At 32.7% G+C, this 72,089-nt stretch overlaps 2 protein-coding genes across 2 annotated transcripts; one reads left to right on the forward strand and one right to left on the reverse strand.

Annotated features, from left to right (window-relative positions):
* The first annotated feature begins 1,397 nt into the window (after nt 1-1,397).
* LOC139496005 (uncharacterized) lies at nt 1,398-58,789 on the forward strand. The gene is made up of 13 exons (XM_071284442.1): nt 1,398-1,496; nt 15,659-15,917; nt 24,807-24,940; nt 25,441-25,521; nt 31,308-31,406; nt 33,733-33,969; nt 36,007-36,256; nt 37,149-37,249; nt 38,522-38,663; nt 41,837-42,055; nt 45,818-45,911; nt 57,359-57,425; nt 58,439-58,789. Exons 2-13 carry the CDS (start codon nt 15,659-15,661, stop codon nt 58,529-58,531), a joined length of 1,776 nt encoding a protein of 591 aa, XP_071140543.1. The 5' UTR covers nt 1,398-1,496; the 3' UTR covers nt 58,532-58,789.
* Nucleotides 58,790-65,473: 6,684 nt separating this feature from the next.
* Nucleotides 65,474-71,402, reverse strand: LOC139496008 (GTPase IMAP family member 4-like). The gene is made up of 3 exons (XM_071284446.1): nt 71,132-71,402; nt 69,467-69,622; nt 65,474-67,573 (listed from the first exon to the last, which is right to left on the reverse strand). Exons 1-3 carry the CDS (start codon nt 71,340-71,342, stop codon nt 66,357-66,359), a joined length of 1,584 nt encoding a protein of 527 aa, XP_071140547.1. The 5' UTR covers nt 71,343-71,402; the 3' UTR covers nt 65,474-66,356.
* Nucleotides 71,403-72,089: the final 687 nt, after the last annotated feature.

Genomic DNA, 72,089 nt, shown 5'->3' on the forward strand with positions numbered 1-72,089 from the left:
TGGATAAACAACAAGAAATTTATATGTTTTAAAAAACAAAATGAACAGTTTTAAGAAAAACACTTGTATTTTACTATACTGCCTGTCTAATTTAGTTTCAATTATATATACATGTAGGAATATGACCATTTTAGGTACAACAAGTATTTGTTTTTTAATGAATTCCATTGACTTTTGTTGTGGATTATGTGTTTTCTCATAAAGTATTGTTTATTTCTTTTATCTTATTGCGCAGTACTATTGAGAAGGTTGAATCATTTTGACAGACATATTTTTTACTAGATTTGTTCACAGATTGTGAAGAAGAATTGCAAAAGTCTATGCAGATTGACAGTTCGTCAACGAGGGCATCATCGGAAGTTATCAGATAGTTATCAAAGGTACCATTAAAATTTAATACGCAAGATGCGCAGTTCGTCTACATAAGACTCATCAGTGACGCTCAGATCAAAATAGTTCTAAAGCCAAACAAGTTTAAAGTTGAAGAGCATTGGGGACCCAAACTTCCAAAACAATTGTGCCAAATACGGCTAAGGTAATCTATTCTTGGGATAACAAAATCCGTAGTTTTTCGAAAAATTCAAAGTTTTGTAACATGAAATTTATAAAAGTGACCATATAATTGATATTCACTTTTTATAAATATTTGAGCGTCACTGATGAGTCTAATGTAGACAAAACGCGCGTATGGCACACTAAATTATAATCCTGGTAACTTTGATTACTAATAGTAGTCAATGATAAGCAGAATAAAAGATCTTTATATAATAATGTTATATTTGCTGCTATTCACGGATGTAGATAGCTTTATTATACGTTGTGTATATAATTCCTTATTTACTTAAATAAAACTCCCTCCACAAACAATTTACAATTTCTTCCTGTCTTTTGTGTATGTGGTTGAAATGGACAGAAAAAGTAAAACAAATTATCGACAATTCTACTATGATCCTTATCAAATGACAGTCATTAACATAAGCATTCTATAGTTTTACCGTTATCAATTAAGATCATATGAATCTGATTATCAATGCTGTTTTACTTTACAATACAAAAACATTAATTATCGCTTTGTTTCCTCGGAGTTCAGTATTTCTGTAATTTTACTGTTTACACGATAACCATATAAATGTATCAACGTATTTCCATTTAGGTGCAGTAAATTCCAAAATGAGTTTGGTAGAGATATTAATAGTTAATACATCTAATAGAGTTGGTTTAAAAAATATGTGGACCATATTATTCAATTGGATGTAGAGTGAAATTCCGAGGTTTTCTACCTAATACAACCCTTCGTTATTCTTTGTTAGGTAATTCGGAGAACACCTTGATGTTGACCTAGTTTAAAATGTAATTAAAATATATTGAAAACTATCTTATAAAGATATGAAATTGGTTTTTTAAACGTTCAATACACACATATTACGCTAACAAAAGGATCCGATCAACACCACATTTTTATCACTATTTATGTTTATATAAATTATCTACACAAGGTAAGCTTGTTACTCTTCTAAAAAAACAAAATTGTTTCTTATATTGTTTTTTTATTAGTTAAGCAGGATAATGAATGCTTGATTAGCTGTTATTCGCACTGTAAAACTACATTGAAAAATAAACTTACACTTGCACTTTTCAACGCGAAAAAAAATATTAAGCCTTAAAATATCTTCAATGTTGAAACATTTTGCAAACGTTAAAGGAAAATACATATTTTTCTTATATTTGAAAACATAGAAACTTAATTAAATCATATAACTAACTAACTAATCCTCTTCATGCCGGCTGGCATATAAGGCTGATACAACGTCTCTCCACTTCACCCAGGACTTTGCCATGCTTTTAAATTCACTTTCAATTGTCCTTCTCCATATTTCTTTTGGTCTTCCTCTGTTTCTTGTACCTTCAGGTGGTGTCCATTTCAGAGCTTTTCTGGTGAGTTTAACCTGGTCTTTTCTTAAGGTGTTTCCTAGCCATCTGAATCTCCGTTGTTTTATAGTAGTAATTATATCTTTTTGTCCCGTTCTTTTGTACAGCTTTGGTTTGATATCTTATCATCAAATTATCTTTAATCATATAGACACGATGAATTTCCTTAATCACCTGATAATAAACTATGTCGATGCATTTAAAAATGCGTGTTCAGCCGAAAAGTAGAAATCGATCTGGTTGACAATTCTGGACTCTATAACGGCATTCTAACACGCTGGACTCGATATCAGCATTTTAACGCAATTTGAATAAGACGACCAATATAAAGGTATGTGTTACTCAGTTTTAACACTTCAATGTAAGCGTCAATTGTAATTTTTAATAAGGAGATACTATTTTTTTTACGATTGAGAAATTTGATAGGCTTTAATCAAGACCAAAAAAACCCAAAATAATTCAAAAGAAAAAAGTGTACAGAATGGTCATAAACACAAGTGTAACACATTCATCGTCATCTGTTTTTCATTATATCTTTATATTCGTGTGTATTTAAAATATTTCATTCGATTCTTTCTAGATCTCGATAATAAAAGAACCAAGGTTACATCAAAAATATTTTCCCACTTTTTGAATACACTGTTTATTTAAATCCTTCATGCCTACATACCTTATGAAGCCATTTAAAAATAGTTAATCTGACAATACGATCGATGCTCAGTCTTCTTTTGTGTACTTGGTATTGCACATAAATGTATGTTTTCATATGAAGAATAAAGGTGAGTGCATTGTGCATTTTGATAAAAGAAAATGTGACAAATTATTGATCTTTTTTAATTCTCAATATCATAATACTTTGTTAATTGTTCAATATAGTTATGTTAAACCACTTTACGGACTAGCACGAATATGAATTTAATACGTTTAAATCAACTGTATCGGTTTTTTTGAGAAAAATATATCAGTGAAAAATATATCAGAGAGAGGGAGAGAGAGAGAGAGAGAGAGAGAGAGAGAAACGTGGGAATGTGTGAAAGAGACAACAACCGGAGCAAAAGGGAGACAACTACCAACGGCAAACAACGGTTCTTCAACGGAGGCGGACCCCTGTCGAAAACGCAAATTAAATTCCGAAACAAATAAATGAGAAAACAATAATAATCAAAGACTAAGTTTTTATTTATATATATATAATTCCTTTTATACCACTAGCCATAATAACTGTATTGATATTGTCTACACAAAACTTTCAACTGCTATGATTGAATAAAAAATCTAACCAATTGAAGAATTAACATGTAACAGACGTTTAGAAATTCAGTATTGTAATAATAAGTTATATTACGGATTACAAATGTGTCGAGGTTTGTGATTGGATAACAACTCAGAGATGTCAGTATATATATTCAGGAAGCTGCCGGGGTATATACGACGTTTCTGTCCCAAATTGGAACTTCAAAAAACGTCATCATAACACCGGTTACTATGTTACATAGTCAAAAGCTATACAGAACACTAAGACATGTCAGAGGCTCACAGAGGGAAAATAATGACGTGCTTCAGTCAATAATTCATGTTTAATACAAAACCGAGCAATTTATACTTTTAATACTTAAATTTAATGTTGAAAGTGTTATTTTAAATTATTACTTACACAAGAAAATTATGTTCACAGCAAATATGAAAATACGTCACGTATGCCGAACATATTAGGTTTGGTTTTCAATATATGTGCTGTAAAAAACAAAGCCACACACAATTACAAACACAAAATATGATATCTAAAGACTTTATTGACACTATTTTTTAACGAAAAAAAAATATGTCAAGATCAAAAAAGTGCATTGAAATGGATTACCACAAAATATTAAGGAGACAATGCACATGTAATGAATATACATGCTGCATTGTGAATGTTCAACACATTCCTGCAGTGGAAAATAACATCCCTTCGGCTCATTGGATATAAACTCTAAGCCGGGAATGTCACAGTATATACCCTGTCTGAGATCTGAATAACATATAATATTTCATCTTTGTTTCAAGTTAGAGCAGAAATTTTTAATACAAGAATAAACTAAATATTACCTGAACATAAAATGTATTGCTATCAATTAGAACATAAGCTATAAAATGCATAACGTTTTGAAATATCAGATTGGTTAAAGTTTTCGGTGAAATTCATTTCTACAGTATGTGTATTTTTAACGAGAAATAAATCGATGCAGTAAATGCTCTGCTATGACACGCCAAACTGCACGGTACGTTCAGAATTTTTTTAGATTTTGAATAACATCATTTTTATTGAAATCAGTATCGTCTATGAATAGATACCTCTTGCGTATATGTTTTTTTTTCTGGATGTACCCAAATGTAGGTTATATATCTTAAACCAATTGGTTGCCATCTACGTTTCTAGCAAAGATTAATGCAATTACCAATTAATTTTATGGCCCGATGGATCATATAATTATAAAACAGTACACTACAAAACCTAATATATAACAAGTCTTGAAGGGTAAAACATCACCAACAACAAAAACGATAGAATGTTAAATATTTCGGATAACTAATAACCATCATCAGTAAGAGGTCAAATGAATCTATCTTGACATGTGGTTGTCAAACCGTGATAATATTTTTTTATCTTTATACATCACGAATCAATACGGTCGTATTTTGTTCATCATTGATTTTTGTGACGAGGAATAAATTCCTTAAAACTGTAAGAGGCATGTACCAATGCCTGAGTAACAAGAAACAAGTGATAGCAGGAAAATGAGTGATTTTAGAGTAATGAGTGATAGAAGAGAAATTTAGTGACTCATTCTATTTTCTTCATTAAAGCTCTCTGTGAAAACTTTCCTTTACTTTCTTATCCAAAACCTTTCCTGATCAAATCATTGTGGGGCTTGGATAGGAATTGTAAGGTTTTTGAAATCAGCTTAGACGTTTCCATGTGATCTTAAATGTCGAATTACGGGGTGATCGGGCTTGCAGGTGTAGTCACATCAATGGCCATTGAATGGCTGTTCGGTCTCGCTAACATACTACATGAAATGGATTTAATCCGAACAAAAACTGGATGATTTTACCAGACATGAAAACAACGACCACCAGTCAAAAATATTTACATATAAAATTTCCAACTCTAAAATATCTTTCTTAGACACAACTACATCTACACAGGACGGTGTCATAACAGATCTCTACTGTGAAACTGACAGATGAACATCGGCACCTTTCATTCCAAAGTTGTCACAATGCTGATAAGATGTGTACGCTTTTAATTATATAACTACTCTAAATATCAGCAAAATAATGTTCACTCGTAAGTCTTGTGTGTACGAAACGCGCTCCTGGCTTATTAAATTTTAAACCTTGTACCTTTTATTAGATATTTTTCGTGTGTTTCTCTGTCCTATATGTTCTCACATTTATTTGTATTGTGGACCTGTCATGTAATGTTATTTTAATGTTACATTTAACATTGCAATAAAAGCGGGAGGTTTGGCTAGCCACATTACCAGGTTCAACCCACCATTTTTTTCATATAATGTCCTGTACCAAGTCAGGAAAATGGCCATTGTTATATTATAGTTCGTTCCTTTGTGTGTTACATTTTAATGTTGTGTTTCTGTTGTGTCGTAGTTCTCTTCTAATATTTGATGTGTTCCCCTCAGTTTTAGTTTGTAACCCGGAATTGTTTTTTCCCCAATCAATTTATGAATTCCAAACAGCGGTATACTACTCTTGCTTTTATAATAATTTGCGGTAGAAAACTTTTGTTCTTCCCTCACCGGGATTCGAGTTCATGCTGTCAGGATATCGAGACAACATTGCATGCACTGTGTCCATCGCTATAAACTACTGAACGAACTGATAATTCAGCTTCCGATGGCCTACTACAAACATATTTTAGTATTGAAATCGTTATGTATAAAGCTATAAGGTTAGAGACATAAATACGAAATATACAAAAGATTCAATAACTATTAACTAGGATTAAGCAACAAGAGCACTGTAAATACGTCTCCCTAAATTCAAAAATAAAATTACCAGCTTTGAAAACATTTTTAACGAATACTAGTATGTATGTAAAAAAATACTATCAATGATAACAATAAAATAAAGACAATTTATAGATAAATTTATATATAATATAGCAAAGGGGGTTTAAAGGTGTTTTTAGAAAAATGAGAGTGTTATTAAAGAATAGAAAAATATTTGTCTATAGTGGAGAATAAATAAACTCATCATAGATACCGGGACAACATTTTGTATATATACACTAGACGCGCGTTTCGTCTACAAAAGTCTCATCAGTGACGCTCGAATCCCAAAAAGTTACTTGTGAATTATGTCACTATAATAAACAAATTCGTATCGTGTCGTTTCGTAGTAGCTAAAATTTTTGTTAAAATATATTTTTCACTCTTTTGGTCTTTTTGAAAATTGTTGTTTGTGCTGTATTTAGACCCCTCTACAACGAGAAATTTGTTTTACAAGTTCACGTATAAACATTGCGGTTTTTTTTCAAATCATAGGTTTGAACATCGTTCTCAATTTAGACTTGTTTATATTTTTTCATTTGAGCTGGTATTATATTTCCCTTCAAGTTAATATAATCCGTTAATCCTATGTTGACTCTTAATTCAAGAGTCTATCCTAAATTGATGTAAATTATATGGCCTTAAAATACCGTTTTGATCCCTAACATCACTGACGAGACATTAATTGTCGAAATCGGGATATGGTGTACTATTTTTTTCATGTTTAACATGTTTGCAAAGTTTATGGTTTTTTGTTTTGTATCAAATTAATATTAAGACCCGTTTTGTTACATTTTGTGATCAATTTATTTGGCAATCGTCGATGGTAGTCAGCAGGGTTTAAGAACATCAGTTGTTCAAGGTGGTGTTTCTGACGAAATCGCGGCGATCTAAGATCCATTTAAAGGGCTGTAGTTCTGCTGGAAGAATCTCCTTTCGACACATATATGCGATCCAATGAGGACGTCTTGCAAAACGAACGCTTTCCTTTACGTTTACGGCATACAGTATACCAGTCGGTGCCATGTTACTTTTCTCTGTTACATAAGTCGAAATTGACTATTCAACTTTCCTCTTGTCCTTGCGTGTCCAAAGGCGAATTGAAGCTTTCCTTTGGAATTGAATGTTATTGGATGTACTTTTCTTTGTCGGCATTCACATGATTCACTTTTGGTGGTGTTGCTTCCGAAATGAACTTTTTGGCTTCTAGAAATCTGACGATCAAAGTCGCTGATTTCGTTTTCGGTTGCCCATGTAAACGGTTATAATGCTTTTTGTAGTTCTTGCAATTGTTGATATTGCAATACATCCTCATGTGTATCAATTTCGTTCCGATTATTGGGAATGTTATAGCATTCAATCAGTTCAAGCAAATTGAATTTAGTAATGTCTTGTACAGACTTTACGACAAAGCCGTTTCCTCGTTTACCGGAAGTAGCCTTGCTGCTGGAGCATGTGGATAACATGTAGTCTTTTGTTTCTTCCTGTACGTTGAAAAGTCTGAAGAATTCAGCAACGGCGAGAGAGCGGTTGCTTTGGTCGTCAATAATTACTTTGTCCTGATTATTTTGTGAAAGACATTCACAGGAAGTATCTTGGCACAAGATTTATTACTATTGCCATCTTTGCAGATATCTGTGCAAGTTGAACTAACAGAGCTTAGCTTGGTTTCAGCTAACTCTAGTAACTCTCCGCCGTTGGCTGTATCAAATAGCTCCCTGCCGTCGACTGATCTAGGCGGTAAAACCTTTGGGTTGGTACAGTCGATTTGTGTGTAATGCGGTGGTGTGATGTTTACTTCCGCATTAAATGCAACTGATACTTGCGTAGCAATCACGACTTCTGTGCATAGTCGAACCACAGCAGTTGTAACAAAGATTGCTTTGCCTCAACAGTTCCTCGCGTTCCTCTATAGTTTTAGCTATAAACCAACGACATTAATTTAACGAATGTTCGGTATGTGTATAATGCACAGATTTTGTTGCTGTGCAGTCTCTCCAGATCGTTGTTCGACCGCTGTCTTGTGAACGTTGATGGTGTGACTCTTGACCCAAAAATGAACCCAGGATCGTTCTTCAATTTGCTAATTTTCCTGATGAAGGCAGATAATTCTGTGAAAGGTGGAAAAGCAACTTCATATTTAGACTCGTATCTTGAAGCCCTTGTCATCCCCTTTTCTTGGAGTCCTTATAGCAGTTTTTCCACAATAGGATTTATTCCTCACGAAGAGTCGAAATAAGCAAGCAAACATCCAATCTTGGGAAATTCCTTGTAATATTCTATTTCTGATAGAATATCAGACAAGTCATATAGACGTGCGCTATCTTCAAGGTAGGACAATTGATAAGTTTTCTTGTGAGAGAAGCCTCTAACATTTCTGGAACACCATATCGCTCATCCAGTCTTTGCCATAAACTTTGTAAGCCTTCGACGTAGGATTGATTTGTTGCTGGTGTGAAACAAGGATCTCTTCTATTACGTCTTGTTTTGTGCGTAATACAGGGGTCGCTTCTTTAACAACCTGTTTTTGGTGTTCAGCTGAAAGACTTAGTGTTTGTATGCCAGTTACTATTTCCCAGATCTGGGATTAAGGTAACTTCTGGTGATTAAGTCTCTGAAGAAAAGACAGCAGATGTCTGTGACGGCAAGTTCAGTGCCACGGATGGCACGCACGCTGGTGCATCATGACTCAATCTCAACAGGACTTTGTCTTATCTTTTGAGGCCGTGTTACTTCTTTTACAGAAGCTGGTACAGGATGTTTTTTTGATGAAATCTTGTAAACCCTGGAGAGGGTCTTCCGTTTCGTCAGGGAGATCTCTAAGAGCTTGGCTGTCATCGTATTCACATTTCATTTCAGTTTTCAGGTGTGCAGCCTCAGCGTTGGCCTCTTGCTCCGCCTCTGCTTTTCAACGCATGACCTCTTGCTCCGCCTCTGCTTTTCTACGCATGGCCTCTTGAACTGCTCTGATTGCTTCTTGCTCTGCTCTGATCGCTTCTTGTTCGGCTTCGTCCTTTATTTCATTTTGCTTGAAAAGAGTCTGTTCTTCTATCATTGCTTCCTGCTTAAAAACATGCTCTTTTTTTTAGCAAAGCCTGTCTGAGATCTGGCAGCCTCTGCTTTGGCACGCTTCCTCCGTGCAAGAATTGACATGTCAGAGACATTGGATCCCCCACTATGCAAGATTTTCTTGTCTTTAGATGACTTGGTTTTTGTAGATTTAGCCTTTGTTAGGGTGAGGCGATGGTTGTGTAGGGTTTCAATTGCTATGTCAACTTTTAACATTCGAATATCCGTTGAAAACTTACACGTATCAATGTCTTGAAGGCTGTCTAACGTTCTTGTATTTTTAAGAAATGTCAAGTACTCGTCTGTGAGCCTGCGATAATTAGAACAGGCTTGTACAATTTTATATTGTGCTGTAAGCAATGCCTGGAGGTCGTTATTAGGCTTGGTAGTCTCCAATAACTGCGAATCTAGGTCTGACCGAAGGGCCTAAGACGAGATAGAACTTTTCACGTTTCTCTATATAAGCTCCCTGTCCATTTTTATACGCCCGTCAAAATTTTGACGGGACGTATTATGGTATGCAAATGTCCGGTGTCCGTCCGTCCGTCCGTCTGTCTGTCTGTCCGTCCGTCTGTCTGTCCGGCGTAAACATGTCGCACCGTAACTTGAGAACGACTTATCTAAATTTCATGAAACTTAATATAGTTGTTTTTTATGATGGTCAAATGATCTGTATACTTTTTGGTGAAAATAAGATTTACACTTTTTGAGTTACGGCACTTTGTAACTAAAACAGGGGTGTTTTTTTTTCACATGTCGCACCGTATCTCAAAAACGGTTCTTGATTATTGCTTAAAACTTTACACACTTCTTAGTTATATTAATCTTAATATCTGTTACTTTTTGTTGATGATTCAAAATTTCATTTTTGAGTTATTGAGTATTTTGTAAAAAAGGAGGAGGGTTTTTTACATGTCGCGCCGTATCTCAAAAACGATTTATGATTATTGCTTAAAACTTTACACACTTCTTTTTTATATTAATCTAAAGATCTGTATACTTTTTGGGTGATGACTCAAAATTTTATTTTTGAGTTATTGAGTATTTTGTAAAAAAAAAAAGGGAGGTTTTTTTTTACATGTCGCGCCGTGTCTCAAAAACAATTTATGATTATTGCTTGAAACTGTACACACTTCTTTGTTATATTAATCTTAAGATCTGTATACTTTTTGGTTTGATTCAAAATTTTATTTTAGTGATATTTGTAAAAAAAACAGGGTGAGGGTTTCACATGTCCAGCCGTGTCTCAAAAGCAATAAATGGTAATTGCTTAAAACTTTCTCAGAAACTATTTATGATTATTGCATTAAACTTCCACACAAGACGTCGGGCGTATCATGCGCTCATGGCGCAGCTGTTTATTAGTTAGTTCGCTCACTCGCCTAGTTTCGGCATTTTCATCTAAATTTGTGGTATTTGACGGCAGTTCTTCCGGGACATCTCCCTCTAGGGGATGAACCTCTCCTTGCTGTTCCGCGTGTCTGGGATCCATGATGTAAATCAACTAACTGTAGGCAATGTTTGAACAACGTTGTTGGTATGTTGCTTAGGACGCACAAGCTGTGTTGCGCAGTGTCAAGGTAACAGCTACGAACGATGTTCTGTGTATTTCCTGTCCAGGAGATGTGTAGACAAGTTGTTGTCAATTTATTAGCACGAAACGTTGTCGTTGAAACTACGTTACGGGTCTACTTTTATTTCACTACCAATCCAAATTGTTAAAAAAACGGAAAATACAAATATAGATACAATTTTACAATGCGTTCAAAGATAATTAAAAGCCCTTTAAAATACGGATAAACAGTTCGTAAATATATAAAGCTGTTAATGTTCTGTATAATAATAAATAGATGAATATTCTTGCACAAGTCGGGTTCTGTCTGAATTAAATTGCGTAATCGCAGATACGAACAGTTTGAACGGTTAAATATTCATAACTTCTAAATAACATAGGAAAATATATTAAAACAGATCATCGCTGATGCAAATACACGATTTGTAATGTTTTAAAGGTAACTCACGCTGTGGTTAGCCACGAATTGTTCCTTTGGACAACGTGTCTGCTGAATGTTACTTGCAGTAGTGCACACTGCCTTCTGAGCAGTTTTCGTCATTCAGAGGAGAAGGTAAAGTAACACTGGTTCCTACACTGTCCTGTATAAAACTCCTAAAACAGGAGATTATAAAGTGATGTTCGCAATTTAACAGAAACAATATAAAATTAAAAACCAATTGTTCAGAGAACAATTGAAAGTCTTTTCACATCAAAGAAATTTGGATAAGAAGATAGTTTCTTCATACTGATGCGATAAATAATGGTTTAATTATATTTTTGAGTGATATAAGGGAGATAATATGCTACTTCCAGTTAAATGAATGTCACTTCCGGTCTCATATGATAGCTTCTTTCACACTGATTCCAAAAATATATAGTTTCTATATACTTTTGTATGTAAAATGGGAGATAATTGGCTACTTCTGGTTTGTTGGAAGTCATTTTTAGTCAAGAGTAATTAGTTAATGTACCTATATGACAAAATATATTGATACTGAGTACTTTTACATGAAAAAAGTGCAAAAATATGTACTTCCGGTTTTCTCAAGGTCACTTCCAGTTGTCATTTTTCAAGGTCATATGTCACCTAACCTTTTGTACAAGGTCATATGGCTTTATAATGAACTTAGTTGAAGTTATAATCAAATAACCTTATATTAAGACAGTTCAGGGGCACTAACTCCTATAAGATGACATTTAATTGTATCAGACCAAATGTAACATATCTTCATTACAATAAAGCAAACATTTTGCACTTGTTCTTTAATGTATATCTTTAAAAGTGTCGGAGAAAATCTCAAAACAGGAAAAAGTCAAAATTTAGAACTTGACCTTGACATTTGACCTTGTTCTAACTTTCTAAGTTAGGACCTAGGGACCTCAAATAAAAAAATTCCAGGGTTATATGGTTAATAGTTGATGAGTTGAAAACATATACCAACAAATTTATTTTGTAAAGGTAGATAACTCCTATAAAATTTCATCGAATCGCTTCGATCCAAACTAGCCAAAAATTCCTGAAGATGTAACGAACAATTTGTAAAAAGAATTTTGTCGATATCTTTTTTTGTTACGAAGGAGATGCATTCTGATGATAAACCGTGAATAGGGAGATAACTCTTACAAAGAAAATGGTTCGGCTTAGCAGGGTGAAATTTAAAAGCGCATAAACTATACGATACAACATGAGAAATATTTAAGCGACATATTGCGAAACAAACAAAATTTGGCGGAAGAAAAAAAAAATAATAATCAGAACAAATACAATAGGTCTTTCCACAGAAAAGTGGAAAGACCTAATAATCAGAAGAAAAACAATAAGTCTTTCCACAGAAAAGTGGAAAGACTTAATAATCAGAACAAATACAATAGGTCTTTCCACAGTAAGGTGGAAAGACCTAATAATAATCAGAAGAAAAACAATAAGTCTTTCCACAGAAAAGTGGAAAGACTTAATAATAGTAGTAGTTCGAGTGTTAAATACATGTATAATCTTTAGCACTTTTGACAGCCATCGGATTAAGTTGTAAAATAGTAAATCTGTAATCTCTTTGGATATTTGAAATAAGAAACATTATATTTAAGAAAAAGGGAACATTGGAAACAAGAAATATTCAACTTAAAACTAAAATGGGAAATATTCAATTCAAAACGAGAGTTCATATAAATATTTAAAACGAGAGTTCATATAAATCACTTTGCGAATTATTGTAAAAGTTCCTACAGTCACTTTTCTTCCGGTTATAAATACTCTTATTTATTTATTATAATTTGGATATATGGGATAACAAGCAGTAGTTTAGATAAAATTAGCTGTATTTGATCTTATCTATTTTGTGATATGAGGAAAAAGTACTGAGAAGCTAAGCAAGTTTTATAACATATACAGCAGCATTAGTTATCCGACTTTATGAGGTAATCTGGAATCGGATAGAGCCTAAATAGTTGATCACCATCACTAGATTTTATAAGAAATAGCCCAACTGTCCAACAAAGTATAGAAAAAATGCCTATCAATCAATTGTTTTGGAGAATATTAAAATATATTTAACATTTATTCGTAGTTAAAAATTTTCTTTACCCCGCCCCCCTCAAAAATAAAAAAAACAATGTAATCCGTCCTCGAACATTCGTCTTCCAGACCTAAGCAGTACATTGTTGTTTTAAATTGATGAAATGAATTATGGAGCTTTTAAATATGAATCTGAAGACGAAGGAATCATGTCGGTGACAGAGAAGTTATGTTTCTGCAATTCCCTTCAATTGTCCATAAATTTTGAAAAAAACTAAGGTGTCAACTCCATCAGGCAAAGTTGACCCTCGACTGCTTTGGCTAATTATTAGTTCCAGTTTGGTCAGATACCTCTTCAACTGTTTCTGTTCTTTTGCATCCTTGGTTCCAAATATTCGACTTTAAGCGTAAGTTAATCGGGAATAGCTCTTTGATTGTATGAAATTTATAAAAAAAAATGTTTTCTTGTTTTTCTGCTATTGCAGAGTATTTTGTTGTCAAAAGGTTTTTTCGGTCTGAACTCTATCACGAACTATTTTATCATTGTTTAATCATTTCTAACACAATATGCAGAAGAAGGATGAAAGGTTAACTTCGTCTGTAGTGGACGAAATGGTAAGTCGAGATTTGTCAACTCGTGATATTGGAGGAAAATATCGATGCTTACGAATGAACATAATTTCCATAGCTAACATCAATTAACCAGTTATAATAAGGACCAGGTCAACATTTCATTCCTAATGATATACAAAATGTACTTATATCAATCATAAATTTGGTTTGCAGAAAACGCAGAGTTTAATTATTTCGTTAATGAACTCTATCACGAACTATTTAATCATTGTTTAATCATTTCTAACACAATATGCAGGAGTAGGATGAAAGGTTAACTTCGTCTGCAGTGGACGAAATGATAAGTCGAGATTTGTCAACTCGTGATATTGGAGGAAAATACCGATGCTTACGAATGAACATAATTTGCATGTCTAACATCAATTAATCAGTTATAATAAGGACCAGGTCAACATTTCATTCCTAATGATATACAAAATGTACTTATATCAATAATAAATTTGGTTTGCAGAAAACGCAGAGTTTAATTATTTCGTTTATAATTTAATTCTGTAATCACTCAGTATTTTGTCCTTATCCAATTTTTTTTTGGATACATTGTAGCACCGTATTATTCTGTATTATCTGTTTTTGGCCTATTTTATTTATATTCTCTCTTTGTTTTTTTTGTTTTTTTGGGGGGGGGGCATTATTCTCTATTCTGTAAACCTCATATATTTTGGGTTATTTCAAATAAATATCTGATATTCAAGCGCGTATCAGCGTGATAGGATTTAAAATAAGTATCTACAAGGAGATTTTTTGTGGTCTCTTAAAATTCGGTGCATGGGATGAATATGCTACAACAAACCAACAAAAAGGGTTGCCTACTATGCAAATAAAAGCTAATTTTAAAAGAAAATGTTTTTATATTTTGTATTTTGCGGTTTGTCTTTTTGTCGTCTCTTCGGTTGTAGTGTATCAACGACAACGCATGGGACTTTTTTTATTTCATGTTTGAAAGTTCTTCCTAACGTTCTAAATATGGGACAGATGCAAACATGCAGCAAGGCTAAACATTTGTTTGATATCTCAATCCTCACCCTATACCTCTAGCCATATTAATTGCCCCGATTTTGTCTATACGAAATGTTTAACATTGAATTTACATTCTAAACAAATGCAGAATCAACATGTAACAGATGTTTAGAAGTTTAAGTAACTCTTATATTTAACCTTTTTTCAAGTGAGGTCGCGATCGGTGCATATGGTTGCAAGAATAAACTAAATGTAACCTTAACATAAAATGTATTGCTGTCAATTAAAACAAAAGTTATAAAATGTATAAAGTTTAAAAACATCAACTGGGTTTCATTGTTAGGTAAAGTTTAATTAGGTAATGATCTTGGTGGCAATGTTACATACTCCATATATTCATGAAAAGACGATATATAAGAGGACATATTTTCCAAAAGTCACTTGATTTTAGATGTCTTGCTAGAAGACATTTAGTAGTAAAACATTTTTTAAATGAATAAAGGGGATCTATTGTTTTTCTTTTATTTTCAATGTCACACTTCAGGTGAATTTTTGTACATATACCAATTATCAAAACCATGTTTAAAACAAATAAATATGATTGATCGGTTCTTCCAACTGTTATTTAATGACTTTTTTCAGAATATTTAACATAACTCTCTTTTAATATAACGAATGTGATATAGAAAAAAAAGAAAAAAAAAACTTAAACACACTAAAGAACGTTGTCAAGAGTCTTTACAATGTTTGTCTGAGAAAGAGATGATATAACGACATCACCTCATTCTAACAACGATATGGATAAAAAAAAACGTTAAAATATTCCGTTAAAAAATTGTACGCGCAGATGTATTGCTGTCTCGCCTCCGACAGAAATATATCGCTTCACCACGCGATAATAAACAAACAAGAAATGAAAATGATGTTTCTGCATATTATTTCAATTTTCAGATGGATAGTTTAAAAAAACAAGTGGAGGAACAATTAAGCAGCAAATTCACAGTAGATGATATTCCTACAATAGATGTGGATTCAGATAGAAAGACATTGCGTTCAAAGTTAGAAACCATCAATTCTATCCTACGACATGGTGAGATGCATCTGAAATCAGAATGTGTGGAAAGGATAAATTCTAGCGTATTCATGTTTAAAAACGACCCAAAGCAAGTTATGACATATGAAAAAGCCGTAATTAAAACTAAAGTCTTAGGTAAGTATCCGTCAGTGTTCATATATTGATATATCTAGGTAGCCAAATTTCTATTCATGTTTCAAGACCGTTGTGTTTATGGTAAAGGTAATAATTGCATAGTAACGTATTATACCAACAGATATTCATGACAACAATATTATACAAATAATTGTTCTGAATTGATCGGAAACGAAACCGATGTAAAAAAGAAATAATCTAACTTCTTTACAGGATTTTTGAAAAACTGTTGTAAACAAAATGAAGTAATTTGCAAAGTAGATCGGTCATCTTTGTTGGCAATCTGCCATAATTGTTTTCGTATAATGGTATTAGCTGATATCATACCATTAGTTTTCTCACCAATTCGTTTCACATTGTGTAATTTTTTATTTTTAGATATTGGTTTTGCCAATTGATAATGTTCAAGGGTGATATGCAGTTGTTTCAATTTGTGTCCTTTGGTGGGTATTCAGAAGGAAATCATATTGCATTATATCACTTTTATATTTCATTTATATATTGGTTTTGCCAATTGATAATGTTCAAGGGTGATATGAAGTTGTTTCAATCTGTGTCCTTTGGCGGGTATTTTGAAGGAAATCATACTGCATTATATCACTTTTATATTTCGTTTATATATTGGTTTTGCCAATTGATAATGTTCAAGGGTGATATTTAGTTGTTTCAATCTGTGTCCTTTGGTTGGTATTCTGAAGGAAATCATACTGCATTATATCACTTTTCTATTTCATTTATATATTGGTTTTGCCAATTGATAATGTTCAAGGGTGATATGTAGTTGTTTCAATCTGTGTCCTTTGGTGGGTATTCTGAAGGAAATCATACTGACATCAGACTCGGACTTCTCTTTAACAAATTTAATGTGCGTATTGTTATGCGTTTACTTTTCTGCATTGGCTAGATGTAAAGGGGGAGGGTTGAGATCTCATAAACATGTTTAACCCCGCCTGTCCCAAGTCAGGAGCCTCTGGCCTTTGTTAGTCTTGTATTATTTTTAATTTTAGTTTCTTGTGTACAATTTGGTGTTAAATATGGCGTTCATTATGAACTAGTATAAATATTTGTTTAAGGGCGAGCTGAAGGACGCCTCCGGGTGCGGGAATTTCTCGCTGCGTTGAAGACCTGTTTGTGACCTTCTGTTGTTGTCTGCTCTATGGTCGGGTTGTTGTCTCTTTGTGACATTTCCGATTTCCATTCTAAATTAATTTTTTTACAGAGTTTGTCTTTAGTGCCGTGTGGAGACAGTAGAGTGCCTCCCCTTGCTTCAGGTTTATGCTCTTATAATATACTAGATTATGGAGTGTGTGTCCGAGCGAGAACTTCTCTAGTTCATTACTTTAGGAATATTTATCTAAAAGTAGTACTTCAATATTCAGCCCCATTCTACTATTTAGTCAGACGTCAGTCGCTACCCTGATATACCCCATCTTTTTCGGGTAATTAATACGGATAGCGTTTGACATCTTATATGAAGCTTAGAAATGGAAAAATATTAAATACTAAACTCGTTTAAAGGGTATCTACACGTCTCAATTTTCAAAATCGCTTATCTAAAAATACTATCATCGCTAACATTTTTAACAATAAAAATCGTGGTAACCCTTCTATCGATAAGTGTCATGCCAAAATATGACTTACATGTCCCCGTCTCTCCACCAACAATACGGTAAGGTCCACGTTTAATGGTCGCACATTTCCGTAAATATTTGAAACTGATATAACTTGAAAAACAAACAGTATGATTTATTTACTCACATGAAACAAACCGGGATGCGGTATTCAGTACGTAGGTGAAACTGGACGATATTTATCTAAACGCACTCAAGAACATATGTATTGGTTTAAAAGACCCAATAAATTCAAAAGTATCCTTCATCAACACCGTAAGAAGCACAATCACCCTATCAAATTTTTAGCAGTTCAATCTTTGGAGGTAGTAAATAAGCAACCTGGTGAATCTCATTCAAAGTTTGTACGATCACGGAAAATAATTGAATTTAATTGGATTAAAAAATTACCGACAGTCTACCCTCTCGGTCTTAATTATAATATCATAGGAATTGGTAATATATCAAGAACTGATTCTGTTAACATTTTGAATATAGTTTCTAAAACTGTTCGAAAAAACAGTTCTCATGGTCGTAGACAAAATCGCAATCAAAGTAAATTTCGGACCAATCATACCAAATATTTCGGACCTAATTTCTATTTCAAAAAACAACGGCAGACATTATCTGTTAACAAAGCTCTGTTCATTATCGATTAATTAGTTAAATAAAATTTTAGAGGATTGCAACACAATTTCATATAGCAGTCCTAAGTATGAAATCGTTTAAATTATAATGGCATATTGTTATTCTAAATTGTTTCCCAAAATTGATCGCCCTGAAGATCATAAAAAAACATTTTATTAAAATAAAGTATGTCAATAAAGGTTTTGATTTTGTAAATATTGTCTGTATTTTTAACGACCATTCTGTTAAAGAACAAATTCCTTGGTATTTTGATAGTACTGAGCTCCCTCTTATTTGTTATATTTACAAGAAATCTACCCGGAAATTTGTGTTTAATTATAGCCAATTGTGTAAAGATGTTAACATCAGTGAAAATACACCTACTTCATGTAATTGCAGTAATTCCGAATACATTTATGGACCCATTTCCCATGTTATAACTGGAAATCTCAACATCGTTCAAGACCGAGAGTTAAAATCATTCCTCAGTAAAGGATCTAAATATCGTCCCCCGTCAATTATTAACTGGAATGAGTGTCGTAATATCATCCACGACTCACTCCGTACTTACTGTTTGAAATGGATAAAACTGGAAAAAGCTGACAAAAAATCTTTGAACTCTTTTTTTAATTCAGTAATGAACATAGTTGATATACGTGTTCAACATTTTAAAGAACATTTTACTCTTAACAATAACCACAATAAACCTATTTCGCGTATTAAACATAAACTAATAGAACTAGCCAAGGAATTTGTTTTTGTCCCGGCCGATAAAGCTGCTAATAATATTATTATTGTTTGACGTACATTTTACTTTGAGGTTCTACAAAAAGAAATCACCAATTCACCAACATTCGAAGTGACTCCATTTTCAGAAAACGACATCTGTAACAAACATAAACTTTTAGCTACCTCTTTACAAGCAGAACCAAAAACAATGAAATTCCCAACTATGTATTAGCTTCCGAAGCTACACAAAACACCTTACAAATATAGATTTATTTTGTCTTCAAGCCATTGTTCCACTACTAAATTATATATTCTTCTTACCAGTACACTTGGTACAATCAAAAACCTGATAAAAAATTGTTCAAATAAGGCCTTCAAAAATAGTGCAATTAATTACTTTTGGAGTGTCAAAAACTCGTTGAAAGTACTTGATAAATTGCATGCTTATATTGGTGATTTTGAATCTGTTCAAAGTTTTGATTTTTCTACACTAGATACCACATTGCCTCACATTCTCATTAAGAAAAAATTCACACACCTAATTAAATGGGCATTTAAAAGGTCAGAATGTGAATATATATGTTCAAACTCTTTTAGGTCATATTTAGTAGCAATAAACAAAAAAACTATGTCAATTGGAGATGCTTTGATACTATATCTGCCCTTAAATTTTTACTTGATTACATTTTTGTTCGATTTGGAGATTCCGTATATCGCCAGGTTATCGGAATTTAACTAACTGTGCACCAATTATTGCGGACCTGTGTTTGTATTGATATGAGTTACAATTTATGACAAAAATTAGCAAAGACCCATCGAAACAACATCTGATACACAAATTAAATAATACTTTTAGATATTTGGATGATATTTTGGCTCTTCAATGACGACTTCAGTATGTATACTAAAGAAATTTATCCTTTTGAACTTAATTGAAGTAAAGCTTATACTTACAATGACCACTGCCCTTTCCTCGATCTTGATATCTATATCATTAACGGAAAGCTTAATACTAAAATTTATGATAAAAGAGATGATTTCTCATTTCCTATCGTTAATTATCCATTTTTAGATGGTGACGTTCCCTTATCACTATCTTACAGTGTTTATATATCTCAACTTATACGATTCGCTCGTGTATGTAACAATGTTTTAGATTTTAACGAGAGAAATTTATGTATTACTGAAAAATTATTACACCAGGGTTTTCGATGTCACAAACTAGTCAAAACATTTACTAAATTTTATCATCCATATAAGGACATCATTCGTAAATATAGCTCAACATGCAGACTTATTATACGTTCAGGTATTTCACAACCAATATTTTATGGAAATAACCAATATTTTATGGAAATATTCTTTATAAAGCACAAAAATGTCAGTATTCACCTCAGAAGCTAACAAAACCTTTAAATAGACTTATTAAGAAGGAATATAGTTATGATACTGTTGTCAGGTTATTAAAGATTGCATATTTTGGCGTTAAGATTGATTCACTTATACATGTAGGGTCTTTGCATCGGAACTAAACACATTTATTTAAAAACCCATTGTTGGCATGGCACGGGTTATATTCTTCTCATATATGTTATGATAGTATGATACTAAACCCCTCACGGGAAGGATTGTGCCTGATATTCATATGATGAAGACACAATCTTTCAATCAGTTTAATTGAAGTCTGGAGCTGGCATGACAGTTAACTGCTAGTAGTCTGGTGTTATTTATGTATTATTGTCATTTTGTTTATTTTCCTTGGTTACATCTTCTGACATCAGACTCGGACTTCTCTTGAACTGAATTTTAATGTGCGTATTGTTATGCGTTTATTTTTCTGCATTGGCTAGAGGTATAGGGGAAGGTTGAGATCTCATCAACATGTTTAACACCGCCGCATGTTTGCGCCTGTCCCAAGTCAGGAGCTTATGCCTTTGTTAGTCTTGTATCATTTTTAATTTTAGTTTCTTGTGTACAATTTGGAGTTTAGTATGGCGTTCATTATCCCTGAATTAGTATATATATTTGTTAAGGGGCCAGCTGAAGGACGCCTCCGGGTGCGGGAATTTCTATCTGCATTGAAGACCTGTTGGTTACCTTCTGCTGTTGTCTGCTCTATGGTCGGGTTGTTGTCTCTTTGACACATTCCCCATTTCCATTTTAAATTTTATGCATTATATCACTTTTATATTTCATTTATATATTGGTTTTGCCAATTAATAATGTTTAAGGGTGATATGCAGTTGTTTCAATCTGTGTCCTTTGTTGGGTATTCTGGAGGAAATCATACTGCATTATATCACTTTTATATTTCCTTTATATTTTGATTTTGCTAATTAATAATGGTCAAGGGTGATATGCAGTTGTTTTAATATGTGTTCTTTGGTTGGTATTCTGAAGGAAATCATACTGCATTATATCACTTTTATATTTCATTTATATATTGGTTTTGCCAATTGATAATGTTCAAGGGTGATATGCAGTTGTTTCAATCTTTGTCCTTTGGTGGGTATTCTGAGGGAAATCATACTGCATTATATCACTTTTATATTTCATGTATATATTGGTTTTGCCGGTTGATAATGTTCAAGGGTGATATGCAGTTGTTTTAATCTGTGTCCTTTGGTGGGTATTCTGAAGGAAATCATACTGCATTATATCACTTTTATATTTCATTTATATATTGGTTTTGCCAATTGATAATGTTCAAGGGTGATATGCAGTTGTTTCAATCTTTGTCCTTTGGTGGGTATTCTGAGGGAAATCATACTGCATTATATCACTTTTATATTTCATTTATATTTTGGTTTTGCCGGTTGATAATGTTCAAGGGTGATATGCAGTTGCTTTAATCTGTGTCCTTTGGTGGGTATTCTGAAGGAAATCATACTGCATTATATCACTTTTATATTTCATTTATATTTTGGTTTTGTCAATTGAACATGTTCAAGGGTGAAATTCAGTTGTTTCAATTAGTGTCCTTTGGTGGGTATTCTGAAGGAAATCATACTGCATTATATTACTTTTATACTTTATTTATATATTGGTTTTGCCAATAGATAATGTCCAAGGGTGATATGCAGTTGTTTCAATCTGTGGCCTTTGGTTGGTATTCTGAAGGAAATCATACTGCATTATATCACTTTTATATTTCATTTATATATTGGTTTTGCCAATTGATAATGTTCAAGGGTGAAATTCAGTTGTTTCAATTAGTGTCCTTTGGTGGGTATTCTGAAGGAAATCATACTGCATTATATTACTTTTATACTTTATTTATATATTGGTTTTGGCAATAGATAATGTCCAAGGGTGATATGCAGTTGTTTCAATTAGTGTCCTTTGGTGGGTATTCTGAAGGAAATCATACTGCATTATATCACTTTTATATTTCATTTATATTTTGGTTTTGTCAATTGAACATGTTCAAGGGTGAAATTCAGTTGTTTCAATTAGTGTCCTTTGGTGGGTATTCTGAAGGAAATCATACTGCATTATATTACTTTTATACTTTATTTATATATTGGTTTTGGCAATAGATAATGTCCAAGGGTGATATGCAGTTGTTTCAATCTGTGTTCTTTGGTGGGTATTCTGAAGGAAATCATACTGCGTTATATTACTTTTATACTTTATTTATATATTGGTTTTGGCAATTGATAATGTCCAAGGGTGATATGCAGTTGTTTCAATCTGTGTCCTTTGATGGGTATTCTGAAGGAAACCATACTGCATTATATCACTTTTATATTTCATTTATATTTTGGTTTTGTCAATTGAACATGTTCAAGGGTGAAATTCAGTTGTTTCAATTAGTGTCCTTTGGTGGGTATTCTTAAGGAAATCATACTGCATTATATTACTTTTATACTTTATTTATATATTGGTTTTGGCAATAGATAATGTCCAAGGGTGATATGCAGTTGTTTCAATCTGTGTTCTTTGGTGGGTATTCTGAAGGAAATCATACTGCGTTATATTACTTTTATACTTTATTTATATATTGGTTTTGGCAATTGATAATGTCCAAGGGTGATGTGCAGTTGTTTCAATCTGTGTCCTTTGATGGGTATTCTGAAGGAAACCATACTGCATTATATCACTTTTATATTTCATTTATATTTTGGTTTTGTCAATTGAACATGTTCAAGGGTGAAATTCAGTTGTTTCAATTAGTGTCCTTTGGTGGGTATTCTGAAGGAAATAATACTGCATTATATCACTTTTATATTTCATTTATATTTTGGTTTTGTCAATTGAACATGTTCAAGGGTGAAATTCAGTTGTTTCAATTAGTGTCCTTTGGTGGGTATTCTTAAGGAAATCATACTGCATTATATTACTTTTATACTTTATTTATATATTGGTTTTGGCAATAGATAATGTCCAAGGGTGATATGCAGTTGTTTCAATCTGTGTTCTTTGGTGGGTATTCTAAAGGAAATCATACTGCGTTATATTACTTTTATATTTCATTTATATTTTGGTTTTGCCAATTGATAATGTTCGAGGGTGATATGCAGTTGTTTCAATCTGTGGCCTTTGGTGGGTATTCTGAAGGAAACCATACTGCATTATATTACTTTTATATTTCATTTATATTTTGGTTTTGCCAATTGATAATGTCCAAGGGTGATATGCAGTTGTTTCAATCTGTGTTCTTTGGTGGGTATTCTGAAGGAAATCATACTGCGTTATATTACTTTTATACTTTATTTATATATTGGTTTTGGCAATTGATAATGTCCAAGGGTGATATGCAGTTGTTTCAATCTGTGTCCTTTGATGGGTATTCTGAAGGAAACCATACTGCATTATATCACTTTTATATTTCATTTATATTTTGGTTTTGTCAATTGAACATGTTAAAGGGTGAAATTCAGTTGTTTCAATTAGTGTCCTTTGGTGGGTATTCTGAAGGAAATAATACTGCATTATATCACTTTTATATTTCATTTATATTTTGGTTTTGTCAATTGAACATGTTCAAGGGTGAAATTCAGTTGTTTCAATTAGTGTCCTTTGGTGGGTATTCTTAAGGAAATCATACTGCATTATATTACTTTTATACTTTATTTATATATTGGTTTTGGCAATAGATAATGTCCAAGGGTGATATGCAGTTGTTTCAATCTGTGTTCTTTGGTGGGTATTCTGAAGGAAATCATACTGCGTTATATTACTTTTATACTTTATTTATATATTGGTTTTGGCAATTGATAATGTCCAAGGGTGATATGCAGTTGTTTCAATCTGTGTTCCTTGGTGGGTATTCTGAAGGAAATCATACTGCGTTATATTACTTTTATATTTCATTTATATTTTGGTTTTGCCAATTGATAATGTTCGAGGGTGATATGCAGTTGTTTCAATCTGTGGCCTTTGGTGGGTATTCTGAAGGAAACCATACTGCATTATATTACTTTTATATTTCATTTATATTTTGGTTTTGCCAATTGATAATGTTCGAGGGTGATATGCAGTTGTTTCAATCTGTGGCCTTTGGTGGGTATTCTGAAGGAAACCATACTGCATTATATTACTTTTATATTTCATTTATATTTTGGTTTTGCCAATTGATAATGTCCAAGGGTGATATGCAGTTGTTTCAATCTGTGTTCTTTGGTGGGTATTCTGAAGGAAATCATACTGCGTTATATCACTTTTATATTTCATGTTTATTTTGGTTTTGCCAATTGATAATGTTCAAGGGTGATATGCAGTTGTTTCAATCTGTGTTCTTTGGTGGGTATTCTGAAGGAAACCATACTGCATTATATCACTTTTATATTTCATTTATATTTTGGTTTTGCCAATTGATAATGTTCAAGGTTGATATGCAGTTGTTACAATCTGTGTTCTTTGGTGGGTATTCTGAAGGAAATCATACTGCATTACATTTATATTTTTTATTTATTTTCAGATACCATGCTATACCTAATGAGATATGAAGATTACAACGACTTAGTCTTCACAAATGATGAGACCTGTCAACTACATTATGCTATTGCAATATGTATGTGTAACATAAGCAATAGATTTGCTGCCTTAGGAGAGGTATGTTAATCAAATGTCTATTGCTCGTGCATGTTAGTCATTTATCTGTTGATTGCAGAGAATATTTCATTCGTTAAAAAACTTGTTAGAAATGAATAAAAGAAAACAACAAAAACAACAAAAACAAAACAAAATCAATGTTTGATGTCTCCTCTAACAGTGATTCAAATGTCATAAATTATTTCAAAAACGTTTAAGGAACACAAAAACGCCCTCAGTAATGCAAAGAAGACACTGAATGGTATTAGTAAACAGGTTTATTTCGAGAATAATTGCATTGTAAATGTGCTCGAGAATTTCGAAACCATTAAAGAAGTGAATTGATCTGATAATGAACATCAGTCAGTTCATATTAATCGTCGTATAATTCAAAATTCGTCATTTTGTTTTCATAATTACACTATCGTCTTCTATTGTGTTTATTTCAACCTTTAAATCTTCTTCTTAAGAATTATGTGTTTGGAATTTTTTATTTTTTTTGCTTTTTTATATGCTTGCAGGTGATGGTAAATGCCGGTAGTATTTCATATTTTACAGACATTTGTAGATTCAAACCGTTTCTCGACAAGTTGGAAAACCCGGTAAGAGCATTCTCATTTATAAAGTAATTTTGTTTAGCAGTTAACATGGGATTGAATGTAGATGTATATGTGATATACAGCCACTTAATATATATTGTGTTAAGCCATAAACACCATGATGCTGGGACCAATACAATTTGAGTTCTGGAACAAATATATTTTCCATGTTGATAAATATTTATGTTGCATACGGGTTGATATATCAGTTTTGAATACGCGGATATTTTTTTTATCACCGCATAATGTCAACGTCATATTATTACCAGGCCAAGAATTTTATGGGATAACCGTTCAAGGGGAGTTTTGACCTAACATCAAAACAATATAAGCGCATTTCACAGACATTTATAGTCTGCCAAAAGTTGAGCACAACCTAAATTTAACTGGCAATATATTTTTAACAATTGCGAAAAAAATAATTATGTTTGGTGTTATGAATTGCCTTTAACATACATTAAGAAAGTTCATTAGGACCAAAACAATTGAATGCCGATAAACCCACCACGCACGTTTTTATTAAAGAGGGACGAAAGATACCAAAGGGATAGTCAAACTCATACATCGAAAAAAAAAAAACTGACAACGTCATGGCTAAAAATGAAAAAGACAAACAGACAAACAATAGTACACATAACACAACATAGAAAACTAAAGAATAAACAACAGGAACCCCACCAAAAACTAGGGGGATCTCAGGTGCTCCGGAAGGGTAAGCAGATCCTGCTCCACATGTGGCACCCGTCGTGTTGCTTATGTGATAACAAATCCGGTAAATAGTCTAATTCGGTAGTTCACATTCATGAAAGGGAAGTGGATTGTAGTTACGACGTTAGGAACATATCCGATATCATTTGTGAAACGGTTATTTCATAACGGTCAACCAACTCGTGATGGCGTCTGTAAAATTTACGAAGACATGATGATTTCAACTTCACCATTTGGAACTCTTGGTTTAATAGCTTCCTTGTGAGCAGCAACCCTCTATCAAGAAAATCATGATAGGAAATGCAAGCACGGGAATATCGTATCAATTGGGAGATATATACCCCGTATGCAGGTACTGCTGGAATGTTGCTACTTAGAAATGGAAAGTCCACAACTGGAAATCTAAAATCATCTCTTAAAAAAATGGATATGAAATATCCTAGCGTATAAATGTCTGCATGTTGATTTATATTTACGAATGATGTCCTTGTACCGATGATTTCGTAAATGGTTTGACGAGTTTTTGAAAACCCTGGTGTACGCCGCTTTTATGCTAATATTCTTTACAAAGCACAATCATTCGGCATGCATCAAAAGCTTAACAAACCTTTAAACAAACTTATTCGGAAAGGATACAGTTGCGATACTATTGTCAAGTCATTAAGGATTTCATATTTTGGTATTAATATTGATTAATTCATAAGGTCTTTGCACCGGAAATAAACACTTTTAATCTAAAACCAGTTATTGGCATGGTACGGGTAATGTTCGTCACATATATGTTATGATGGTATGATACTAAACCCCTTACGGGAGTGATTGTCATTGATTTTCATATGATTAAGACAAACTTTGGTGCACCACTTATTGCGGATCTGTTTTTGTATTGCTATGAGTTACAATTTATGACAAAAATAAGCAAAGACCCATCGAAACAACATCTGATAAATAAATTTAATAATACTTTTAGATATTTGGATGATATTTTGGCTCTCAATAATGACGACTTCAGTATATATATTAAAGAAATTTATCCTGTTGAACTTACTTTAAATAAAGCTAATACTAACAATGACCACTGCCCTTTCCTCGATCTTGATATCTATATCACTAACGGAAAGCTGAATACTAAAATTTATGATAAAAGAGATGATTTTTCATTTCCTATTGTTAATTATCCGTTTTTAGATGATGACGTTCCCTTGTCACCATCTTACGGTGTTTACATATCTCAACTTGTACGATTCGCTCGTGTATGTAACAATGTTTTAGATTTTAACGAGAGAAATTTATGTATTACTGAAAAATTATTACACCAGGGTTTTCGATATCACAAACTAGTCAAAACATTTACTAAAAAAATATAGCTCAACATGCAGACTTCTTATACGTTCAGGTATTTCACATCCAATTTTTTATGGAAATATTCTTTATAAAGCACAAAGGTGTCAGTATTCACCTCAAAAACTAACAAAACCTTTGAATAGACTTATTTAGAATTGATATAGTTACGATACTGTTGTCAGGTCATTAAATATTGCATATTTTGGAGTTAATATTGATTCACTTATAGGGTCTTTGCATCGGAACTAAACACATTTATTCAAAAACTAGTTGTTGGCATGACACGGGTTATGGTCTTCTCATATATGTTATGATGGTATGATACTAAAACCCTAACGGGAAGGATTGTGCCTGATTTTCATTTGATGAAATCCTAATCTTTCAGTCAGTTTAATTGAAGTCTGGAGCTGGCATGTCAGTTAACTGCTAGTAGTCTGTTGTTATTTATGTATTATTGTCATTTTGTTTATTTTCTTTGGTTACATCTTCTGACATAAGACTCGGACTTCTCTTGAACTGAATTTTAATGTGCGTATTGTTATGCGTTTACTTTTCTACATTGGCTAGAGGTATAGGGGGAGGGTTGAGATCTCACAATTATGTTTAACCCCGCCGCATTTTTGCGCCTGTCCCAAGTCAGGAGCCTCTGGCATTTGTTAGTCTTGTATTATTTTAATTTTAGTTTCTTGTGTACAATTTGGAAATTAGTATGGCGTTCATTATCACTGAACTAGTATATATTTGTTTAGGGGCCAGTTGAAGGACGCCTCCGTGTTCGGGAATTTCTCGCTACCTTGAAGACCTGTTGGTGACCTTCTGCTGTTGTTTTTTTCTATGGTCGGGTTGTTGTCTCTTTGGCACATTCCCCATTTCCATTCTCAATTTTATTTTCAATCAGTTAAATTGAGTTCTGGAGATGGCATGTCAATTACTCCTAGTAGTCCTTTGTTTATTTATGTATCATAGTAATGTTGCTTAGTTTCTTTTGTTACTTATTCTGACATCGAACTCGGACTTCTTTTGAACTGAGTTTTACTGTGCGTACTGCTCTGTGTTTCTTTATTCTACATTGGCTTGAAGTATAGTACGAGGGTTGACATTTCACAAAACATGTTTAACATCACTGCATTTTTGCGCCTGTCCTAAGTCATGAGACCCTGGCCTTTGTTAGTCTTTTTTTTTATTTTAGTTTTAACTGAACTAGTATACAACTTTATTTAGGACCCAGCTGATGACCACCTCCGGTATTTTCTCGCTGCGTTGAAGACCCATTGGTGGATTTTGGCTGTTGTCTGATCTTTGGCCGGGTTGTCTCTTTGACATGTTCCCCATTCCATTTTCAATTTTATCTTCATGAGCAGCAACCTTCTATGAAGTACGTCAATATAGAAAATACAAGTCCTAGAGTATGGTATCAGCCAATAGATATGATATATACTCCATATTTAGGCTGCTGGAATGTTGCTTCATAGAAATAGAAAGTTCACAGTTGAGAAGTTGAAACCATCTCTTTCTTGTTAAGCTTTTGTTTTCAATCAGACCTCATGTTCATGCAATTGCTAGATGTTAGTCAGGATATGACACAGACTGAACTGAAACTGTTGTATCCTTTATCTCGAATTCGATGGGATCGATGCGTTCAACAAAGTTACCAAATTTGTAAATATTAAGTGTAAGGACATCATTTTTATAGTGAAAAGTAAATTTTAATGGTACTGTGAATTTCTGTTCATTCTTCATATGAAGTTACTGTATGAAGTCAGCCTCATATGGATGATGGAACAAGTTGATAAGCAGAGTTTTTCCCATGGGAATGCCGATTATTTGATGCTAAACACGTTTTCAAAACGTAACAAATGTGTTGGTAATCACAAAATCAAGCATATTGATAATGTCAGTTTCAGAGAATTTTTGATTGATTCACAGTGGTGTTTTATACACAACTTATGATGTTTCCATCCTTAAGATAAGATACTTGTATCTGCGTTTAATTATTCTTTGTAATGACACCAAGCAGGACCTACTCTTTCAAATTGTCCTTAGTTTGGAATTAGAAATACTTTTGTAAAGAAGAAAATTCAAATGTTTTAATACTAATGCAAAATGAAAAAGTCTAATATCACATGCAGTCTATACGATATTTGGACGTTTCAGTTTCCTCATCGGATTCAAACCAGCATTTAAATATGTAGCTTCACAACAACTGCGATTGCTGATATTATTGATGTTAATAATTTAGAAAGCGGTTTCGTTGAGGACTTTTGGGACCCAGCAATATAACATTGTTTGTAAGGACACTTAAGTAGTTTAGATAGCAAATATAATGATGGAAGATCCAGTTTTCATCTTCAATTGAAATTTCACAGGAATATAGAACATACCTATGATTGTCCGGGATTCTTCTTTGGTAATTGCCGTGGGGTTGAATTTCTAAATGAATGGTCAATATCTATTCAATTCATCAAGTAGTTTATGAAGTGTAATTTACACACAAACACGATTTCGTTTTGGGCTTTATATGCGGGGACAACATCATATTTGTCATGGAGGTAGGACACGCGTTTTGCTAGTGTTTGGTCTATAAACATTGATGAAGTATAGATTTTTATAGACCCACTTATTTTCTCAATTCTGATTTGTATCAACGACGTCACAGCCTAATTCATTCGTAAAAGGTACCTACGATTTCTTTCTCGCGTTTAACTTATTGCCTGGCATAAATCGGAATCAACCAGTATAGTGAAAATGTGTTAACAATGGATTTGTTAAGTCTAAGAATATTTCCCGCCTTTGGATAAAATATATCAAAGAGAAGTGTCATTGGCAATGTTTAGGCCACCAGAAGTGACGTGGCGTGACGGGGTATATACGAACAGGGAACTAGCATCTGTGCAATGACTTTCCGTTAATTTCCGTGACGTTTATCACATGCAACTTTGTGCATTCGCGGAAATATGTTGAAAACCACAAGTGATGGAAAACAGCAAAAATTTTCTAAATGGCTGCCGCTGGCCTGGCAATTGGGAAAGGGTGCCATCCGCTATTGCTTGCAATGGCAAATCTAGTTAATAGTTCTTGTCTGTATTTCTTCTGCTGAAGTATATCATAAAAAGATAGTTACATGTCATTTCTATATCAGACCCTTTATTGGCCCTCGTTCATTATATCAGCCCTCGAGCCTGCGGCTCTTGGGCTGATATCATGACCTAGGGCCGATACAGGGTTTGATATGAAAAATGCCATGTAATAATCTATACTTATACTTAAGGTCGTCCAAATTGTGACCCTGCAACACGTATTTGTAATTGAAAATTTGAGTTGTAATTGTTTGGTATAGGTTTAAGAAATAATAAGTGCAGACTGACATTTAAAAGAAAAGCTCGAGGTATATTCGAGATTTATGAATTATGACGAAGGATATTGCACAAGTTGATGGCAACAACTCTTTTGTTCGCAAAGGAAAGTTTAAGAAAGGATATTGTATCCGTTTCATCTTTTCCTATTCGATTACTTCAAAATAATGCATAAGGGACAATGGAGAACTGTAGACAATAAAGAAATAGATATGCATCAATTCGGTTATAAACACATAAGATTTATATACAGCGTTTTGTAGCAGAGCTATATCAATTGATATTTATTGCATATCGTTATAAATTTAAAGGAAGAACTTACAAAGATTAATGTTTCTTCGTCTTATATCAGGTATTTATCAATAATGTTTTATGATTTTGCAGGATGTTTGCAGTTTTATTACAAGCATCGTAGGTACATTACATAACATAGCGCGCTTGTTACCAGTTTCACAGCTTGTTATGGACAGTAAGACGGCTGAGGTAACATAATGTATTAAAAGAAAATAGATATTTAAAAATCTGGCATAATTCATCTAAGAACGGATCAATAAAACTGCCAATAGTCATATAACTGTTTTGAATGATGAATGTAATATAGTTAAGAAACAAAAACAAGTTTGATTGTGCTGTTTTTTTCCATTAGATCTTCAGATTAATAATTCCTATATAATGTGACTTTTTTTCTACCTGTAAAACACCATAGTATATAATATGAAAACAATCACATAAACAATCTTACATTTTATAATGACTTTAAAATAATGAAAAATAACCAATCCGATTTAAGTATTACGTATTAATATTATTGTAGTTAGACTTTCCATGTGAATTGAATTTCAAAGAAAAAAAGCATGTTCATATAAAGAAAAAAGATATTGCGGAAGGTGTTTGAATAAACTGAGTTAGTCGAATTTTCTTTTTTGTCCCGTCTTAGGTAATCATTGTATAATACTAGTATTGTATTGATTGATAATGACAATAAAAGGACAATAGACACGTTTAAATTATTAGACTACTGCACGGGTCTAACTGAGTGAACAGAATCAAATGTAATTCATGTTTTTATGAAAATAAGGAAATGTCGTATGAGTGCCAATGAGGAAACTATCCATCAAAGTTCAAAAATGTGTATGTAAGCAATTATATTCAACTGTACGGCTTTCAATTATCAATAAACAAGCATACCGAACAGTCGGCTATCATAGGCCCCACATGAAAAATATGAATTTATTCAATTGAAAAAACTAAAGGTCTTATTCATAATAAGACGATTCACGATAATAAAATATAACAATGAACCAACAATTAACAGCAACTGAACTACAAGCTCCAAACTTTGGACAGACATATAAGTAATGATTTGAAAAGCTCATCCCTCTGCCTAACCTGGGATAGTGGTGATACAGCCCACATAAGAACAACTTATCAAAAGCGCTTGAAAAAGTCTCATAACATCAAAACAAAGCAGAAAACCATCACACAAAAACATTTTTTTAATTTTTCCATCATCAGCAGTTATAAACAGAAAAATGCATTATGTGGGATCGGGACTATTCGACTGCGCATAATTTCACGCATGAATTACCATGCACACGAAAAGTTTGAGTCGTAAATTTACTATTAATTTTTTTTAATATAATTTTGATTGATTAAAAATGTTAAATTATTGGGGTTTTTTTCACTAAAAAATTATAATCGTTATTAGGTGTATCTAATGACTTTTCGACAAATTTCACCATTTTCCAGCCAAAATTGTGGGTTTTAATGCAAAATAATGGTTTTTTCCTTATCGGTGACCTATGTTTTTTATTTCCTTATTCTTTGAAGCTGTATTTCATTTTTTTATATTACAGTTTTGGACCAAGTGTCACAGACAGTTTTTTGCTATTCCGATAAAAATATGTCAACATTTCCATTTTCCCTATCATTTCAACAAGAAATAGTCCCTTTTACATACCTGATTTAAAGTAATATTTTGAGCTTAAATGGTCCGGGATCCCGTATTGTTTTGACCAATTTGATTCACTCTCTGTAAAGATTAAAATATCAAAAATATACGGTACTTCTGACAGAAACTTCTAATAGGCCCGAGTCAAATTAAGATTGTAGCTTTCTGAAAATAAAAATGCATATATTTTTAATATATCTGGTGGATGCTAGATCTTTAAACTTTTCCTACTATATAGGTTAGTCTTTAATTATCGAGTACACACATCCATTTCTATCAATTTGTTGATGAATCTTAATGTCTTTTGTTTTGGTTAATATGTAGCTAGGTTCAAACGGTTAATCTTTGGCAAAAAAAAATGACATCAAACTTTCCTTGTTTGGGGATGAGGAAATACGCAGCCTCTGTGGTAATATTCAAATATATCATCGTCAAATTTGCAATTTGATAATTATACCAGCTAAACTAAATCAGCTAATTAAGAATGTCTTTTTACGCATCTTTGTTGTATTATCTTAACTTTCGTCACCTGTGAAATTGTCAAAATGTACCAGTTCATATCGTACATTATTATTTTTGTTAGAAGCAAATTATGCAGTATCCTTACCTACGTCTGTTTTTTTAATTTTACAATTGTACCAGCCTTGTTGTGGTAGTTCATTTGTACAACATTCAAGATTGTTACAGTTAAATTAAAATAAAATGATATGATTCATTTTACATCTAATCATGCTGACAAAGGATATCTGTTATCCTACATATTGATCATTTATGATCATGTTGACACCATTTGAAGCGTTTTAAAGACAAATGTTTAGAAAGAGGTAATGTTATCTTTCTTGTTTGCGATATTTTAAGGCAATGGTACCTCTATTTAGTTGTGAGGATGAAGATTTACGAACAAGAGCCACTTTAGCAGCAGCTGAGACATGTGATGACAGTAAAGTCAATATGCTAGTTGGTGCCGGAGGAGTTATTTCGTCCATACTCCAAGATCTTGAAAGGTCAACAACAGCATTCTATTTTCATTATTCAACAATGGAACTGTTGGGTGCTATTGATAAATTAGCCTGCGCTGATACAAATAAGAAGAAGGTAAACTTTCTATTTAGAATATAAGATACCACGTTTACATGTATGTCGACTATTATAGCATTTGTTCGTAAGTTTCTCTGTGATGAGTGTTCTTGCGTGTTATTGTACTGTATTTCTGTCACACATTGTAGCCATTTTCGCACACTATTTAGCAAAGCCATATCAGCTGGAGGTTTAGCTTGCCATAAAACCATGTTCAACCCACTATTTTTTTTTAAATGCCATTTACCAACATGACCAAGTCAGGAATATTTCAGTTGTTATCGAATATTTTGTTTTTATGTATGTTGGCTTTTGTTTATGTTGCACTTCAGTGTTTCTGTTGTTCCTTTGTTTTCCTCTTATAGTATATGTGCTTCCCTTTGTGTTTGTTTGTAACCGTACCATTTTGGGACTTTTGAATAGCGGTATGATCGTTTCTACTTTTGTAGCGTTTAGAAAACAACAACAAACGCGACACAAATGAACGTTTACAAAATTTTGGTTAGAAAGAAATGCGACCCAAGTCTGGTATATGTCATTTAAGGTGCTATCACCTAAAATACAATCATACCGAATGTAAACATTTGAATTACGTCAGAGTCAAGTGATGTTTTGTTTAGCTATATACATGTTAAAGTGTCCTGACTAACAAAGAGAAATGCGTATTGGCAACCAACAAAAGAGGTATACTAACAAATAACAAGACATATGAAATGACAAAGAAAGAGACACTGACACAAAACAATCTAATAACCAATAATAAGACATGTGTACTGACATATGATGAAGCAAATACAGACAGGAATCAACGAAACATATGTACTGACAATGATCAAGACAGGTGTACTACAAAGCAGCAATACATGCAAACTGACAAATGTACTAGAAAAATACACATGCACTGACACACAACGAGACATGCAAACTGACAATTGTACTGAAAAACAAATACACATGTACTGACACACAACGAGACATACAAACTGACAATTGTACTGAAAAACAAATACACATGTACTGACACACAACGAGACATGCAAACTGACAATTGTACTGAAAAATAAATACACATGTACTGACACACAACGAGACATGCAAACTGACAATTGTACTGAAAAACAAATACACATGTACTGACACACAACGAGACATGCAAACTGACAATTGTACTGAAAAACAAATGCACATGTACTGACACACAATGAGACATGCAAACTGACAATTGTACTGAAAAACAAATACACATGTACTGACACACAACGAGACATGCAAACTGACAATTGTACTGAAAAACAAATGCACATGTACTGACACACAACGGGACATGCAAACTGACAATTGTACTGAAAAACAAATACACATGTACTGACACACAAAGAGACATGCAAACTGACACATGTACTGAAAAGAACTACACATGTACTGACACACAACGACACATGCAAACTGACAACTAATAAAACATGTGTATCGAAAAGTACAGATTGAGTAGACAAAGCAGACAATCAACCTTATAAATGAAAAAAATAAACAAAAATGAATAAAGTTGTATTGAAAAACAACAGACAGAATTCATTAATAATTAAAAGATAGGTAAATAGATGAGCAAGGCGTCAAGTAGACTAATGTGCTGAAAACAACACAGTTTGTGTACTGACAATTACTAAACAACAAATTACCAAAACAAAAGTACACATGTTCTGAATAAACAAAGTTCAATAGCGACCATAAGGAAATATCTAATATAGATCACCCCAATATTTGTTGGGGTTCGTATTACTTAGTCTTTAGTTTTCTATGTTGTGTCTTGTGTTCTGTTATTTGTCTGGATGTCTTTTCATTTTTTAACAATATCGTTGTCAATTTATTTTTCGATTCCGAGTTTGGCTGTCCCGCAGGTATCTGTAGTCCATCTTTTATGTAATCATCTACAACACAATCGTTCAAAGATAATCTATAGCAACAATAACTTTTCAAGGGAATATGAAGTGCTTAACATGCATAAACATTCTAGTTAGATACAATGTTTGATGAATGTATTGTACTTTTTGGCAGATATTAGAAGCTGGTGCTTTACCAATATTCGAGGCCATTTTAAACCTCGATAAACCAGAAGAACAAGCCTTGACAGCAAGAGTATTGTGGACTATGACTTTTGATGATGACGTTGCTACACAAGTTAAATCATCAAAAACTTTGTTAGACAGATTACAGATGCTATCGAAATCTTTAGACAAAACAGTGAAAAATAACGTAAAGGGACTTTTATACAATATTGAGCGAATATCAAAGAAAGGAAAGAAAGGTATTACACTCATTGACTTTATGTTCTATTGGCAAAGTAGTTAACAAAATGGAATAATTAAAAGGTATTGCATGAAGGAAATTTGTATCGTCTCTGGTTATAATGTAATTAAGGATGTACTTAGGCGAGGTTTTGGAACTTGTGTAAAATGTTCGAACTCCTTGGTGTTTTTCCATACAGTACAATGTAAAATATTTTGCCCCATAACACCCATTTATTTTTTCATATAAGACTTTTTTTTGTTTTGAGACCCAAATAATACCAATGCAAATATAAGGTAAAAGTCCGAGTCAGTCTTCCCGCCATATTTAAAATCTCAAATATCTCGTAAAGGAGGTCCATGACCTATCAATAAATTCTTAATTTGTTAATTTTTACCTTACCTCACCTACGTACATCCTTAAGTTAGGATAATGTGTGCCTAAACAAAGTAATCAAATAGCATTCAACACAAAGGACCGAAACGTGAAAAATTAATGCAGGTTATAAGCGAACAATGGTTTACCAAGTATCCAAAAGACATTATAATTTATAATTTTCTAAATTTCTTTTTTCCATTTATATTGATGTTGATCGTTATTTTTTGTTGAATGGGATAAAGATATATAAATAACGAGTGATACTGTTAGATTTGAAATGAAGTTTTCCGGTAAGAATGATGAAAGTTAACTACAAACACAATACGTTGTTTGTCCTGGTACGTCATTGATGCATTTTATAGCTGATTAATATGTAAGTCTTAACAATGATAAGAAAAATAAGTTCGTGTTTGTTATTCAGATAAATATATACATTAGGGAAAAAAGTTTGTTTTGTGACAGTTGTCTCATTGGTACATGTAGAGCATCATATCATTCTAATGACATGAACTTGTTTTTTGTTGTTGTTGCAGATGTTACTGAAAAACCAACACAACAAAAAGGCAAGCACTTATTTATAAGCTATTCGTGGAATGAAAAAGAGATTGTTCTAAAACTGAAAGGCCTATTACAGGTATACTTCTTTTCAATCACTCATTGAAGCAGTTATCGTTAAATAGATATGGTCTACTTAATATGCACTACTTTTAGCCTCTATCGTATTTAAATAGACATGTCTTGTCGAAGAGGGACGAAACATAACAAAGGGACAGTCAAACTCATAAATCGGAAATAAACTGACAACTCATGGGAAAAAGACAAGCATGACAGGTCTAGTAACTTTGATATGGTTAACCTTAATGCAATTACTACTACTTGGTCGATACAGCTAATTGTGAAATCCTTACTCCGAGTAGCCAGTTCTGTTGTTCTGGCAAGGAAATGTTTTTGTTTTTTTATCGAAATTAACTTTTATAAATTTGATAACTCTTTATAGTTATCAAAGGTACCTGGTTTATAATTTAATAGTCCAGACGCGCGTTTCATCTACATAATACTCATCATTGAAGCTTAGATCAAAATGGTAATAAAGCCAAACAAGTACGAAGTTAAAGAGCATTCATATCCCGAATGTATCTCCCTCTGGCACGGTTATGTCATCTTTCTGGGTTTTTTTTATAGTTTTTTCTGCTATATTTTATCGGCTATCCTACGCTTTTATGGGGTATTGACCCTTGAGTTGTTGTGACCGTGAGCAACGCCGAAGATACCTTGGTTGTTGAAATGCTCATCCGAATCAGTACAGTTGGTATCGTGAATGTGATAACATTTTCAAAGAATCAGACAAATTTGTCTTCTTGCAAAATTATAGTGATAACCTACGGGTACCTAGCCGGCCCATCGAGGCCGCGGTTGAAACATTCTCTCTCTAGAAGTACAAGGCTAAAGAAAATCGAGCATCGGGACAACATTTATAATTGTATTAAAGTGAGATATCAAAATTTTGTTTTTGAACTTTCCATGGAAAAGAACTGTTTTAGTCAGTATTTAACCAACTCGAAATGAAGATCATGAGTACAAAAAATTTACATTTCTTATTTTAGATTAGTTGGTTTCAGAAATACGCGTGATAAATCATAAGTGTCCAATCTGACTGTATCACAGTAACAATCCTATCTGATTTTAATTATCTCGAGCGCGCTTTTATTAAATCTGAATTTCAAAGTGAAATTCAATATGTTTTGCCTTCAAAACGTTAATATATCGCTAACAAGACCAGCATTGATAATCTTATTTTGACTATTCGAGAAATATGTGCAATATGTTAAGCAATAGAACTCGACCAGAGAGTTTGTTTTAAGATATCTCATTTTCCAGGAATAATTTTAGTTTAACGTTGTTCTAGGAAAAAGGAATACAAATATGGATAGATACAGAAAAAATGAGAGGATCAACTTTAGAAGCCATGGCACATGCTGTAGAGAATGCAGCACTTGTACTTATTTGTATGTCAGAGAGTTATAAACGAAGCCCTAATTGTCGATTAGGTAGGTTCATTAACCATTCCGATCATCATCGCTCAATTATGAACATAGTCTGAAATAGAAGTTGAATATGTACTGATTGATAATTTAGTCTTAGATGCATGATTTTTTTTATTAGTTGCTATTGACTTAGAAATATCTGCCAGTAACTGCAAGTACTCTCAGATTTGTATATCTGTTTTTTCTGTTGAATGGATGTATAAGTACCTTGTCACGTGCAATCTGGGATTTTATTAGATGTACTTCTATTTATTTTAATCTGATCAGAAAAGTTTTTTTCAACTGATTTCTATAGTCCGTTGTTACATTGTACTGTTATACCATAACCCAAGGGTATGGTAGGGTTTGTGCCTTTAAACTTTGTTAACAGCGCCACATTTTTCAAAATCCTGTCCCTGGTCAGAAGCCTGTAATTCAGACATTGTCGTTTATTGCTGTGTTATTTATTTGTATTTCGTTCATCGTTTTGTGCATAAATTTGGCCATTAGCTTTCTCGTTTGAATTATTTTACATTTGTCATTTCGGAGCCTTTTATAGCTGACCATGCGGTTTGCTAATTGTTGAAGGACACACGGTAACCTATTGCTGTTAATTCCTTTGTCATGTGGTCTCTTGTGGAGAGTTTTCACAATTTGGTAATCATACTACATCCTCTTATTTCCATAGTATAAGCTGCAAAGGTATATTAAAGCTAAATATCACATACTAAAATGTAATCAAGACCAGATATTCATGCACATAGTCCTTACTGTCTCTAAGGTATGTATGTAGTCAATTCTGAAGGTTACTCAACGTCATAGAGATACACATATAGTCGTTACTGTTGCGTAATTAAGTTCATAGTTCATTTTGTAATTAACGTTGTAGAGATGTATACATAGTTCTAACTGTCGATAAGGTAAGTACATAGCAAAATCAGAATTGCAAACAATGACGTTATTTTTAAATAAAGTAGTAACTGTCGCTTATATAGTTACATTGCACATAGCGAAGTTCAACCCAGACTTTTGAGTTATATTCATTTAGATTCCACCACTGCATCCAGTGTGATACTTACGATATTTATCCATTCGAGGCAGTTAAATTTTCAAAATTAAAAACGCGAGGCTTGTCGATCGTTTTAGATATTTGAAATGTAACTGTCAAGAGTTGATGCATATCGTATTACACCAGATTTGATGGTGGAATCTGTTTCTCTAGTAATTTTAAACGTTATATGCAGGCAAACTTATTCCTTCTTTCAAATGATCTGCAAAAAGATGTGTTCTTTTTATGTGACGTCATCAGGCTATCGCTGAAAAGAGTGAAATCAAACGAAAAACACGTTGATTAATTAAAAATAATCAGGAAAAGGACAAATCGTGTAAGAATTAGACAAATAGTCCAAGCTGTCGATAAGGTAAGAACATAACACATCACAAAGTGTATTCAAAACATGAAGGTATACACATTGTTCTAAATGTTGCTTATGTTTTATTACTTGTCGATTAGGTACGTTTATAGCACATTGCGAAGTATTAAACAGACTTAAGGATATATATATATAGTCTTAATATATTCACTTATGTACCTACATGGCACAATCTGATGGGTAATCAATCTCATCACAATATAAACATAGCCATATACCCCATCATCTTATTTCTATTAACTGTCGATTAGGAACGAACATAGCACATTGCAAAGTGTTATTAAGACCTGAGATATCGCAATAGTGTTCTAACCGACTATAAGACAAGTACGAAAATCCTTCCTTATGGTAAGAACTGTCAGCGATATATAAATCATAGAAATATACTCGGGGTTCAATATCGGTTAGGTACGTATATAGTCCGTTCCGACGTGTAATTAACGCCAAGGATATTTGTTTATCTCAATCGTTCATTACATGCATCAGTTTCTACGTCTGTTGAAACCTTTCAGATATCTTTTGAAAGTAGCTATAACTCTGTAATGCCAACTATGACAACTTGTTAGCTTTTAATGTGTTTTATGAATTCATTTCAATCTTAAATCATCAAGTTAAACCCCATATGGTAACTTACCCATATATATGGTATCTAACCCCATATTGTTATGCATCCTATATAAAATAAATAATTCATAACGTGTACTCATTTAACCATATAACTTCATATTCCTATAAATACATAGGAGGTAAGATAAATATCTATTCTATTAATCATGAACGTACATGGCACATTGGGAAGTGTAATCAAGACCTGTGAGATACAATGCATACAAATAGTCCTACATGTATCTGTCGCTTAGGTATGTACATAACATATTTCGAATGATAATCAAGTCCAAACTGTCGCTTAGGTACGTTCGGACAGAAAGATATATACATTCCTGACTGTCGATCAGGTACGTACGTAACACATTTCAAATGATAATGAAGTTCAGAGAGTTAATAAATAGTCCCAACTGTTGCTTAAGTACGTACACAGTCCATTCCGAAGTCTTGTATAAATATAAACTTTGTTCTTACTGTCAATCAGGTACGTACATAACACATTCTGAAGGATAATAAAGGCCAGTGACAAGTACATATAGTCCCAACTGTTGATTAAGTCAAAATCATTTTGCAAGGTAAAGCATTTAAAACGCATTCACAACTGTTTAAAATTGTAAATATAGATTGGTAAACAAAAGAAACTGTAAAGAAACGTTTTACTTTTTTCTATTATGAAGTTTTACGCATTTCGTCGTTGATTGCACATGTTGCAGAATCAATTGTTACCGGCTGACTATGTTTAACCAAAAACAAATGGCACTGAAAAAGTAATAAGATGAAGTGTGTTTTAAATAACTACTAAATATGTTTCATAAAATACATAGTTACACTATTGATACATTTTTTTTAGAGCCATGAGTGCTATGAAAAAGAACAAGGAAATGCTAAAAAATCAAGGAAAAGCTACTAAAATAAATAAATATGTCTACAATTTATAATTATATCACAGGGTGGCATTTATTTGGAATTGAATAATAAATATTATCTCTAAGATTATCATTATATATGAGGCATAAGGGTTGAAAAAAAACACGTTCTTAATAGCATGCATCCGAATAGCTTTTCTGCGTTTTTTCTGCTTTTAAAGTAATGTAACCATGTTTATCAGGCAGCATCAAGCACACCATGTGGTTAGAACTTCCATTTATTTACTTTCAGAAGCAGAGAACACATTTAGATGTGGTAAACAGTATATTCCGCTCATTGTTCAAAAACATTATAAGCCGGATAGTTGGTTAGGGGCTCTGTTAGGAGCAAAGCTCTATATAGACTTCAGTGGAAAATACCAATTCGAACCAAAATGGAATGAGCTAATCAAAGAACTTCAAGCCCTTAATGTGTTAACAGAAGGAGAGGATACAGTTGACTCATCAGAAGGTAAGTAAATGATATTAGCTTGAAATGTACACTAAATATTTCAAAGGAAAAGTTATAAAAAAACGATTTGAAAAATCTATATATAAAAGAGAAAAGTAATACCTGCACCTTTTGTATTTAAGATATTGAGTATTTAAAGGCTTTTTATTTGGTAGAAATTCTCCGGAAACATAATATCTTAATGATGTAAATTGTAAAATAACATACGTCTTTATGTTTTTATATATGCGTCACTGTTGGGTCGTTTGTTGATGAAAAGTGTGTCCGGCGTACACATTTTTAATCCTGTTATTTATTAAGTTTCTTAACTAGCAAGACATACAACCCACGATTGAAATAGAAATGAAAGGGACTTTTGTATTTGTGATAAATGGATATTGTAAAGCAAGATCATACACGTACATTTTTTTGAATTACAAAAGCTAAAATTACCCCTAGAATCCGTCTTGTTCCTCAAGTCATAAAGTTAAGTCCGTATATGACCTTCCATATCAGTTATACAGTTGGAAATATTGATGTGCAAGTTTTGATTCAATGTCTATTCTAACGGGTTCCTTATAACCTCATTTGTGCAGAATCAAGGCTTAGCTCGTCTTGGAGTCTAAATTCTGTTGTTGCTTCTTTTGTGTAATCTTTTTTTTATTGTATTCTAAAACAAACATTTTATATGAATTAAGAATGACCAATCGAAAGTGAGTACGAGTCTTTTAAGTTTTTTTTTATTATTTTTTTAGCACAATGGGTTTTTTTTTTTACGTGTTCATTACAAAGTATAGCACACGTTTTTGAAAAAGCATAAAATATTAAAAACTTTAAACATTACAAGAATGAAACACATATATAATATGAGAGAAATGTTAAAGTCACTTGTCCCTATTTTTAAAAAAATTCCAATATTTTCAATTGAACCATATTTCTGCAATATTAGGATTAATTGTGTTCAGAAAAGAAATTTGAAAGGAGGTAAATTTGTTCAATGAAATCATATTTAAATCTTTAAATTGTGTGTTTCACTGTATTTAATAAAAAAATGAATAAAATGATCGCAACTATATGTTTAATCTTATTTAGTATACTAGTAATCGATTGCACAAATATTTGAATAAGATATAATTCACTAAGAGAAATAGTAGAAAAGTTAGAAATAGTAAAAAGATAGACAACTCTTCGTTTTCAAGCAAATCAACTTAACTGACAAAAAGGACAAACATGGCAAACACGAGGATACGTTCTACTGCACCAACAAGGCACGATCAAGATACCTTTAAATAGGTTTACTAACTACCAAAGCTCAATATCGTGACATATTGTGCTTATTATAATTAATTGAAAAACGTTTTTTGACCCTTAATGATAAAACTGATATACTTGGCGTATAGGAGTAAACTAATTTTATCATATGTACTTAAAATAAAGTTGGACGGCACTTGAAAAACAAAATCGACCGATTAAAGCTTAGAAATCATGATCAAATAAGGATAGTGAAATTGAATTAATAGCCCCCTCTTATATCTCATTTATGCTGTTTTGCTTCACACATTGAATTGTTATATGATGTAATACGCTATATAAATTAAAGGATAGCCTTAAGCAATGTACATGATGTACATTTGGAATCGAAGCTACATCTTCCTTACTTTGTGTTAATCATTCACGAAATTAAGTTTCGGGAACAATACTGGTTTTTGATTGATTGATTGATTGTTGGTTGATTAACGTGCAGTGTTCTGGTTTTTGAAATCTGACGGAAGCAAGTTTTATTTAGTGTTATTTGCAGGGAATTTTACACACATGTATGTACCTACTAAGGGTTCCAGTTTTAACACAATCGAATAGAATCATATAGTTTTATATTGGAAGTGATTTCATAAAAAGTGAAATAACACAAAAGCCTTACTCCAAGGCAAAATTAAATTAGCAAATCCCTTAACAAATGGCAAAATCAAAAGCTCAAACAAAACATTAAGGGAGCTGGCTTCTCAGTTTCAAAGTAATTAACTTTTCAAAACACTAGCATATATTGATAGGGGATTAATAAAGGAATCAAAAGAGCAAAAAAATTATATAGGTCACCGTGCTTGTTTTCGAGATATTAGCCATTGAAATTTTGGCGGGAAAATGTTCTCTCTTGACTTTTCATAGCTTTATCATTGACGCGTTTAAGTCTTCAAAAACTATTAAAAAGTAATTAAAATTGTATAAGACTTTAACAGACAGCTTATCATTATACATGTAACAGAATTATAAAAAGAAAATCGGGGGTCACCGGGCAAATTTTGTTAAGGCATTCAAATAGATAAAACCAGAGGATTCCGAAAATCTTACCAAAATTCCAAAACATGACAAGCGAGCTTCCTTACGTATAAAGTGGTGGAATATACTTGATTTTACAGCTAGTTGAATCTCTCATTTGTATAACAGTCGTATAAAATTTAATAACAGTGACACCATTGTGTTAGCAAACCAAAGGGACATAATACGTCAAAATGCAAAAATGTGGATACAACAATCAACACTGTGCTATTAACTTAATCACTATAAATAAACAATTTGGTCAACAATAAAACATGAAATGGCATCTAGACATCCTATGGACAAAGCACATGAGCATAATTGGACGACGAAAATACAAAAGCGACCATAACATAATATCGAGATGTACAACTACCTAGACACACCAAAAGGATGTTACCAAAAATTGATTAAACAGTAAAGTTTGAAAATATAGTAAAACAAATAAAAATATAACAATATAAAACGTAAGATAATGAACTAATTTTTTTTAATTAGTACCTATAATATTATTTTGTATTATCTAAGTCTTAATATCTTCAGGTGAACTTTAAAAAAAAAAAGGACGAGCCGTGATTTGACATAAAGTAGCAGATGCAGCAAATAAATACCAAAATAAGTTGATTTTTTTTTTTATCCCATATGTAGGTAGAGTTGGTATATTGCTGCCATCGTTGGAAAACTTTATATAAAAAAGAGAATCGTCTCGTTTGTCAAATATTTTTGTACTGAAATGACCGCTTATGTTTAATTTGAGGTTTAAGTCCAAAAATGAGGCGAAAGAAGCAAAGTCAGTTGTTATTTTAGTTTTCATTTTGGAAGATTTACTGATGCAACTTAATTAAAAATGTTTTGATTGCTAATCGAAAGAACATTATCAATATATCTCAATGTGAAATTATAAGATCTGGCTTATTTGATTTTCTTGTTTTTGAAAAGGGTCTGAAGGACCCCTACTATGTCATTAAATTGTTTTCTAAGGGGAAAAGTACTTAAATACAAACCTCATATTAAAGATTAAAGACAACAATAGTGCAATATCAGGAAACAACATCGAAGCAGTGAAACCTGTTATAAGTACATTACTGGAAACATTCTTTTTAGAATTCCGTAAAGTCCATTTCTGCCGTCACAAATCATATTGAAATTGTATGAACCTAAACCTGTATAAAACTAGGATATTCTGATGACCTTTACGCAGGGTAATATGTCGTTTCCAGGAATTTCATTGGATATCTAGTTGACAATGAACCAACCATTGCCATGCCGAATATGTTTGAAACAGATATTATATTATAAATTCTTGAATTTCTTAAAGACATGTCTTTTCAAAAATAAAGAGGGTAAAGAGAGATAATAGAAAAAGTGAATTAATACCATAACCGTTAGTGGTCGGCGGTATACAATTTACACTCCACAATTACTTAATCTGCCGAGAAATAATATCAATATTTGAATATATAATTGTAGTTGCAATACCTGATCAAACTTCATCATCAACGAATCCAAAGACATTCACAATTGATGACGTTAAACAATGGCTGATCTCAAACAAATTAGAAAGGTAAGTGATATTGTACAACAGTTATCTTTCTATTATCATGACCATACCTTTTGATTCATGATAGACCGCAAAAAGTAGTTTCTCTTTCGTGTATCCTTTCTTGGAGTAAGGGAGATAACTTGCGTAACTAACGACGAACGTTTTTAATCCCGTATTCCGCTAGAGGCGTGCAAATACGTACACTTCGCATTAAAGTTAATTTACTAAAAAAATATATATCAGGTTGGCATACATATAATAAGGGAGATAACTTGCGTAACTAACGACGAACGTTTTTAATCCCGTATTCCGCTAGAGGCGTTCAATTACGTATACTTCGCCTTAAAGTTAATTTACTAATGATATATACCAGGTTGGCATATATATAGTTTTGGTTAGACAGTTTTCAGAGTTCATGTACATAAACCGGTTAGTATCAATAAATATGTTGATATAAAAAAAACGACCGTGCAAGGGCTGTTACATCAGGCAAAGTCGTTAAAAACTTCATTCATCATATATTTGAAACGCATTATTATGTTTTGTTAATTAAGTCTTTCCACTTTTCTGTGGAAAGACCTATTGTTTTTCTTCTGATTATTAAGTCTTTCCACTTTTCTGTGGAAAGACTTATTGTTTTTCTTCTGATTATTAGGTCTTTCCACTTTTCTGTGGAAAGCCTATTGTATTTGTTCTGATTATTATTATTATTATTATTTTTTTTTTTTTTTTCCGCCAAATTTTGTTCTTGCGATAAATGTTTGTTTCGCAATATGTCGCTTAGATTTTTTTCATATTGTATCGTATAGTTTATGCGCTTTTAAATTTCACCCTGCTAAGCCGAACCATTTTCTTTGTAAGAGTTATCTCCCTATTCACTGTTTGTCATGTGTGTGCATCTCCTTCGTAACAAAATAAGAAAGCGACAAAATTCTTTTTACAAATTGTTCGTTACATCCTCAGGAATTTTTGGCTAATTTGGATCGAAGCGATTCGATGAAATTTTATAGGAGTTATGTACCTTTACGGAATAAATTTGTCGGTATGTTTTTTTAACTCATAAACCGTTAACCGTATAACCCTGGAATGTTTTTATTTGAGTCCCCTGGGTCCTAACTTAGAAAATGAGGTCAAGGTCAAAGGTCAAGGTCATATTTTAGATTTTTATAAGTTTTTCATTTCCCTATAATTCTTGAACGGTTATAGATACAAAAAAATTAAGCAGTGAAAAATGCTTGGTACTTTAAGGGGCAACTTTTTTACACTATGACTATATTGATTTTACCATCATATAAGGGACATAACTCCCATCGATGGTTTTTAAAAAGCCATTTTTAGGCAAAACTCTTAAACAAAAGGTCCTTGACCCATAGGGTCTTTTGCAATGACCTTGTGGAGCAATGACCTTGACGAAGGTCACAAGGTCAAAGGTCAAGGTCATCAAATTATGTGGTTTTGGCACTATTTAAACAGTTTTATGAGTGTTTGAATTTCAACCAACCAACCAACCAACCAACCAACCAACCAATCAATCAATCAATCAATCAATCAATCAATCAATCAATCAATCAATCAATCAATCAATCAATCAATCAATCAATCAATCAATGTTTCCGTTTCATGTGTTTGATACGGGATTCAAGGTCTCTTTTTTTCCGCTTGTTTTAAATGAGCCTATCAAACGTGTTTAACCAACATGTTTAACCAACGTGTTTAACCAACCAACCAACCAACCAACCAACCAACCAACCAACCAACCAACCAACCAACCAACCAATCAATCAATCAATGCATGTTTCCGTTTCATGTGTTAAATACGGCATCCAAGATGTTTTTTTTCGCTCGTTTAAATTGAGCATATCTAACGTGTTTAACCAGCCAACGTGTTTAACCGACGTGTTTAACCAACGTGTTTAACCAACCAACCAACCAACCAACCAACCAACCAACCAATCAATCAATCAATGCATGTTTCCGTTTCATGTGTTAAATACGGGATCCAAGATGTTTTTTTCCGCTTGTTTAAATTGAGCCTATCTAACGTGTTTAACCAACGTGTTTAACCAACGTGTTTAACCAACATGTTTAACCAACCAACCAACCAACCAACCAACCAATCAACCAATCAATGCATGTTTCCGTTTCATGTGTTAAATACGGGATCCAAGATGGTTTTTTATCGCTTGTTAAAATTGAGCCTATCAAACGTGTTTAAACTACGTGTTTAACCAGCATGTTTAACCAACGTGTTTAACCAGCATGTTTAACCAACGTGTTTAATCAACCAACCAACCAACCAACCAACCAACCAATAAATCAATGCATGTTTCCGTTTCATGTGTTAAATACGGGATCCAAGATGTTTTTTTTTCGCTTGTTTAAATTGAGCCTATCAAACGTGTTTAACCAGCCAACGTGTTTAACCAACGTGTTTAACCAACATGTTTAACCAACGTGTTTAACCAACCAACCAACCAACCAACCAACCAATCAACCAATCAATGCATGTTTCCGTTTCATGTGTTAAATACGGGATCCAAGATGTTTTTTTTCGCTTGTTTAAATTGAGCCTTTCCAACGTGTTTAACCAGCCAACGTGTTTAACCAACGTGTTCAACCAACATGTTTAACTAACGTGTTTAACCAACCAACCAACCAATCAATCACTTCATGTATGTTTCCGTGTCATGCGTTTAATACGGGATGCAAGGTCTCTTGAGTTTTTTTTCCCTTGTTCTAAGTGACCCTATCAAACGTGTTTAATCAACCAACAAACCAACAAACCAACCAACCAACCAACCAATCAATCAATCAACCAACTAATCAATCAATCAATATGTATGACTGTTTATTTATGACAGTATATTGAAGGAACAAACTCTCAATTATTCAAGAAAATTTTTATTTTATTATTGTTCTTACGTCTCTTCTGAAAAAAAATCCACATATTCTCTGAAACTACAAGTCCAATCGACCTGAAAATTTGCAGTCAGCAGGGCATACATGTACTGAAGGTTCATAAAAAAACTTTTTGCAGATATCTCTCAAGACTTTTCCTAGAAAAAAGAAATGGCAATGCAGTAAAAATCGCTTGCTAGGTCCGTCAATCTCAGTAAAAACCTACAATAAAATGTCCGCTCCGAGATTGAAATACTAATCTGTGTTACAAACAGGTGCTGAAAAATGGACATTATCAAAAAATAATCATTAAATGTGTTTTAAAGTTACACCGGATCAAATCCAAAACATGCACTGCTGGTGAACTGTGATCAAAATGTCAATTTCCTACAATGACAAAAGAAATTACATTGTGTACATTCCGTCTCTATACATGTTGTCTGTTCAAAGTCCCCACCTAAAAAGGAATAAAAAGACTATCTTTTCGTTATTATAAACCCGTGTCACGTGATGTGGCGCGCGCGCTGTACCTAAAATAAAAGAAAAACTTTCCAAACTAAACATGAAACTTCTCCGGTAACAATAATATAGACCCCATACAGAAACAAACAAACAAACAAACAAACAAACAAACACCCCCCCCCCCCCCAATTCAATTAATTTTAAAGGGGGAAAGACCCCCTACAATTGCTTTTTTAAAGCAATTGATTTATATTTATTTTTTTTTTTCTTCCGCCAAATTTTGTTCTTGCGATAAATGTTTGTTTCGCAATATGTCGCTTTGATATTTCTCATATGGTATCGTATAGTTTATGCGCTTTTAAATTTCACCCTGCTAAGGGAAACTATTTTCTTTGTAAGAGTTATCTCCCTTTTCACTGTTTGCACTCTGTGTGCATCTCCTTCGTAACAAAAAAAGATAGCGACAAAATTCTTTTTACAAATTGTTCGTTACATCCTCAGTAATTTTTGGCGTATTTGGATCGAGCCGATTCGATGAAATTTTATAGGAGTTATCTACCTTTACAAAATAAATTTGTCGGTATGTTTATTTAACTCAAAAACCATTAACCATGGAATGTTTTTATTTAAGCCCCCTAGGTCCCAACTTAGAAAATGAGGTCAAGGTCAAAGGTCAAGGTCAAGTTCTCAATTGAGACTTTTGCTTGTTTTTGCATTTTCTCCGACACTTGAAAAGATACATATTAAAGAACAAGTGCAAAATGTCAGCTTTGTTGTAATGAAGATATGCTACTTTTAGTCTTATACAATTTAATGGCATCTTATAGGAGTTGTTGCCCCTGAAATGTCTTGATATGAGGTTATTTGATTATAACTTCAACTAAGTTCATTATAAAGGCATTTGACCTTGTACAAAAGGTTAGGTGACAAATGACCTTGAAAAATGACTACCGGAAGTGACCTTGAGAAAACCGGAAGTAGCTTTTTTTGCAATGTTTTCATCAAAAAGTACTTAGAATCCAAATATTTTGTCATATAGATACATAAACTGATTACTGAAGACTAAAAATGACTTCCAACAAACCGGAAGTGGCCAATTATTTCCCCTTCTACATACAAAAGTATATAGAAACTATATATTTTTGGAATCAGTGTGAAAGAAGCTATCATATGATACCAGAAGTAGCATATTATCTCCCTTATATCACTCAAAAATATAATTAAACAATTATTTATCGAATCAGTATGAAGAAACTATTTTCATATCAACATTTCTTTTGTGTGGAAAGACTTTCAATTGTTCTTTGAACAATTGGTTTTTAATTAAGTCTTTCCACTTTTCTGTGGAAAGACTTATTGTTTTTGTTCTGATTATTATTATTTTTTTTATTTTTTTCTTCCGCCAAATTTTGTTCTTGCACAAAATGTTTGTGTCGCAATATGTCGCTTAGATATTTCTCATATGGTATGGTATAGTTTATGCGCTTTTAAATTTCACCCTGCTAAGGCGAACCATTTTCTATGTAAGAGTTATCTCCCTTTTCACTGTTTATCCTCTGTGTGCCTCTCCTTCGTAACAAAACAAGATAGCGACAAAATTCTTTTTTCAAATTGTTCGTTACATCCTCAGTAATTTTTGGCGTATTTGGATCGAAGCGATTCGATGAAATTTTATAGGAGTTATCTACCTTTACAAAATAAATTTGTCGGTATGTTTATTTAACTCATAAACAGTTAACCGTATAACCCTGGAATGTTTTTATTTGAGTCCCCTAGGTCCTTACTTAGAAAATGAGGTCAAGGTCAAAGGTCAAGGTCAAGTTCTCAATTGTGACTTTTGCTTGTTTTTGCATTTTCATTTGAGAGATACATATAAAAGAACAAGTGCAAAATGTCAGGTTTATTGTAGTGAAGATATGCTACATTTAGTCTTATATAATTAAATGGCATCTTATAGGAGTTGATGCCCCTGAAATGTCTTGATATGAGGTTATTTGATAATAACTTCAATTAAGTTCATTATAAAGACATTTAACCTTATACAAAAGGTTAAGTGACAAATGACCTTGAAAAATGGCTACCGGAAGTGACCTTTGGAAAACCGGAAGTAGCTTGTTTTGCAATTTTTTCACATAAAAGTACTCAGAATCCATATATTTTGTCATAAAGATACATGAACAGATAACTGTAGACTAAAAATGACTTCCAACAAACCGGAAGTGGCCAATTATCTCCCATTCTACATTCAAAAGTATATAGAAACTATATATTTTTGAAATCAGTGTGAAAGAAGCTATCATATGAGACCGGATGTGACATTCATTTCACCGGAAGTAGCATATTATCTCCCTTATATCACTGAAAAAGATAATTAAACCATTATTTATCGCATCAGTATGAAGAAACTACCTTCTTATCCATATTTCTTTGGTGTGGAAAGACTTTCAATTGTTCTCTGAACAATTGGTTTTTAATTATTATTATTAGGTCTTTCCACTTTTCTGTGGAAAGACCTATTGTTTTTCTTCTGATTATTTTTTTTTTTTTTTTCTTCCGCCTAATTTTGTTCTTGCGATAAACATTTGTTTCGCAATATGTCGCTTAGATATTTGGTATATGATATCGAACAGTTTATGCACTTTTGAAATTTACCCTGCGTAAACGAATACTTTTCTTTGTAGGAGTTATCTCCCCAAACACTGTTTTCCTTGTTAGCGCATCTCCTTTGCAACCGTAAAAGATTATGACAAATTTATTTTACAAAATTGCTCGTTATATCCTTCGCATGATTTGTCCTATTTTGACCGAAGCGATATGACCGCTCCATATGAGAGTTATTTCCCCTTATGCATCTGATATAAGTGATATGAATTTCTATCTTATAAATCATAAGTGATAGAGACCTAGGATCTTTTGATTTGAGGTCCTTGGTCCCAAAAAATTAAAATTAGGTCAAGGTCAAAGGTCAAGGTCATATTCTAATATTTGAATTTGGCTTATTTTCACTTATATCCAAAGACTGTATAAGATATCAACAAATTATTTTTACTAAATTGTTAGTTGCGACATGTCGTAAGATGTAAATTTTGATTGCAAGCGTACGTTGAATGTAAAAGGGAGTTTTCTCCCCTCTTGTATTTAAAAATACGTGTTTGGTGATATAACTCATTAACTAAATATAATAAAGACCTATGGTCTTTTGATTTGAGGTCCTTGGTTTATGACCTTGAAACTGATCTCAAGGTCATAGCTTAATTTGACGTTCTAGATTTTGACCTTTGCTTTTATTCTATATGTATACATGATAAAGATATACAACTTTTAGAAAAAAATATCAAACCATTTAACCTTGTAAAAAACAACCGGAAGTGACCTTTTGTAAACCGGAAATAGCTATTTTTTTGTACTTTTTAATATAAAAGTATATAGAACCAGATATTTTTGGAATCAGTGTCAAGTAAATATTCAAATATAATCGGAAGTAACATTTTTCAAACCGGAAGTAACAAATTATCTCCCTTATTTAAAAAAAAATGTATGGAAACAATAAATTTTTGGAATCAGCTTACTAGGAGCTATCATTTGACGATTGAAATGACATTTTAAACTTAGTTTCACAACTTTTCATATCAAAATACATTGTTTTGATGGAAAGACCTTCAATTGTTCTCTGAACAATTGGTTTTTAATTATTATTATTTTTTTTTCCGCCAACTTTTGTTCTTGCGATAAATGTTTGTTTCGCAATATGTCGCTTAGATATTTCTCATATGGTATCGTATAGTTTATGCGCTTTTAAATTTTACCCTGCTAAGCCGAACCATTTTCTTTGTAAGAGTTATCTCCCCATTCACTGTTTATCATCTGTGTGCATCTCCTTCGTAACAAAAAAAGATAGCGACAAAATTCTTTTTACAAATTGTTCGTTACATCCTCAGTAATTTTTAGCGCATTTGGATCAAAGCGATTCGATGAAATTTTATAGGAGTTATCTACCTTTACAAAATAAATTTGTCGGTATGTTTATATAACTCATAAACAGTTAACCGTATAACCTTGGAGTGTTTTTATTTGAGTCCCCTAGGTCCCAACTTAGAAAATGAGGTCAAGGTCAAAGGTCAAGGTCAAGTTCTCAATTGTGACTTTTGCTTGTTTTTGCATTTTCTCCGACACTTTGAGAGATACATGTAAAAGAACAAGTGCAAAATGTCAGCTTTATTGTAATGAAGATATGCTACATTTAGTCTTATACAATTAAATGGCGTCTTATAGGAGTTGGTGCCCCTGAAATGTCTTGATATGAAGTTATTTGATTATAACTTCAATTAAGTTCATTATAAAGACATTTGACCTTATACAAAAGGTTAGGTGACAAATGACCTTGAAAAATGGCTACCGGAAGAGACCTTTAGAAAACCGGAAGTAGCTTTTTTTGCAACTTTTTCACATAAAAGTACTCAGAATCAATAATATTTGTCATATAGATACATGAACAGATTACTGAAGACTAAAAATAACTTCCAACAAACCGGAAGTGGCCAATTATCTCCCATTCTACATACAAAAGTATATAGAAACTATATATTTTTGGAATCAATGTGAAAGAAGCTATCATATGAGACCGGATGTGACATTCATTTCACCGGAAGTAGCATATTATCTCCCTTATATCACTCAAAAAGATAATTAATCCATCATTTATTGCATCAGTATAAAGAAACTACCTTCGTATCCAAATTACTTTGGTTTGGAAAGACTTTCAATTGTTCTCTGAACAATTGGTTTTTAATTTTATTAATATTTTTTATTCTATCGTCAAAAAAAAAATCTACGTAATAGCAAGCCTACGAACAGTTGGGTTTGTGTATAACATCATGATTTAACAGGTCGGGAACTCTAGATTACCTGACGTCAGAATATATTTGCATATTAATTTCCAAAACACAAGCCCAATATAACCTTGAAAAACTTACCAATCGACTCAATGAACTTCAATGCATTGTGGGCTACTATGAGTTTACTACCACTTGAAAACACGTGGAATTAGTGAGAAAAAACTTTAATGCATTGTGGGCTACTATGAGTTTACTACCACTTGAAAAACACGTGGTATTAGTGAAAAAAAACTTCAATGCATTGCGGGCTACTATGAGTTTACTACCACTTGAAAACACGCGGAATTAGTGAGAAAAAACTTCAATGCATTGTGGGCTACTATGAGTTTACTACCACTTGAAAAACAAGTGGAATTAGTGAGAAAAAACTCCAATGCATTGTGGGCTACTATGAGTTTACCAGCACTTAAAAACACGTGGAATTTGTGAGAAAAAACTTCAATGCATTGTGGGCTACTATGAGTATACTACCATTTAAAAAAACACGTGGAATTAGTGAAAAAAACGTCAATGCATTATGGGCTACTATGAGTTTACCACCACTTGAAAACACGTGGAATTAGTAAGAAAAAACTTCAAAGCATTGTGGGCTACTATGAGTTTACTACCACTTGAAAACACGTGGAATTATTGAGAAAAAACTTCAATGCATTGCGGGCTACTATTAGTTTACTACCACTTGAAAACACGTGGAATTAGTGAGAAAAAACTTCAATGCATTGTGGGATACTATGAGTTTACTACAACTTGAAAACACGTGGAATTATTGAGAAAAACATTCAATATCTTGTGAGATACTATGAGTTTACTACCACTTGAAAACACGTGGAATTAGTGAGAAAAAACTGCAATGCATTGTGGGCTACAATGAGTTTACTACCACTTGAAAACACGTGGAATTAGTGAGAAACGTGTCAATTAATATATATGTCTGGGACTCTCATAATACATTTGTTTGTTTTGCAAATATGTTTAATGTAAAATATATAGCATAATATTCCGTTTGCATGCTCAGATTGAAAACGTATTGTTTACTGGCTTCACGAATTTTTTTTTTATCTGTGAAAGTAGTTGACCAGGTTTATGCCATTGTTATACATTGTACCTATGCATTTATTTCACGGCGTGAAACAGCGTGATTTCCAATGAAGTGACCACTGTTTAATATGAAAATACTTTGAGCTCTTTTAAACCTGTTTACAATGTAATGCCATTCCAAAAACATTTCTGTTTCGAAAAACACGACGAACTGGCACTGAAACATTACTATCTGTACTGGATGGGTAAACTTTTTATCAGGTACCTGATAGAAAAGTATGAACATCATAATAAAATGATTGGCTTTAAATGGTCCGATTGATGATTATACGTTGTTGTTTCTTAGAAACAAGTTTATGAAGACATATTTTCCTCGACTCGATTCAAATTACGTTTTAACCATAAAAGAGGGCACAATATCATAAAATCAATTTTGTAAAATTGTGAAACTTTAGTGACCCCAACAGATTATTTAACACACTGTAAGCCCTTTTTTACGAACACAAAATTCTAGGATCCCCCCTTTTTTAAACTATCTACAAAAATGTATATACAAGTTGGTGCCCTCGTGGATATTAGCACAGGCTGTTATCAACGGCAAATTTGACTCTAGAAAGTTTGTCTTATGGGGTAATTGTGTTTTCATTGTTGTTTCGTTGCTGTCTTGTGGATGAGTACATGATATCTCCGTGTCATAATCAATCATAGTAATGGCTATATATCGGGTACTTCAAACACTTATTTCTTCGCAATGAAACAACTCTTCGTTAATTTGAGCATGGAACGAATACTTTATATCACGAACTAAAAATGTTGATACAAAAAAAAAAAAAAATTAAGCGTTATTGTTAATCCCGCAATGCATGAAAAAATGCGTTGTATTTCAGTAAATAACACGTGTTCTTGGTTGATTGTAAACACGTAGTAGTCCAACATGCATTGTTACTCAATTAGTGGATTGGTCAAAAACCCAGGTAAAATAAATTGCGTCACACGTAATTACCAATTACATGTACAAGGACATAAGTATGCCTATTCATTCATATCCCTATAAGGTAGTGTTCCCGACCTGTTAAAGGTATCACGAATTTTCCAAGTTATATAATAAATCTGAAATGCTGCAATATTCAAATTGTGGTACTCTGTTATCATTGTGTAGCCTTAGTCAAACGCTTGTTGTTGCCAATACTGTACACATCTTCTGTTGTAAATCCAACAGGTTCCGCAGGAGGAACCACATTTTTCAATGTGTATATTTCATAAATGGAACCTTCTAGTAATGTAGATAAATAACTAATTGGACCATTCATTAACATAAAATGTAAACTTTACACTTTGTCAATCAGTACCTCCTTTCCTTTCGAAGGCCTACATGCATTTTAAGATGACTAAGTTCAATCGTTGGTAAGTGTGTAATGTTAAGGAGAAGAATAGTGAAATAAAACGGAAGTAACTTTGGAATATCTTGACTGCATCTGAATATTTGGCCGAAATGATAACAATTAATGTTTTTTACGACTGTTGAAAAAACAAACATTTGCGTTCGTCATTTCTTTTTCAAGTACCTGCATGTTCAGCTTTTTCAAGTATCATTGTCATATAAACATATTCATAATATTGGTGTGGTTGCTAGTTTACTTGCAACCCTATAACATGTATAACAAAACATAAGAAGCAAGCACATTGTCGATAGCCTGGCAAACCTGTGATAACTATGATATTTAGATCACTACTTTTCGTCGTTCAAGTGATCACAGAAAAAACTGTTCGAGTCGAGAAGTATACGTTCTTGGTCGGTCTAGCTTACGGCGGTAAACGTCAAGATGAGATTACGTCGATGTTAAGTGAGGTAACGTAATCGGGGGCACCTGTAAGTGAATACTCATGTATATCATGCGGAAAGTTAAAGATTTAGTTTTCATGATTTGAGGAAATACGAATTTTATATAAAGATATACACACAAGTAGATCGTATACGTAAAATTAATTATTTATGTTGAAATCACGTAAAACCGGGTTTTACATTCGCACAATTTACATTTTAGATGTCATTGTGTAAACCACGTTCTTCAGAATCATTATTATGTTTTTAAGTATAACAATTGATTAAATCATATCACGATAGCTGATGTTTAAAAAGTATCATTATACTCAATTAGCAAAGTATTTTTGTAGTTGTTGTCAACATTTTGGAGATGTTAATGGGAAAGGACTTTTACAAATGAAGAGTATGCGACATGATGTAAGTAAAGTATAAAAAAAAATGAAAAAAATACTGAAAATTGAAAACAGCAATATCAAAAGCTCAAACACATCAAACGAATGGGAGAAAAATTGTTATATTCCAATATATAGTAAGAAAAAGTGTTCCCTGGACTAATTTGATAATAACAGATGTCAACCTTGACACATCTGAATTGTTTAAGAACGATAAATTTCAAACTTTCGACTAAAAAAAAGAATTAGAATAGTGTAGCAATAAACCTATACTCGTTGTGTTTACAATACTTTCTCAATTCATCAACTGTACGTTTTAGTATTAAATTAATTACATTCCACCCACAGTGTTATCAACCAAGCACTACTAAATATAAATAAATTAAATGCTTAATAAAGTAGAAAAAGAAGAACGAAATATACCAGAGGGACAGTCAAAGATCCAAAATAAACTGACAACGCCAGGGGTAAGAAAGGAAAAAACAAACAGACAAATAATAGTACACAAGACACAACATAGAAAACTAAAGACTAAGCCACACGAACCCCACCAAAAAGTGAAAAAGATTGAAATGTCCATTTTGTGGCCCTTGAATTTGAAAATCAAAAAGTCCAAAGTATTACAATTCTTCCAAATGACCCCTTTCATAGTTTCTTAATCATTAATCTGTCTTATAAACCTTCAACACTACTTGCTTCTCTTTTTGTTTTATCTTGTCTGTAGTTTGGCAACTGGCTATTTCATAAAAATGTGTATGCGTGTAAAATATTTTATTTCTTGATAGCGATTGCTCACAAAATTATATGTGAAATGGCAATTTAAAAAAAAAGTTACTTCAGTTCCTGTAGGGACACCATCATTGACCTTTTTTGATTTACTGTCCAGCTCATATCAGCCTGTTCAATAATAAATAACATTAACATAATTTTGAATGGAAAGAGTACGTTTACTTTTTTGTAATTGCAGTGGTCACATCATGATCTTACCATTCCTCATTGTCATTGTATACACATGATATATGTACTTTTATTTTACAGGCACCAGAGTTTTATTTTAAAACACTAAGCAGAAAGCTCAAACTTAGTCTTGGTGAAATACTCAACTTTTCTGCAGCTCTAGAAGAATTATAAGACTTGAGGCGTAAAGAGATCTATATAACCCCCGAACTTATAGTGAAATGATCAACTTTATTGCAGCTCTTCAAACATAAAATGACGGAATGTCTAAAATGATCCAGAACATTCAGACATCACGAAGTACATTACACTAGTTTTGCAGCTTTTGAACAAATGTAAAACATGATTTCAAAAGTGCTCCAGAATCTTTTATTTTTAGTTTTTTTACTGTATTAAAAAAAAAATAATATTAATAAAAAAAAAAATACGCAATCCTGCTTATAATGAATGATTGACTAAATGTGCATTATTTTGGTGTTCAATAAGTATTATCTCACTCATATGATTATGCAATGTTATATTTACATTTGCTGACATTTATGACCAAAAAGATGATTACAACATCCCAATGTGAAATATCCATTTCTAGGTAGCAACATTCCTGCAGTATCAGCCAAGCATATGAAGTATACATCTTCTAGTTGCAACGATATTACAGTGCATTTCATATCATGCATTATTTGATAGAGGCTTGAAGTATAAAAGTCTGGGTACTGACGACGTTGTTCATCATCTTAATAATGTGTTAAAGCATTCTTTTATTAGTCTTTATGCATATTATTTAACGGTTTTTGATAATATCCATTTGACGTGTCTTCTGTTTTAATAGGAGCGATACAATCTTCATAGCTAACGATATATTTGTTGAAAAAATAACTACGTTCTATATTACACATCTTACATGTGACATTGAACTTTCATACACTCATTTTTTCCAAACAGAGTAAAAACAAAGAGATAAGAAACAGTGGTTCCATTAACTGTAATGACGTTCTTAATACTACTGCTAAAATACTGAAATAATTTTCGGGCAATGAATGATAGACATTTGTGGTAACAACCTTGCAAATTAATGAGAAAAAGAACAGAAGAAATGTAATAATAATGATTCTTAATTATCTGATAATCAAATACTAGGCTTTAAAGAAAAGGATAGAATCAGCAAAGATATATTTTCTTTAAAATCAATTGTATATAAATGTCAGACACAGAAATATAAAGTGTTTGCAGCATTCATATAAATACGGAAGGTCTCTGATACTGGGTGCGGTAAACTACTCTGGCCTTTATTTATACTGTCTGGGGGTCTGGACAGGTTTATTTTTATATTCAAATCCAGCACAATCATCCAAACAAGATGGTTATTGTCTATGTTTAATGATAGTAGAATGTATTTTAAAACGACATATTCTGTGAATGTACATCAACTTGTGGAATATCCCATAGTTTCAGCCTCATATTATTTGATATTTATGCAGATAACATAATTCATTATCATAACTCAAGAAAGGCGTACAAATTCATCTAATAGTTCAATAAAAATTATTCAATGTTGGAACTTATTGTTCGTAAACAAAATTAAAGCTGATATTGTTCATGTTGTTATATACAATGGATGCATAAAATAATGCAAATGTTATACTTTTGCTTTAGTTTCATGTTGCATTTCTCTAAATATTGACAATGCATGTTCCCATAGGAACTCCTTTTACGGCTAAAACTGTACCTATTTTACTATGACGTTTTGAACAAAATCATATCCTAGAATAGAAAGTTCATACGCACTATTTTTTTTTTCAAAAGTCAAAATATAGGGCTGTGTGGCATATTTTCAACTTTTATATGCCCCGAACTTCTAAGAGTTTAAATTAACACTAAATGTTTTAACTAACCCTACCTCGACTGTAGAACTACCTTAGATTTCAATATAAACAATATTCACGTGTATATTTTCTGCTTACTTTCCCAAGTTATGTCGCTATTCGATGCAACCTACATATTAGAACTGGGAACCAGTATGTAAACAAAATTCATTTTCTATAAAATTGAGAAAGGAGATGGGGAATGTGTCAAAGCGACAAAAACCCGACTATAGAGCAGAAAACAGGCGAAGGCCATCAATGGGTCTTCAATGTAGCGAGAAACTCCCGCACCCAGAGGCGTCCTTCAGGTGGCCCCTTAAAAATATGTATACTAGTACAGTTATAATGGACGGCATACTAAACTCCGAATTATACACAAGAAACTAAAATTAAAAATCATACAAGATAACAAAGCTAGAGGCTCCTGATTTCGGAAAGCCGCAAAATTGCGGCGGGATTAACATGTTTATGAGATCTAAACCCACCCCTATACCTCAAGCCAATGTATAAAAGTAAACGCATAACTCTACGCACATTAAAATTCAGTTCAAGAGAAGTCCGAGTCCGATGTCAGAAGATGTAACAAAAGAAAATAAATAAAATGACAATAATACATAAATAACCACAGACTACTTGCAGTTAACTGACATGCCAGATCCAGACCTCAATTAAACTGATTGAAAGATTATGTCTTCATAACATGAATATCAGGCACAATCCCTCCCGTTAGGGGTTTAGTATCATACTATCATAAGATTTATGAGAAGAATATAACCCGTGTCATGCCAATAACTGTTTTTTTTTTAAATAGATGTGTTTAGTTCCGATGCAAAGATCCTATAACTGAATCAATATCAAAGCCAAAATATGCAATCTTTAATGACCTGACAAGAGTATTTCCCTTCTTAATCAGTCTGTTTAAAGGTTTTGTAAGCTTTTGAGGTGAATACTGACACATTTTTGTGCTTTGTAAATTATATTACCATAAAAGATTGGATGTAAAATACCTGAACGTATAAGATGTCTGCATGTTGAGTTATATTTACGAATTATTTCCTTATACCGATGATAAAATTTAGTAAATGTTTTGACTAGTTTGTGATATCGAAAACCCTGGTGTAATAATTTTTCAGTAATACATGAATTTCTCTTGTCTAAATCTAATACGTTGTTACATACACGAGCGAATCGTACAAGTTGAAATATATAAACACCATCACATGGTGACAAGGGAACGTCACCATCTACAAATGGATAATTAACGATAGGAAATGACAAGAGTGCACACACTGAAATGTCTCGCCTTCTTTACTAATCATTGATATTATGTTGATAGTCCTAAATATAAAGCTCTATTACAACTGTCACATAAACTTAACATACACCAAAATAACTAATCATTGACCAATGAACCATGAAATTGAGGTCAAGGTTAGATGAACCATTTCAGGAAGACATGTACAGCTAACAATTCTTCCATACATAAAATATAGTTGACTTACTGCTTATAGTTTAAAAAAACACGACCAAAACATTAAAACTTAAACACTGAGAAATTATGAACCGTAAAATGAGGTCAAGGTCAAATAAAACCTGCACGACTAATATATAGATCATAAACTAATTCCGTACACCAAGTATAGTTAACCTATTGCATATAGTATTAGAAAAAAAGACCAAAACTCAAAATTTAACTTTGACTACTGAACTATGAAAATGAGGTCAAATTCAGATGACACCTGCCGGTTGGGCATGTACACCTTACAGTCCTTCCATACACCGAATATACAAGACATCTTGCTTATTGTATCTGAGATATGGACTTAACCAACAAAACTTAACCTTGTTCACTGATCCATGAAATAAGGTCGAAGTCAAGTGAAAACTGTCTGACGGGCACAAGGACCTTGCAAGGTACGCACATACCAAATATAGTGATCCTATAACTTATATTAAGAGAGACTTTAACATTACAAAAATTCTAAACTTTTTTTCAAGTAGTCACTGAACCATGAAAATGAGGCCAAGGACATTGGACATGTGAATGATGGAAACTGCGCAACATGACGCATCTATATACAATGTATGAAGCATCCAGGTTTACAACCTTCTAAAATATAAAGCTTAAGAAGTAAGCAAACACCACCGCCGCCGACTTAGCCGCCGCCACCGTCGGATCACTATCCCTATGTCGAGTTTTCTGCAACAAATGTTACAGGCTAAACAAAAAATCATCTCTTTTATCATGAATTTTTGTATTAAGCTTCCCGTTAATGATATAGATATCAAGATCGAGAAAAGGGCAGTGGTCATTGTTAATATTAGCTGTATTCAAAGTAAGTTCAACAGGATAAATTTCTTTAGTATACATACTGAAGTCGTCATTTTTTAGAGCCAATTTATCATCCAAATATCTAAAAGTATTGTTAAATTTTTGTATAAAATGTTGTTTCGATGGGTCTTTGCTATTTTTTCTCCATAAATTGTAACTCATAACAATACATAACCAGGTCCGCAATAAGTGGGGCACAGTTAGTCCCCATTGGAATTCCAAAAACTTGACGATATACGGAATCTCCAAAGCGTACAAAAATGTTATCAAGTGAAAATGCAAGTGCATAATTTTTATATAGTATTAAAGCATGTCCAATTGACATAATGCTTTTGTTTATTGCTACTAAAAAATAGCCTAATAAACTCATCATAGATACCAGGATAACAGTTTTATATTTATGCCAGACGCGCGTTTCGTCTTCAAAAGACTCATCAGTGACGCTCAAATAAAAAAATGTTAATAGGGCCAACTAAGTACGAAGTTGAAGAGCATTGAGGACCAAACATTCCTAAAAGTTTTGCCAAATACAGCTAAGGTAATCCATTCCTGAGGTAGGAAAAAACAAAGTTTTTCCAAAATTTCAAAGTTTTGTTAACAGTTAATTTATAAATATGAACATAGCAATGATAACTCAAGTCAACACAGAAGTGCTAACTACTAAAAGAGTTTGAACATATGTACTCGCATTTTGACTTTTAAAATGTCCAGTTAATTAGAGATGTGATTTTTTTCTTAATAAGAATATGAGGCAAAGTGGTATACAGGGTATAGGAATCTATGAATATTCTAAATCTCCCTAAAAGAGTCTTGATTTGTGAAACAGCTGTCTTTACAAAGTGCAACCTTCAGAGATATAAGTTAAAAACTGCATTTTCCCCAAAAGCTATATTTTTAGCCATGGTTGCCATGTTGATTGGCAAGCAGGGTCATCGGACACATTTTTTTTTAAACTAGATACCCTAATGCTGATTGTCACCAAGTTTGGTTCAATTTGTCTTAGTTGTTTCAGAAGACTTTTGTAAAAGATAACAAATTTTTACGAAAAATTGTTAAATTTGTCTTTAAAGGGTAATAACTCCTTGTGCCATCAATTGACTATTTTGGTCATTTGACTTCTTTGTAGATGTAACTTTGCTGAACATTACTGCTGTTTGCAGTTTATCTAGATCTTTAATAATATTCAAGATAATAACCAGATACTGCAAAAGTTCCTTAAATAATACCTTTGCAGGGACATCAACCCAACAACATCTTGTCTGATTGCCCTGACATTTCCAGGACATATGAATCTGGACCAGATAAACATATAACCCCAATTTCAGATTTGCTCTAAATGCTTAAGTTTCAGTTCGGAGAAAGAGCAAAAAACTACATTTTACCTCTATTTTAAGCCATGTCGGCCATCTTGATTGGCAAGCGGGGTCAACAGACACATTTTCAAAACACGATACGCTAGTGATGATTGTAGCTAAGTTTGGTTTAATTTGGCCTAGTTGTTTCAGAGGAGAAGAATTCTTGTAAAAGTTAACGACGAGGACGACGACGGACGACGACAAAGACGACGACAGACGACAATGAAGACGACGATTGTCGATGGACAACCAACGAAGGACGCTAAATGATATGAGATTTGTTCATTTGGCCCTTTGGGAAAGGTGATCTCATAAGTAAATACATTTATCTTCTCCCACGCTATATATTATCGAATATGGGTTAAACAGGAACTTGTTTTTAGAATTTTGATACTTGCATTTTGATGTCTTCCTGTGACCTCATTTTATAGTTTTCTATTTTCTATAATGATCAAACAGGACATAACATGTTAAAAGCATAATATATCCAATTTCTGTTCTTTCATCAAATGTGTTTTATTTTTTATGTTGAATGTTATTACAAGGTGTAAAACAAACCGGCTATATTAAAAAACAAAACAATAATTAATAAATATAAGAAGATATGGTATGATTGCCAATAAAACAACTCTCAATCAAAGTCACAATTTGTAAAAGTAAACAATTATAGGTCAATTTACGAACTTCTGACTTAAATAAAAATTATTTCAAATGCATTAATTATGTCTGACATAATTGTTATTTATTCCCACTCTTTTCCATATATACCAACCAAATTACTATTCACTTAAACAATTAACTTTATCTTTGAATAATCTTTGAAAAATCAATGGTGTCCCGAAGACACTTCAGTTTTTGTTTAACCTTTGATAAGATACAGAACTCGTTTTCGGATTTGTGGTTATTTTAGGTTATGTCGCTGACCTTTCACCGTTCACTCAAGAGTTTGACGAAAAATAAATCTGATCTGATTTTCAAGGAAAACATCATTAATTAACTTTCTTGAGATATCTCCTTGAAGTTGTTAATATAATTTTCCCTACAGTAGTCTTTTTATACACAAATCGAAGAGAAATTTATAATAAGAGTGTAAGCAACATTTTTTTATGTCAGATGCTCCATTTATGGATTCTCACTCATTTGGTGCTATAACGAATCAGTGTGAAAGCCGGGGAACTTTTAATTCAGAGAAAAAGTCCATAATTTAATTTCTTGATTTTTCACGTAGCAATTATAATCAATTAGGTAACTATGATAATCATTGACTTTTGAGCTGATGATACACACAGGGACTAACTATCCACCAGCAGTGCCCTATACCCCTTTCTTATAAAGGAAATATAACTCCACATTATTAATGTCATGCTAACGTTGAGTCAGAACCTCGTATAAATGAAAGGGATGTTCCCCTTTAGTATAATATTTATCAGATGTGGAATGATTGCAAATGGGACAACTAACCGTCAAAGTTAGAATAATGCAAATATGAGAATTTATAGGCAACCGCGCAGCCTTCAACAATGAGGAAAAATCCTTCCCGGATCGTTAAAATGTTTTCTTAATCTACTTTCTTTTTTTTCAAATTGTATTTATATTATAACAATTTTTTTTTTAGTTACAACATAAAAAGTATTAAACAATCAACAGACACTTATAAATTAGTACACATGGCGTGAGTTACATTTAAATAAGCCTATCGAATCAAATCAATTTACAAATTTTATCAATTACCGAGTCCAAGATTGTTTTTTTTTCAATCTGTATGGATAATTCAAATTATCGGATTTTCGTCTTAATTGTTTCACATTTTGTTATCTCGGGTATTAAATACCACAAAGTTGCCCTTATTTGTACAATAATTTGGTGGATAATATTCTCATTAACAATCATATCACAACTTTTTATTTTCAACACCATCTTATTAAATCTAAACTTATCGTAGATACCAGAATTGAAATTTTGAATTTGCTCTAGTCGCGAGTTTCATCTACATTAGACCCACTAGTGACGCTCGAATCTGAGAAACAGTTCAAGAAATAATCAAGTGGAACATTAACTATTTTTCAAAATATCTGACTTTTCTAAAATAGGCTATATCGATCTAAATACAAACATGACAGATGTATTTTAATTATAAAGAATGATGGCACCTTTAGTTTTAGATCAAAACAGACAAACAACACAAAAAATATATGTCAAAATCCAAAATTCAAAATCCAAACAGAGGAAACCAAGAATTTCAACAGGATAAGTAAACGGGACATTATTTACAAATAAATACCATACTAGGTAGTATCGATTTTCACTATACAAGTTTGTTAAGCCAAGCATTTGTATGCCTAACATACTATGCTGTTGTTTAAGTGTATTTATATTAAGTCAATGCTAAGTTAGAAGAGTTGCAATTGTTCAAGTTTATTTATATCCTTCACGTATGTATATCGTTTTTATTAAAGTTGTTTTGTAAAAAGTTTGATGGCGCGGCTACGAAATTTTCTTCCGACGTTCTTAATTGATTCCAACAGTTCAGTAAAAATGTTTGGTGATTTGTTTTCGATATCATCGCGTACTTGTTGTCGTAAAGATTTATCATCAATATGTCCTTGTCGAGTATAACACCTAGAGAATCCTTTCTTTATTTCGTTTTGTTTTTCTTTGGTTTCGTAATTGGCTTTTTCTAAATCGGAAAGCACCAAGAGTCGTGTATGTTCTGCTTGTTGTAGCTGCTGACTAAGGCAAATTTCACTTTTGTGAAGTTCTGCGATTTTCAAAGTAAATTGTCGTTTCGTTTCCTCGCCCATCTCTCCTTCGCTGATCTCCTTTTGTTGCTGAAGTCGTACCATTTTCATCCGTATAGTCTTCTTTTCCTCCTCGGAATGATCTTTTTCGAATTGCATTTTTGTCATAGTATCTTCTAGTTTAGATTTTTCACCTGTCAGAGCAAGCATATGGCTCAGGGACAATTCCATCTCTTTGTGTTGCATACTTTGTGTTACTATTTCTTCTGCAGCAGCATACATCTCATTAGTATAACAATTTCCGCCATTTTCTGCAACCATGTCGTCGATTTTTGTTATAAGGTCATCCACTTTTCTCCCTTTCTCAGATTCATTTGCAAGGTTATCAACACAAATATATCTATTCTCACATCTGCGTACAATGTCTTTTAGTGCAGATGGAGCTGTTTTAAGAAATTCTTCAATAGACTTTTTTTCTTGTTTCAAACTATCTTCACGAGTAAAGACTATCATCATATATCTGATGACGTCATAGCCAAAATGCTGTATAAAATGTTCGACTGTATCCTGTTCCTCTTTAGTATACCGTCCGATTGCAATGACAAGAAGAACAGCGTGAGGACCAGGTGACGTCATACCAACACATTTGCTAATCTCATTCGTGATTTCATTATTGAAATGTTTTGTATCAAATAATCCTGGTGTGTCAACGACTAAAATAAGTCTATTTCCGCGATAACATTCTCCCCGGCAACAGTTGACAGTCACTGATGATCCCGATACCATTGCTATAAACTTGTTTCCTCCTAGAATTGTATTACCAGTGGCACTCTTTCCGCTTCCGGTGCGACCTAATAACACTATTCTTACTTCTCTGTCGCCTTTAACATAATCTGCTTCTATGTCATTCTGACTCATGGATTGGCTCGCTAAAAGTAAAACAAAAAAAGTTATAACATATATGCAGACAAAAACATTGTTAAAGGGAAAACAATAAAGACAAAAATTTTAAGCAGACGAAAAGTATTAGAAAAAGAATGTCATCACATTGTATAATATACTATAAAAAAATATAACAGGATATATCATTAACTTTTTTTTATTAAAATAAAATATTGACGCATTTTACATACTATTTATTTAATTTTAATGTAGCAACTGTTTTTAATTCATTTATTGAATGGATGAATACATTAAATATAAAAAAAATATATATAAAAACATTTCAGGCCATTTATTAAATGTATGAATACATTAAATTTAAAACAAATATAAAAACAGACCACCATCAGACACGATTGTCTAAAGATTATGATGATGCATGCTGCTCTTAATTTGACAATATTACTATGTAGCAGGGTAGTAATGCCCTTGAACGTCAGACGGCGTCACATTGGTTAAAATGTTACCGTCATTCGTCACAATATACTTATCGTGATTTATCAGAGGTCTCATATAGTTATCGGAACGGTAATTTTTGGAAAAAATGTACGTGATTCGTCAAAATCAGTCGATGTTCTTATCGTCTAAAAGAAAGTGTATATTTTATTGTCATACACCAAAAATTATCGTTAACGTCATTTGGTAAGTATTTTTACTGTCATGAAGGTACCCCCATTACGACCCTCATATATATATCGATTATAATTACTTGTATACTATAGTTTACCTCTGACACAAGGGAATACAAAAAAAGCAAAAACTAATCAAACAAACGGAAATACCAGTTTGGACTGTTTCGGTTATTCTATACTTCTTTACAACTGATGATTGAAAAAAAATATGCATCACATGACTCAGTTATATGAAGATCATCTCTTTTACTTATAAATGTAATAAAATGGAAAATGGAAATGGGGAATTTGTCAAAGCGACAATAACCCGACCATAGAGCAGACAACAGCCGAAGGCCACCAATGGGTCTTCAATGTAGCGAGAAACTCCCGCACCCGGAGGCGTCCCTCAGCTGTCCCTTAAAAAGTATGTATACTAGTTCAGTGATAATGGACGTCATACCTCCCCCTATACCGCTAACCAATGTAGAAAAAACGTACAACAATACGCACATTAAACCTCACTTAAAGAGCAATCCGAGTCCGATGGCAGAATATGAAACAAAAGAAAATAAACAAAATGACAATAAAACATAAATAACAAAAGACTACTAGCAGTAACTGATATGCCAACTCCAGACCTGAATTAAACTGATTGAAAGATTATGTCTTCATCATATGAATATCAGGCACAATCCCTCGTGTTAGGGGTTAAGTATTATATATTAAAATTTGATAATTAAAACAGGTAATAAATTACCACCCAACAACAGAAAACAATCCGTTTCACTGATCTTCTACTAGTTTCTTATTAACTTCCGTACTATTATTTTGAGTCTATCGACATTTGATTAACATTATATCGAATGAAAACTTTGTTCCATCCGGGTAAGTATTTTCATCAATCATTTTTTAAAGCCTTATTAGAGGAGTATTTACAAAAGGAGCTATGAGGGTTATGTCAATGTGGTTCCAATCCTTACATATAGAAAACTAACAAAAAAGACACTTCAAGGACAATAACTGATGTCAATCAGTTTATAACAGATTTCTACAGAATATGCCAAGCTCTTACTCACCGAAGACAAATCTATGGATATCGAAATATTATTAACACGAAATAATAAAATAAATTAGCAAAAATGGAAAAAGATATAACCGAAGCCAAAAAAAAAACCTTACCTAGATTTCTGAATAGGGATAAAGGCGTATAAATGTCTTATGCATAGTAAAGGGTAGTCGTCTGTAAAAAGTAAAGAAACAACTAACCTGTCGCATAGCCACGAGGTAGGTTTTGTACTTGACGATAGTATGGTTTCTTCCCTGGTGTCCTGGATTTTCGAAGTGAATCGGTTTTTGAGATTTCACACATTTCACACACTGTTGATACAGAATTGAGAAAGGTACAGTCACTGCAAGTCCAATCTGAAAACATTAGAAATTCAGTTCTGTAAAGGTTTTACTACAATTATGAAAATAATTAAATATTATCAATGATACATGTAAATGAGCTCAAGGTAATATTTATCCTACCAGACAGACATGAACACCTAACAATCATACTATATACAAAATACAGATGACTTTTTGATTGAAGGATCTTAGAAACAGACAAAACCACACAAACTTTACATAGACTATTGAAACAAGAAAATGAGACCAAGAGTAGATTAAACCTGCCTGCATTTATGGTTTTATTCTCGTTTTGGTTTTGCATTCCTAGTGCAGCTGGGACTAATAAGAGGAGCGATCCGGACGCTAGATGTCTTTTTTTCATTTGAATTAACCTAGTATAACGATTTAACATACTGTTATAACTATCGCCGCAAAAACTTTATGTGGTTGTCTCTTTGTAAGATTTATGTATGTATGTTTGATATTTTGAGTCAGCTGTGCTGCATGTCTGAGATGTATGTTAAATAGATGTTGCCTTCTGGCTCCCAATTTTTGTCTCATAAACCAATTGATGCCTTCGGAATATGCATGTACCAAGTCAGTAATATGACATTTGTTTTCCATTCGTTATGTCGGTTGACATAGTCTAATACTATATACTGTTACTATCTGAGAAATGGACAAAACCAAAAACTTAATATTAGGCCAATGATCCATGAAAAAGTAATTAAGACCAGAGGGAACTTGTTAGTTGTCCGTATCTAACTTCAAATCTGTCTTGGTACGAAATATAATCAACCTATTATTGCTTTAAGCATCTGAGAAACAAACTTGAATACAAAATTTTTCCCTAGATGACTGATTCGGGAATTGAGCTCGAGGTCATGTGAGGCCGATCGGCAGGATATGTAAATCTTCCAAGTATCCAATTTATCCAGAAAAGTTATCTAAATACTCCTTGACTATGAGTATTACAAATGACAATCTGTTATCAATCAGTCGCTGAACTACAGAAAGGAGTTCAAGGACATTGGACTTATGACAGTAGGGAACTACCATGACATAATATACTTTAATATGAAAATTAGAAGATTTAGTATGATTGTCAATTCAATAATTACCCAAGACGAACCAACGCATATAGTTATTAATTTCTAAGTATAGCAAAGGGTAACAGAATTCTAGTGACCTGTAATTATGTTTACCGTTTTCTGCATCTTAACTTGAGTTTATAAATCTTTTCTCTGACAGATTATCGATCCCATCAGAAATTAATGCTATAAAAAGTAGCACAAGATACCAGAGTGAAATAAAAAAAACACGACTTTAAAGCAAAGAATCTACCAACAACAAAAAAAAGTCCACAAACAAATAAAAACAATTAATAATAATAATAATAATAATAATAATAATAATAATAATAATAATAATAATAATAATAATAATAATAATAATAATAATAATAATAATAATAATAATAATAATAATAATAATAAATACTGATTATAATATTTGATTACATAAATGTGATGAACATACCATTTTCAGTTACAGGATCTGCCCATGTGTCTTTCAATTCAGATCTCCCCGAATTTGGATATTTAAGTTCGGAACTCGCACCATAGTGGTCCATGCTTTTATACTCAGGATATGTTAATACAGCATTATGATATCTAAGACCACAAACAGAACACATATCATCAGTTTCTTTATTTAACAAAGTACAAGCCGAACATTCCCACTCAGACATATTGTAGTGTCTATCTCATTACAAAAAGGTATGTGACAATGGCAGTCTTAAAGAATATATTAAATCAATTAGTAATGCATTACGCATTTATACACTTAACGCTTACTAGAATAGTAATTGGGAATTTTTCTTCTATTCATAGTACAGATTAGTAATACAATTTCCTCATTAGAAGTTTCAATATCAGAAAAGATTTACTTGTATATATTTATATATGAACAGTATGCAATGTCCATCTACTGACCTCATTATTCCAAATAAAAGACGTTTTATTTCATGAATATATCTCAATAGTTCTAATTTTCTGTCAGCGAATATTTTTAATTAATTTTCTGTGCTAATTTCACATTTTTGGAGCGGTGTAAGGAAAATATTTCTCCTCACTAGTGAAATGTTCACTGCAAATGATTGGTTTAAATTTAATTATAACGTTACATTTTCTTGATATCTCCTTGATTTCCCTACTGTGAGGTCATGAAAAAGGCGTCCATGCCTGATAATGTCAGTTTAAAAGAACACAGCTTCCTGCAAATGTTTGAAAAGGAGAGACAACAATCAATAGGGAAACAGATTCCATCAACTCTTAACAGTTTAATTTCAATTTTTAAAGCTAGGCAAGTTTAGCACTTTTTTAAATATTAAAATTAACCTGTGGTGAGATGTATCATATCTCACTTGTGAATCTATATTTTACATGAAGGCCAATCAGATAGCAATCCTTCTTAGAGACAAAATGAAGTACAAATA

The sequence above is a fragment of the Mytilus edulis genome, chromosome 11 (assembly GCF_963676685.1).
Source record: "Mytilus edulis chromosome 11, xbMytEdul2.2, whole genome shotgun sequence".
Classification (NCBI taxonomy): Eukaryota; Metazoa; Mollusca; class Bivalvia; order Mytilida; family Mytilidae; genus Mytilus; species Mytilus edulis.

What these genes read in the sequence shown, in the direction of transcription:
- LOC139496008 (XM_071284446.1), bottom strand. Translation starts at nt 71,342, where the DNA reads ATGTCTGAGTGGGAATGTTCGGCTTGTACTTTGTTAAATAAAGAAACT. An exon ending in AGATCCTGTAACTGAAAATG is followed by an intron (nt 69,623 to 71,131) that starts GTATGTTCATCA and finishes TAATGTTTTCAG; the next exon opens with ATTGGACTTGCAGTGACTGT. An exon ending in ACCTCGTGGCTATGCGACAG is followed by an intron (nt 67,574 to 69,466) that starts GTTAGTTGTTTC and finishes TTTTACTTTTAG; the next exon opens with CGAGCCAATCCATGAGTCAG.
- LOC139496005 (XM_071284442.1), top strand. Translation starts at nt 15,659, where the DNA reads ATGGATAGTTTAAAAAAACAAGTGGAGGAACAATTAAGCAGCAAATTC. An exon ending in ATCAAAGAAAGGAAAGAAAG is followed by an intron (nt 36,257 to 37,148) that starts GTATTACACTCA and finishes TTGTTGTTGCAG; the next exon opens with ATGTTACTGAAAAACCAACA. An exon ending in AACTGAAAGGCCTATTACAG is followed by an intron (nt 37,250 to 38,521) that starts GTATACTTCTTT and finishes ACGTTGTTCTAG; the next exon opens with GAAAAAGGAATACAAATATG.